Genomic DNA, 69,343 nt, shown 5'->3' with positions numbered 1-69,343 from the left:
CTAACCAAATGATTCCTGGAAGAAACAGGAATCATGATTTCAGCATCCTCCAGGGTGGCAGAAGGGCGTTTCTGGCAAAGGGAGCAACCGTGCCTGGGAGAACAAGTCGCTGTGGCTTAGGAGAGAGGGTCAGGGATAACCTGGGTGGTGTCTGCAGCTGGAGAGATGAGGAGAAGGACAAGGAGCCTCAGGGCTGTGTACGTGGTAGGAAAAGGGAGGCTGGCAAAGGAATGGAATGGAACGTCTTTCCCTCTTCAAGTGTCTAGTTGGGTCTAGATCAGGTCTAGATCAGGTGATCGTCTTATTAGAGGGGCTCTTTGGGCTCTGGACGCCACACTCTGCCCCTCTCTCTTCATGCCTGTAATACTAGGCTAATACTCGACATGGATCAGCTTTGAGAAGGCTGGGAAATTCCTGTCTCCCATCATTGGTCAGTGACATTCCTTTCTATCCCTCCAGGAGCCAGGCTCCTTCCCCACCTCTAAGTCTTTGCCCCAGCTGCCACCTGCATCTGGAATGTTCTTCCCTGGTGCTTGGCCTGGTTGGCTCCTCAAGGGTCCAGTTAAAAGTCTTTACTTCTAAAAGGACTCTGACCCCCTGTGCTCATCCTAGGCCTCCTGGCCTCCAGATTCCTTCTCTGTCCCTCCCTGTCTCTGTTTTGTCCCCAGGGGGCTGGCTTCCAGCAGAGACCAGCCACTGGGGGGCCTGGCAGGAGACTGGGAGGCCCTGAAGGAGTCAGGGTATGTTTCCCTCTCCCCTCTGTCCCAGGAATCTTCCTAGGTAGGGGCTCTGTGTCTGGGCTTCCAACTTCCACACAGAGACCCTGGTTTGGGGGAACACCCTTCTTCCTTTGGAGACAACTTCCTGCTAGGATCTGCTTGCATCACTCTCCCCTGTTGTTTTTTTTCCCCTGGTGAGACCCTAATCGATATCCCTCCCAAGCTAACCGTACCCCCAAATTCTTGCTGAATTCAAAGGACACAGAGATTTTCTCTTTGAGCTGCCGGGGATCTCAGGGTGGGCCTGCAGCAGCTAGGACAGTGGCCGACACAGGAAATGCTCACTTGATTTTAAAGGAAGAAATGAATGATCTGGGGTGGGGGTGGGGGGGTTGACCTGCCGCTGGGCCGCATGTATGGGGTGGGCAGCGGGAGCCAGTGAGTGATGGGGCACAGGCTTTGAGCCACAGGCCCCGTTCCTGTCCAGACATTTCACGCACACTGCACGCTCTTCTTCTTTAAAACGGGGCCAACTCTGCTTTCCTGAGAGCCGTCTACAAGCCTAAGTGGCACAGATGTACCCAGTGCAGTGCTAGGTGCAGGGGAGGGAGTCAGTCAAGGGCAGCCCCTTGGGCTCATGCCCCAGCTTTCTGACCGCAGAGGGCAGGGGTGGACAGCAAGGTAGCCCCTGACACCGTCCCCCATGCCAGGTCGAGTTGGAGCAGGAGCTGGGCCTGGGCATGGCCCCCTCCCAGTTCATCTACACCAACCCTGTCTCCCACAACCCGTACGCTGCCCGCCACAGGGTGCAGCTCCTGACCTTCAACAGTGAGAAGGAGCTGATCAAGGTGGCCCGGCACCACCCCAAGGCCAGGGGAGACCAGCAGGGCAGTGCAGGCAGGTGGGGGGGGGGCGCAAAGGACAGCAAGCCTAGGGCCCTGGCCTGTGGAGCTGGGCCCCTGCAACCAGAAGAAGGCGATCCTATGGGTGACCCAGGAGAGGCTCAAGCAGCAAAATATAACCATTTGGGTGAGTCGGCCCACTGCCTCCCTGATGCACCTGTGTGCCGAAGAAACATTGCTTGTATCTGCATAGGCACTGGGCAGAACCTGGCATTAGGAGGTCTAGGGTCAGGCGACCTCACGGAAAAAGCACTCGCACTGGAGTCTGAGAGACCAGCACGACCAGTGCTTGTGTTTCAGATTCCTGGGCACATGCTGTGTGCTCTTGGGAAAGTTGTTTAACATCTCTGATCCTATAGCATGGCGCCCTACAGGAGTTTTTACAATTTTACAATGATAATTATATATATTATATATATAATTATATAATGATCGTTATATTTATAAATGCATCACTTTCTGCTTTTTGTTGCCTGGGCAGAAGTCTCTAAGGGGTGAGTGTTTTCGTTCCTTGGGACTCAGTTCCGAAGAACTAAGCAGGGGCCAGTGGGGAGGTGGAGAGAGATTGGGGGTGGGGAGGCAGGTGAAGCCTCCAGACCTCGGGGCTCATGTGTCTAAGAACCCCTGGCATCTTTCCCACCCTCTCCCAGGCTGGTCCTCCAGCTGTGGACCCAGGACAGTGAGAGCATGTTCCCCCTGAGCGCCTAGTTCGGGGACACCCTGGAGGTATGGGAACATCTGCTCAAGTCAGCCAGGGCCCTAGGGTTGGCTGTGGTTGGAGCCAGGTGAGAGGGCTGGTTTTCCTTGCGTGGGAAGCAAGGGTCCTGGGGTTCACGGCCAATCTCTAGTCTTTGCCCTCTGGTCAGCCGTGGCCCCTCTGGGACTCAAGATGCTTCATTTGTCCCCGGCAAAGAAGCTGGGTGTTATCGGGGACTAGGGCAGGGCGAGCAAGGCACCCGCCTTGGGTGAAAAATGTAAGGGGATGCAAAAAAAACTTAGGACTCTAGATAGATAACATCGTGATTTTGATTTTAAAAATCAAAATTAGTGCAAAAAATCCACGACGAGGAAAATATCAAAATTTTAAATAAAGACAGGATTGGAATTCCTGACTTTTCCTTTTGCCTTGGGGTGTACTCACTGTTACCAATTTTGCCTTTATTTAAAATTCAAAATTTTACTCGTTGGGGATGTTTTTGCATCAATTTTCCTTCTTAAAAATATCGTATTAAATGCTATTTATCTTGATCGCTCAGTATTTTGGCACCCCCTTAAATTCTGCACCTGAGCTGAGGGCCTCCCCTGCCTTGAGTTACCTGGTCCGGATTAGTTCCTCAGCCCTCCTATCTGCGGGAGTGGGGTGGGGGGGGGCCTGGGATTTGGGGTTCTGATCACAAGAGCCCTCTAAGGAGGGAAAGGGGAAGCCTGCAAGGGGGGTGGGGGACTGGGAGGCAGCAGCAGAGAGAAGTGACTGCCGCAAGACCATGAGCCCCCCAACTGGAAGCCACACAGGCGATGTATGCATCTCCGGGGACACCCACGCGTATGTCCAGGGGTGTGTCTCTGTGTGGGCGCTGCAGTCACGTGTCCCTCTGTGTGTATCTATGCTGGTTTCCACATTTTACCCATGCTGGCGTTTTATAATGCCCCCCTTCTTACTGACCCTTATGTACCCGTGTGTGTTTCTCCACAGGTCACGTGACCTGCGTCCAGCACCCCCACCCCCCCCCCCAACGTGGGCTAGAAGGGCCAGATGGCGGGTACCTTCACCCAGGCCCTGGCTCACTGCCGGCGCCGATTCGAGATGGCAGGGGCCTTCAGGCACGATATGAGCCTCCTGGACGTCAGAGGGGCTTCCCCGAGAGGAGGGCTGCAAGCCTAAATTTGAGGAGGTCAGAGTGGAGGAGGAGAGGGAGCCTGGGCTGGGGTCGGGGGAGTGTGCGCCTTTGCTTGCAGGTAGGGGGAGCTGTTGTAACGTGCATGAATCACATGCATCCTTGTAGCTGGGATTTGTCTTTGTTGAGAGGTCTTTGTCTGACTCTATGCACATGGCCCCCATGCACATGTGAGCACTGTGAGCCTCTGGCCCCCTGTCTTTAGACATGTTACTTGCTGTCCTTGGTTAAGCTCCAGTCAGGTAGAAGTTCGCTATGCCCCGAATCCAGGGAACATCCCATCTTTGCTGACCATGTGTTGATTTCAGTGATTCCAAATTCAGACACCTCAGAGTGTCACAACCTGTGCACTTGCTGTGTGTCCTTGGGCAAGTGACTGCCCCTCTCTGGGCCACAATTTCTGTTTCCTCCCTAGTAGAATGGGGATGATAATACCTCCCCACAGTGCTATCATGAGAAGGAAGGGCGATGGTGCAGGTAAAGCCCCCTCATAGGGGCTGGTCATATCAGGGTCTGGGTCTGTCCCTGCAGATGGTAAGTGTGATCAGTGCTGTCATGGCCCAGGACTTCCCCGTGGGGAGCAGCGTCGAGATCACTGCAGAGCTGGGACACTTCTATGCGGAGTCTGTCTGCATGGCTGCTGTGAATATCATTGCCAAGAAGGCTGTGCTGGAGTCTGGTGGGTGGGCCAGCCCTGGGGTGGGGAGCGCACTGTGCAGACATCTGGGGGAAGAGGATGGACAGAGAGTCTGGGCTCCACCCCCGGTACCTAATTAGCAATTAGCGAGAGACAAACTGTGATTCGGGTATAAGAATGAACCTGTTAGCATCACTGTTGTGTCATTCTCAAGTAGACTGGGAGGGAGAGAACCAGGACAAAGTCTTCACCATTCCTGAGCAGCCCATGTATTTAAATCGCATTTGTGGAGGAAAAGTCACAGAATATAGCTCGTGAGGCCACAGACACTACTGTGCTGCCAACAAGCATCTGAAATTCTTCCAGCAAGTGCTTTCTGACAGGTGCAGATTCTTAAAACGAAAAATTCACTGAGTCCATGCAAATTCTTACAACAAATATAGGAAGGCAATATTGTTGTTGTGGCCTGAAGGTTAAGGGTGACATCTAGAGGGTAATAGGAAACTTTTTGACAATTGAGTTTCCCCATGATGGGAGAGTTAATTAATTGTTATTTTGCAGCAGGAGTGGGGTGGGGTGGCTGTTCTCACGTGAACTACGCAGAAACTCAATTTCATGATGAAATGGAGAATGCGGATAGATCTCCCCACTCTATTCTGTGGCTTCGAGATAACTGACACATAAATATTTATAAATCCCGTTAATCTCCTCCCTTATCCTTGTGACAGGCGCTGGCCCACAGCTTTTAATCCCAAGGGTGCTTGTGTCGACTGGTTTCATTTCCCCACAAAGTGTGTAGTTAAAGAACATTGTGACACGCGGCACGGGATTTTAGCCATCGGTTAACAGAAGTCCAAGTTATAAGTATTTGGGGCTTATTATTTTTATTTCCACAATAATAAGAGCTGATAATAATTATCTATTCTGTGTGAAATACCTATCTTGTCTCATTTCTGCTTGACAATCCTGGGGGATAGTTTTGAGTCATTCCCATGTTACAGGTGGAAATACTGAGGCTCAGGGAGAGGAAGGGATTTGTCCACATGGCACGGCTAGTTGGGGTGCAGCGGGGCCCCCCCATCTGCGTGGCTGAAACGTTGGTGCCCTCGCTGAGCTCTCAGCCTCCAGGATGTCGTGGCGAAGTGGCTTAGGACACCTGGGTCTGGGGTTGCGGGAGTCAGGATCAGTAATGGCAGCTGGGAGAGAGGGGAGGAGATGCGGTGACTGACACCAGGGAAAAGATGGTGGGGAGAAGACCCAGAGGAGGAAAAAAACAATATTCAGAAAGATGTAAGCATCTAACTGGTACCTGGGATGCCTGTGTGTAATCCTGAGTTTAGATTCAAGAAAGCAATATTCTGGGGGCGCCTGGGTGGCTCAGTTGGCTAAGCAGCTGCCTTTGGCTAAGGTCATGATCCCAGGGTCATGATCCCAGGGTTCTGGGATCGAGACCCACATTGGTCATCCCTACTCAGCAAAGAGCCTGCTTCTCCCTCTCCCTCTGTCTGCCGCTCTGCTTACTTGTTCTCTCTCTGTGTTAAATAAATAAATAAAATCTTAAAAAAGAAGAAGAAGAAGAAGAAGAAGAAGAAGAAGAAGAAGAAGAAAGCAATATTCTGTGGACTAAGTGACTGTGAAGAAACTGGCCTGGTTGTAGGACATGGGCACCATCCTGAAGGGAGAAGTTTTTACTTACAGTTCCCTAGAAACAGGGGACCTGGGGTGCCATGCAGGGATTGTGGGGGAAGCACTGGTCGGGGGAAGGCAGGGGCAGAAGAAAGGAGGGAGCAAAAAGCCAGAGTGGGATGCTCCAGTGTGGTTTTCAAGGGCAGGAGGGGGCGAGGCAGGTAAGCCAGCTGGGCAGAGGGGAGAGCGGGAACCCAGAGGACAGACCCCAACCTGGCATGGGGTCAGGAAGATTCCTGGAGCAGAGAGCAGGAGTTCTCCTGCACCGGGCCGTGGATCGGAGCCGCTCCCAAGGGTTCTGCCCTGGGGTGTGGATCATCAGTGCTGACACTGGCCACGCGCCCCTCAGGGCTCTCCACTCCCAGGAGGCCACCAGAAGCTGGTGTACTACCTCAATGATGGTCACTATGGCATCTTCCGCATCTTCCTCAGGGAGTCTGTCCCCAGGATGCCCATTGTGGTGAAGGTAAGGGGGCCCCGTGTGGCTCAGGTACTCCTGGTCTCTGAGGCCACTGTGTGCAGCCCCCAGTCCTGAGAGGCAGGGGTCGCCATGGCCAGGTGGGGAGGGGAAGGAGCTCAGAAGGGTGCCATCCCACGTGCGTGTCCAGGGACACTCACACAGGTGTCTGTGTGCACCTGCTCCTGCACGTCGGTGGGGGGCTGCCGATGTACACCGGTGTGGGTGGGGTGTGTGTGCAGACTCGTGGGTTTGCAGGTGCGCGTGTGCATCTGTTTGGCTCTGTGTGTGTTTCCATGTGCATCTCTGCATGCATGCATTGTGTTTCCAGAATCCTTGACTGCTGGCGGTGCAGGAGTCTTAGGGAGGAGAGATTCTCAAACTTGGCTGCACATTAGATCACCCGGGGAGCTTTAAGAGACACTAATGCCCAGGCAGTCCCCCAGACAGCTGAAATCAGAATCCCACGGGGAGTTGAAAGCCTGGCATCTGTCCTTTGTGGAAACTGCCCAGGTGATTCCAATGGGCCACCTAGTGTGAGGCCAGTATGTTGAGTTATGGTTGAATAAAATCTTCCTGTTGTGTAGGGGAAAGCTGAGATCCCATCTGTGCCTGCTCCTGTGAATGGACAGGGCGGGGCTGTGTCACTAGACTATTAACCCCATGAGGGCAGGGTTGAGAATGGTGCCTGGCACACAGGGACCCCTCCCTCATTGGTCACGGTGGGGTGGCTGATAAGTGTCCCTGCAGGAGGGCCCCCACTGAGGTCTTGCAGGCACGCCCTGCCAGCCCAGAAGTGGGCTGGGGTGACCCCCTGGGGCTCTCCCTTCTCTGAATCCCTGCTCTTTGCTCCTGCAGGAGTTCTGCTCAGAGCCGCCCTTCTTCCCCTGTACCCTCTACGGGCCCACGTGTGATGCCTTTGATGAGCTCTTCCCAGGGGAGCCGTGGATGCCCGAGCTGGATTTGGGTGACAGACTCGTCTTCCCCTGCACGGGCGCTTACGCCTCCACCATGAGCTCCACCTTCAACGGCCTCCTGCCCGCCGCTGTCTGCTGTGCCCTGGAACCTGAGCTCAGGTGTCCGGATGGGGAGAGCAGGGGCAGGGCACTGTGGGGATCACATCAGGATCTGCATTTGGCAAGGAGAATATGGCTAAGCTCTGTGGTCCCAGACCCAAGAAATACCCTCCTCCCCCAACGGGCCCCAGCAAAGCCCAAAGTGCCCACTGTAGCTGCTCCCCCGGGGTTAGCCCAAGGTAGCCCCCCTGGGTGGCTCTGCAGCTCTGAGATGTGCACGCCCTTGGGGGCAGAATCAGGCTGCCCCTTGGCCCCAGCTGACCCTCGGTCTCTTGGCCAGGCCCCTACTCGGCTCTGTCCGTGACTGCTGCCCAGTTTCCTTCTCAGATGTCCATCCCCTTCCCTACCAGTTTCAGCGTTCCTAAAGGCTCGGCCCCAGGGTTGCCTCTCTGTCCAAGCTAGGGCTCAGCCTCCGAGGTGGGGAGGGGGTGGGGAGCTCTAGAACCTTCCTTTACTAGCACATCCCTTCCACAGGAGCCTGCTGGGGACAGCACCTTAGGTTGGCAGGTGGACGCAGAAGTGCTCCAGACGCCTTGGTAAGCCACGTGGGGAAACTAGGGGTGGAGGGTGGGGGACACAAGGGTTTGGGTGCTTCTGAGTGTGATGAGGCAACTTTCAAGGTTCAGAACCAGTTTTCTCCCCAAACGAGCCGATTAAAGTCAAGGTTACCTCCTCAGGCAGCCGCCCCCATGCTCCCTGCTCCTTACCCCCCAGGCCCTGGTCGGGGAGGGCTGACAACCTTGTGCCCTGACAGCAAGTACCCCCACTCCAAAGGCCATGTCCTGGACGTGAGGCGACCTGCGCCGACCAGGACCTTCTTTTCGTTCAGTTAGTGACCTCTGTGCCGCTGCAGGAAGGTCTGCGTGAGCTACGGCACCCACGCTCGTGGTGAGAGCACTGGGTCAGACAGGCCTGGAGTGAGTCGAGGCTCCAGCACATTCCCGCAGGGGTGTCAGTGCCTCAGTTTCCCCTCGGATCGTAGTATCCCCCTCACAGGGTTGTTGAGAGGAGTAAGTCCAACAATGCAAACCCTCACGCAAGGTCAGTTCGTGTCCGGGGCCCTGCCTCTGGCTGCCGCTGGTCCCAGGCTGGCCCACTCGGAACCCGGCCCCCCCCACCGCCCCAGAGTCTGGGGGTCCTTAGGAAGCAGGCATAGCCCCTGGCCACACAGCTAATGGGCCAGCACTGTGGGGCGCAGACCTGGCCGAGGCTAGAAGCCCCCAGGCTGGGAGGATGGAAGGACGAAGTGTGAAAACAACCAGCTCCAAGGCAGGGCGGATGGCACTGCGTGTCCTCTAGGCATGCTCGAGCTTTAAAAACAGTATTTGGGGAGTTCTGAGCTCAAAAGGAAAAGGAGTCCTGCAGGGAAGGAGGTTGGCAGAGGCGAGGGTGGGGACATGTGGGGGTAACTACCCACATTCCTCTGGCAAGTGAGGGCCCAGAGACCAAAGCCCCCCGCCTCCTGTGTCCTTGTTAAGCTTCTCCCAAGGAGACGTTCCCTGGTCCCCGGCCTCTGCGAGGGTCCTCCCCGTCCGCCAGAGTCAGCCCCACCCCTCTTGCCGCTGCTTCCTCAGCTGGGCCAGTACCTGATGAATCTCGCAGCACCCCTGGACTCCGGAGAATTGTCCCCCAGATATATGTGAGAAGCCATGGGCTCTGGGACCACCGCAGGAAGCCAGGGGCTCAGACAGCCTTCGGCCTGTTCCCAACTCATCTCCTCCCAGTGCCTGAAAACGGGGGGTAGAAACATCCACCCCAACCACCCCATCCCCCAAAGCATCTGGAAGCACAAACTTAAGTGGGCTTTTGGGAAAACGAAAAGTTGTATTCAGATGCAAGAGATGTGGTTATGTCTTGTGTCTTGTGTTTTGTGTTTTGCCCTCTGATGCTGTAAGTGTGGTTTCCCATCCATTTGTCTCTCCCTACCCGCTGACCCGTCCCTCCCGCCATCCCTCCCGCCATCCCTCCCTCCATCCCTCCATCCCCGCATCCATCCACCCATCTACCCATTCACTCAGCAGAAATCTGAGGGCCTAGTATGTGCCCGGCACTGTTCTAGACACAGGTAACACATGCTAGAAACCCAGGCTCATGGAGCTTACCTTCCAGTGGGGATAAGAGGCAGCATAAACAAGCACATGCATATGTAACAAAGTACGTTCTGTGAGGAAAGATAGAGCAGAGCCAGAGGGTAGTGGATAAAGAAAGAAAGGCAATTTTAGGCGGAAGGACCAGCTGCGGCCAGTATGCAGGGGAGCAGGGGAGCAGGGGAGCCGAGACCTGAAGGCAGAGACTGAGAGGCCGTGTGGTGGCTGGGTCAGAGTCCCAGGCATAGCGAACCACAAGTTCAATGCCACGGATGGAGACTGTTTAAAAAAAAAAAAAAAAGGTCAGGGGGCCGCATGTGGGCAAGCAGAGGGAGTGAGGGGAGGTGCCCAGAGAGGAGGCAGGGGGAAGACTGGCGCGGGGGGGGGGGGGGCGGTGCTTTGTCAGGCTTCGTGGTAAGGTAGGGCTTTGACTTTGTTGTGAGCTGGAGGGGAGGCCCTGGAGGGTTTGCACAGGTCCGTGCAGCGGGAATGCGGGGACAATCCTGGAGGCTCCTGCCACTTCGGGGAAATGATGGGCGGTCAGGGTGTGGGTGGTGAGAAGTGGCCGGTTCAGGGCAGGGTGGACAGGTTGTGTCAAGAGGATCACCAGGTACCTGGGGCAGAGAGAGAAGTCAAGGACGACCCCAGCGCTTTCGGCCCCAGCGGCTGGTACACAACCAGGGACGCTGCAGAGGAGAAGCAGACCCGGAGGCGTGAAAATGGAGAGCTCGGCTTTGACCCGTCAGGCTGGAATGGTCCGTTCCTCCTCTAAATGGAGTCAACACACAAGCCCTGGGTTCAGGGCCAGGTCTCAGTGCGGGGGATACGAACATGGCAGCATCGGCACTCCCAAGACTTTACACCCCGGGACCTCCCAGGCCAACCAGGGAGCGAGCGTGGCCAGAGAAGACACGAGGCACAGGGAACAAGGGAAGAAGCATTTCCAAGAGGCAATGCCCGACTGTCAAATACTGCCCAGAGGGGGTCAGGTGAGGGCTGAGGGTGGGATTGGGACAGGGAGGTCACTGGTGGTCACCAGAGGCTTGGTGCGCGGAAAGGGGGAGGTTGGTAGAAGTGGGGTCCAGAGAGGGAGGGTGCGGGCCCGGACTCCAGGGAGCTGCGTCTGACTTGGCAGCGGCGGGAAATGGGAAAGTGGCTGGAAGAAGAGCCGGCGCCGGGTCAGGAGGTTTATTTTAAGACGAGAACTATTACAGCTTGTTCGTGGTCTCCCGGGGACGCCCGCTAGCTAGCAGGGAAGATAAGTAAGATGCGGAAGAGAGATGACCGTTTCAAGAGCTGAACCTCGAACCTCGAACCTCGAATCTCGGGTGGGTGGGAGCTCAGACAGTGCACCCCGGGGGACCGGGGGAGGCCGGGCAGGTCCTTGGGAGAAAGTGGAGCTCTCTTCTGATGGGTTCTCTTTTCTCAGTGAAAAAAGAAATAAGGTCAGGCCTGCGAGGGTGGGGGCCTCGGTGTGTTGAGGAGAGGGGCAGAGATGGGAAAGTCAGAAGAGCAGGAGAGTGAGTCGGCCAGTGAAATGGGGTCTGATCACCAGCACGGGGGCCCACCCAAGGTTTGTGGGAGTCACTCTAGAGCGAGGCTGATGTGTGGCGTGTCTGGTCTTCAGCCTCGTTCAGCTGCGTGGACTCAGATGAGCTGGAGAATGAGGAGCTCGTGGGGGTCTCTGCAGGCCCAGGCTCCAGCGGGCTGCCCCAAAGCCCCTGCGGTCCTCAAAGCCCTTTCGTGACCCCCCATACTGTCCTTCCACAGCCATATGTGCTGTGAGACTCAAAATGACTCCGTGAGCTCACGATGATGCCCACTTTAGAGAAGTGGACAAACCAGGGGCACCAGGAAGGAGCGGCAGAGCTGGTATTGGGATCCACACGCTGGGTCAGTGTTCTCCCTTCGGGGCGGCAATGGGTGTGCATGCTATGTTTAAGAAAGTTTAAGAAAAAAAAAAAAAAAGAACGTTTAAGTAAGTCTTGCATCCCAGAGGGTGAATATAAGCAAGGTTGACAGGTGGGGGGGGGTTAAACCTCAGGTGTTCCACGCCCTGTCGCCCAGGTGTTGTCATGTTCAACTGTAGTGACTTGCTGCCCCCCACTGGTCACTGGAGGTATTGCACAAGACTAAGCCGTGCCTGGTATGCTTCGCCCACTAGGGATTCACTGTCTGGGTTCAGCAACACCTTGTTGAAAGGATCAGGTAGGAGTTCTCACCCTGAGCCTCCCCACTGCTCCTCCTGAGAAAACGGAAGTCAAGAGAGGTGACTTTAAAATTCCATCTTCACTTGCGTACTCTATCCGCTCAGGTGCTCCTTCATTAAGTATTCATGGAAGACAGTGTTTAGGCACTGGGAGTCAGCAGGAGATAAGGCAGGAGAGAGCATTGCTCTCCTAGAGCTGCCATCTGCAGCCGGGGTGGAGGGAGGCAGATACTAAATAGTAAACAAATCAAAGGAGAAACGGTGATGGGTGCTGTGAAGAAATTAATAGAAAGAGTGGCTGGAGAGGACGGATGGGAGATGACATTTGAGGAGAGAGACCTGATGGTTGGGAGTGTCCGTAGAGATCCTGCAGGAAGAGAGGAACAGCACACAAGGGCCCCGAGGCTCTGCGAGATTTGGGCAGCTTTCAGAGCCCCGTGTCGCCCAGCCCCTGAAAAGTGCAGCAGTCAGAGCCAAATGTTGGCGGGAGGATCATGCCATTGACCTGCTCTCTGTGAGTCCATAGCCCCTCGCAGCCCTCCCTTACACAGCTGACCACTCCATCCCTGGAGCTCCTCCTCTCTTGGCTTATGTGACACCAACCCCCAGGGGCAGGAAAAGCTAGGATTATTCTCCTGTGACGATCAAAGCTTACCCTTCAACATCAAGAGGTTTCTGATTCGAAGGAACTCACTGACCTGTCCAAAGCTACAGCAGGAAATACCGGCGTGTGGAAACAAAGGTCAAAACAGACATTTCTGGGAACTAGGACAGGAGCATGCAGGAGAGAGATGGTGGAAGTGTATTCAGGCTTATTTGTAGCTGCTGCTGAGTGATAAGTGTATTTGTGATCCTGTCTGCAGCTAATAGTGAGCCACTCTTGCAAATGTGTTAAGTGGCTAAGTTTTTGTTTTGTTTTTTAAGTGACTAAGTTTTTTAACATGTTTAAAATGGATATTTACAGATGCCTGGGTGGCTCAGTCAGTTAAGCATCTGCCTTCGGCTCAGGTCACGATCTCAGGGTCCTGGGATCGAGTTCCACATCGGGCTCTCTGTTCAGCGGGGAGTCTGCTTCTCCCTCTCACTCTCCCTCTCTGCTCGCTCCCTCTCTCTCAAATAAATAAATAAATAAATTTAATTTAAAAAATAAAATGAATATTTACAAGTTTGTATACATAGTATGAGCATGCCTTCTTCCGATCCTATGAGTGGTGTTTCAAGGAATAATAAATTTTTGGAAGCAAAATAAGTCCCTAAAGTTGTAATTTTGACATGCTACTGGAACACTAACCCAGTCGTGTTAGCTGACATTCTCCAGGAGTTTGAATATTTCTTATAGGTTATAGTTCTTTGCCAAGCAAAATATTCCATCATTAAAAAGATGGTAATTAAAAAGAAAGGTAAGTTGTATGAAACAATGCGTACCCTAATACCCAACTTGAAGTTGTGTGTTAGGACACAGACTGAATTCAACCAGCATCAGTGCAAAATGAAATAAACCTCTCTACTTCTGAAATATTTGTCATAAAAACAAAGCCCAAGGGCAACTAATATTTTACATGTTTTAAATTTTCATTTATACTTTTAAAGAGTAAATATTCATGATAGTATAATTCCATTTTTTAAATAATTTTTATTTGGTATTTTCTCTGTGCTAACATTCCCCTTTTTAAGGTGTTTTATTGTCAAATGTCTGTATAGGGTGGAGATTGTTTTTGTGTGTTATTGAAATATAATGTCTTGTCTTATTGTGTTGGTTCATTATAATAATAAACGCATAGTTTAAACTGTTTAGACACATCGTTTTCAAACAACAAAACTCTGAAATGTGTGGTATAACCCTCTTACAGAAAAATGTTCACTTATTATTATTATGGTCAATCATTATTTTTCAAAACACATAAAGTGTTGGGGAAAATACAGCATAGTGGATGATTTAAGGAATTTCTGAAATTTTCCTGGGATTCTGATATCTCATACCCAAATCCGAAAGATTCATGTCTGTTGGGAATTTGGGAAGGCTTTTTGAAGTTCTAACATCTCTTGTCTCTGCACGCCATCCCATCCCAAGGCCACTACTCCAATGGTCAGACCTGTGTCATCTCTCTGCCCTTATGGGTCAGCCCCAGGATCCTCTTACTCACCCTCCCCGGTCTCCAGAAGGATCTTTCTAAAGTGAAAAAGGCCTGTCATTACTTTGTAAAATCCGTCCCTGACTCCCCAGCACCTTCACCAGTGTTTCCTAAAATGCATCCAGGAATGACCATAGAAAGACATCTGGGGGGTGCCTGGGTGGCTCAGTGGGTTAAAGCCTCTGCCTTCAGCTCAGGTCATGATCCCAGGCTCCTGGGATCGAGCCCCACATCGGGTTCTCTGCTCAGTGTGGAGCCTGCTTCCCTTCCTCTCTCTCTGCCTGCCTCTCTGCCTACTTGTGAAATCTGTCAAATAAATAAATAAAACATTAAAAAAAAAAAGACATCTGGGAGTTTCTTAAATGTGGCGGTTTGGGGAGCCTCAAGTTTCAGACACACTGAATTAGAATTTCTGGGAGTTGAAGCCTCGGGATCTCTGCACATTTAACACATCAATTTCAACTCTATTGCAGCCCTCTACTCCTTGTGCCGTTACTGTACATTTCACTTCTACGTATGTTATTAACCTGATAGGACACTTCCATTATTGTTTTATAGCCAATTATTTTAGATTTACCCACATTTTTCCAGTGCCCTTTATTACTCCTGAAGATCTGTGCTTTCATCTGAGATCATCGTACCCCAGTCTGAAGAATTTCCTTCAATATTTCTTGTAGTACAAACCTGCCAATAATGCATTTTTCCAGCCTTTTCTGTGTACAAAAATGTCCTCATTTCATCTTAATTCTTCAAGGATTTTCCCTTACTCCTGGTATAGAATTCTAGATTAGCAGGGTTTTTTTTTTTTTTTTTCCCTCCTGAACTTTAAAAATGTCATGACATTATCTTCTGAATTCATAGTTTCTGTTGAAATGCACACCTCAATCTTATTTTTGTGCCTTCTTTTACTTAGTTTTTAAGATTTTCTCTTTGCCTCCGTTTTCAGCTGTTAACAACGATTCGTCTAAGTGTGGTTTTCTTTGTCTTTATCCGCTCAGGTTTCACTAGGTTTCTTGAATTTGTGGGTTGATATCTTTCAACATTTTTGGAAAATTATATGTTACATCTCTTCAAATATTGCTTCTGTTCCAGTTCTCTTTTCTCCCCTTCTAAGATTCCAGTCACACAAATGGTAGACCTTCTATGTCCTGCATATCTCTCAGACTTTGTTCCTGCTTTTTTTTCCCCTCGTGTTTCAGCATGGGTATTTTCTGTTGAACTGTCTTCAAGTTTGTGAATCTCGTGTTTTGTCTTGCTGTACTCTGTCTTCTGTTAAGCATGTCCAGTAAGTTCTTAATTTCAGGGGTTCTATTTCTCAGTTTTAGAATATTTAATTATTTTAAAAAATAGCTTCCACTTCTTTATTGGCAATCTCTATTTTTTATCCACTTTGTCAGTCTTTCATGTTCTTTAACATATGGTCAATATTTTAAAGTTCTGGTCTACTAACTCCAATATGGGGATCATTGTGGTTCAGACACTGTTGTCTATTTTTTCTCTTCATTACCAGTCATGCTTTCCTGCCTGTTTGTATGTCTAGTAATCTCCAGTAAATGACATTGTTCAAACTGTAAATTATCCTGATATGATGAATGTGTAGTGACATCTTATTGTGGTCTTAATTTGCATTACTAGTGAGGTTGAGCACTTTTGCATGTGTTTACTGGTCATTTGGTTTCCCTCTTTTGTAAAGTGCCTTTTTCACCATCATTTGATGAGGCTGTATTTTTCATATTGATTTGTAGGTTTATATAAATCTACATATATTCCCGATGACTTGATTCATTTATCATTATACACCTGTCCTCTCTACTCCTGACAGTTCTTCTCTTTAACCTACTTTGTCTGATATTAATATATATGTGTATTTCATTAATAGACCCAACCCACAAGATACTCCTGCTTCCCTTAACTAATTTGGAAATTACACTGTTTTTATTGTTTTACTGGTTATCTTAGAGTTTATAAGCTATACAGTTCACCCATTCAAGTCTAAAGTTAATCAACACATTTACTCCAAGACAATACAAAAACCTTTTAAAAATCTAATGACATTTACCCACCTCCTGACTTATTTATCATTTTTGCCATGTATTTTAATTCTTTTTTTAAAAGATTTTTATTTATTTGAGAGAGAGCGAGAACACATGCATGAGCAGGGGGAGGACCAAGGGGGAGAGAGAGAGAGGCAGACTCCCGCTGCAGGGAACCGGATGCTGGGCTCCATTCCAGGACTCTGGGATCATGACCTGAGTGAAAGGTGGACGCTTAACCGACTGAGCCACCCAGGCGCCCCTCATGTATTTTAATTCTATAATGTTTTCTGTTTTAAACACCACAAGACATTATCATTGTTTTATATAAACATGATTCATTTAGATCTGCTACAGATTTATCATTTCATTACTCTTCATTCTTTCTTGCATTTTTTAAAATTTTATTTATTTATCTTGCATTTTTTTATCTCCTATCTGGGCTTTTTCTTTCTACCCAAAGCCTGCTGGTGGCATAATTTTTCAGTTTCTCTTTGTCTGACAATGTCTTGATTTCATCTTCATTCATAAAATGATTTTCCCTAGGTATGGAATCCTAGACTGGTTGCTGTTTTCTTTTAATATATTGAAGATGATCCTCCTGCTGTTTTCTCTCTTCCACTGTTGATCTCAAGAAGTCAGCCCTCAGTCTACCTTGATCCTTTGAAGACAGTCTCTTTTTTTTTTTTCCTGGCAGCTTATTAGATTTTATCTTTATCTTTGGCATCCTGCTACTTTACCATAATATGTGAGGTGTAAAAATGTTTTTGAATTAATCGATTTTTTAAAGAGCAGTTTTAGGTTCATAGCAAAATTAAATGAAAGATACAGAGATTTCCCACGCGTCCCTTCCTTCTGCCACCACACAGCCTCCTCTGTCATTAACATCCCCCTTGGGTGTAGTGCATTTGTAACAATGAATCAACACTGACACATCATTATCAACCGAAGTCCATAGTTTACATTAGGGTTTCCTCTGTATTATCCATGTTGTGAGTTTTGACAACTGTATAATGACGTGTATACAACATTAGAGTATCATGCAAAATAATTTCACTGCCCTAAAAATTCCCTGTGTTCTGCCTACACATCCACCCTCCTCCCAGCCCCTGGCAACCACTGATCGTTTCATTATCTTTACGGTTTTGTCTTTGCAGAATGTCAAAGAGTTGGAATCATACAGTAAATAGTGTTTCTAGGTGTAATTTGTTAAGAATTTATCCTGCTTGGGATTTGCTGGGCTTTTTGAATCTTAGACCAAGTCTGATGATCTCTACCCCCTCGCAGCACCCTTACTGAGATTTGGTTTCCCCCTCTATCATGAAGAAGTCAGGTCACATGGCCTCTGAGGGCCTGTTGGACTCAGACATTCTCAGACCAGGATGTCATAGGTTTTCAGACCTCTGAGATGCCACTCAACTTCCTCCCCACCTTGAGTTCCCGGATTCCCTCTCTGCCTCCACTGGACACCTGAGGCTAGTCATGGAGAATTCCCAGATCGGCCACCAGGGGACAGTGGTGTGCAGCGATTGCCCTGTTCCGAGCGGAGTGACGGCGGAGTCAAGGGCTTCTTCTCGGAGGTCTTGGCTTCTCACTGTTGTAGAAAAGGGAAAATGATTAAGTGTGGGATTCAAAGACCCGTGTCCCTTCTGCTTCATTTCATTTATCAAACTCTGGCTGATGCACGGAGAAAAGTCATACCCTGTCCTTACCCTTGAGGACCTCATGGTTCACTAAATCCTTCTCCCCAGCCTGTACTTGTGGCAGATTTTCCCATCTCCCTGTCTTTGCTCCTGCTGGGCGCCTCCCCCATCACCACCATTACATTTCCCCTCCTTCTGAAGGCTCCGCTCAGAGGCCAATTCTTCCGTGGAGCGTCCCAAATACCCCCCATCAGAATCCCACCCCCTCCTCCCCTGTGCCCTTAGCCTCCTGTATCTGGATTCTTTCGTGGCCAGGTGCTTGTCTCACTCTCCAGACTGGAAGGTCTCCAGGCAGGGCTGGGTCCCCCTTAACTCTGGATCCTCTGTGTCAACCCTAGGAGGAGGAAGGGAAGTGGGAGGCTCTGCTGGCTGGGATTTCTGGCAGAGCCGACTGAGCCCAGCTCTTGGAGAGCTCCGACATGGCCATTCCTTTCTCCGCTCCAATCCCCACGCCCTTTGGGGTCCAGCTTTGTACTTGCTGCTGAGGAAATGACGAGAAAAGCTGCCAGTTCCAAGAAGCGGTGGATCAAAAAATGAAACCATAAAAGCATCAGAAGAAAACATAGGAGGGTTTTTGATTGACTTTACAGTTAGAAAGACCTTTCTAGGACTCAAAACCAGAAGCTCTACTGAAAAAGAACTATCAATGGCTTTCAAGCTTTTGAAGAAAGCTTCAATCTTATTCATAAGAAGATAACCACAAATTTAAAATACACGTGGGTTCCGTTTTTCACCTATCAAACTGGCAGAAAGCTGAAAGCTGGATAACATCCTTTAGGTGACACTGGAAAAGAAGGCAAGCTCATCATTGCTGGGGGAGGGGAGACCTCTCAGCACGGCCCCTGTGGGGGACAAAATGGCAATATCTATAAAAATTACAAATACATCTGTGTTAGGCAGAATTCTAAGGTGACTCTCATTGGCTTTCACCTTTGTGTGATCTCTTGCAACATGGGCGGAACCTGTGGTTATGAGAAAATGGGAACTCAAAAATTATGTTTCATTATTTGGCAAAGAGATTTTTGCAATTGTAAGGTCTACTATCTATTGATTTTTAAGGTAGACATTACTTTGAGTAATCTCTGGACCAGATCGGGGAGCCTTTCAAAGGCAGCGAATTTTCCCTGGCTGGTCTCAGAAGAAGTCAGAGACTTGAAGCCTGAGAAGAATTCATCGTGCCATTGGCGGGGGTGGGGCACATGGCGAAGAACGTAGGTGTCACTCGGAGCTGAGGGAGACCCCCAGCTGATAGCCCCCCAGAAACCCAGAGATCTTAGTTCCACAACCACCAGGAACCAAACTCTGCAAATGACAGCAATGAGCTTGGAAACAGGTTTTCCCGCAGAGCCTCCAGAAGACGAGAACTAAGCCTTGCCAACCCCTTGATTTTACCCTGAGCAGAGCACGCCACCACACTGGGCTGGACTTCTGACCAACAGACTGTGAGCTAATAAACAGGGGTTGTTTTAAGCTGCCCAGTTTGCTTTAATTTGTCAGGCAGCCATAGAAAGCTAACACAATGCCCACAAGCCCACAATCCATTTGGGGAGAATTATTCTGCCCCTGTGCCTGCATATGAAACAAAGTATCTATGGGATTATCGCAGCATTGTTGTTACACCAAAAACAAAAACAAACCCCTAGAAACAACTCAAATGTCCATCAAGAGAGAACTGGTGAAATGAATTGTTTCAGTTTCTACAGTAGCACATGTGCAGTGTTATGAAAGAACCAGGAGACTATTTGCTGATGGAATTCTCCAAGCTGCGTGACAAGTTAAAAAAAAAAAAAAAGCCTTTTATGTAAAAAGGGTGTTATGAGTATATACTTAGTTTTAGACTTGCGGTGACTCAGAAAGGTCCATGAGGTGTTAATAAAAAGTGGGAACCTATAGAGAGTGGGAGCAAGGAGTCAGAGTAGGGCAAATGAGCCTCATGGGTCACGGTGAGACTTTTTACTCCATGCTTTTTAAATATATTTTTGAACATTGAACACGCATTAATGAATGAAAAGAAATTCAAAACTAATAGTTTTCAAATGAATCAATGTAGGGGAGGGTGCCTGGGTGGTTCTAGCGTCTGACTCTTGGTTTCTGCTCAGGTCCTGATCTCAGGGTCATGAGATCAAGCCCCATGTTGGGCTCTGCACTCAGTGGGGCGTCTGCTTGAGATTTTTCTCTCCCTCTCCTTCTGCTCCTCCCAGTCCCCAAATAATAAATAAATCTCTTTTAAAAATCTAAAATGAAGGGCGCCTGGATGGCTCAGTGGGTTAAGCAACTGCTTTCAGCTCAGGTCATGATCCACGGTCCTGGGATCGAGCCCCACCCCACATTGGGTTCCCTGCTCAGCAGGGAGCCTGCTTCTCCCTCTTCCTCAGCCCCTCTGCCCTGCTCATGCTTGCGCTCTCTCTCTCTCTTGCTGTCTCTCAAATAAATCAATAAAATCTTTAAAAATCTAAAATAAATCAATGGGGCACTGTCCCCCCAGCTTCTTTCTGGGCCTCAGGCTGCTCCCTCGCCTCGCCCCTACAAGTTGATTCAGGGAAACGTCCTCCATGGAACTCTCGAGTTCTCCCTTGTGCCTCAGGAGAACTAGTGACAAGAAATCAAACAGCTGTGACTGAGCAAGTCATCTCTCTGGAACTCACTTTTCCCAACTGTGAAATGGGGATGAGAGCTCAGAGCGTTGGTGGGAAGTTCAATGAGATCATTCAAGCCCAGCGACCAGCCCTTAGATGGCACCCAGCCCAAGGCAGGTACTCACGGCATCCGCGCTGGCTGGAATGTAGGAAGGACCCTTCCTGCAGACATAGTTAATCAAGCACACGTTGGATGGAGAAGAAATGATGACGCCCTTCACTTCCCACCTGCGTACTGTGTGGTTATGGCCGGATTTCCTCCCCGTTGCTGGGAGAGGCCTCAGGATCCGGAGCAAGAGATCTGGTTTCTGCATCTGCAGATGAGAGGAATGGACTGGCTGGCTCTCTCTTTGTAGGAGCGGAGAGCCCTCGGTGACCACGCGGCGCTCCCTCTCCTTCTCATTTCAGAAATGGGTTAGTGAGGCTCCAGGTGGACTGGCAACTCGTTCAAGGTCACAGGGCATGTCAGAGGCAGAGCCAGGCCCTGTCCTGAAGGCTCCTGACTCCCACCCAGGCCCTTGACCACCACGCCTCTCTCTGCCCGAGCCCATTCCTGTCCCAGCAGCCATGTGGCGACATGAGGAGCACTCTCCCTGGGCCTCTCCTTGTCTTCTCTGTTTCTGGTTGATGCTGATGAAGGGCTGCTGCCCCTCCAGCCTTGAGTTTAGAGAACCCAGCTCCCCTGCTGGCCCTGAGCCCCACCCAAGGGTTCCCCCCCACCACCACACCCAAACCCTCATCCTCCCCTACCAGCAGGAGGCACAAGGTGACAAGCATGGATTATTGGTGCTCCCTGGAGAGAGTTTCCCTAGGGTTTTGCGGGGACCTCGTGGCCGGGCTCGGGACCCCCCATGCATTGGGATACCTGCGTGAGCACTGACATAACCGTTAACTTTTGGTGTGTCAGCTGAAATTCCCAAGCTCCCAAGGGTCTCCCTCACCTCATCCTGCTGCTCACTGAGCTGTCGGCCTTAAGGACTTGCTTGCCCTCCCTGCACCAGAGCCAGAGGGGGTCTTGGGTTCTGGCAAACTTCCAGATCCCCAGGAGCTTCCGCTGCATTTCTTGTCGCTTGGTTCCAGGAGATCCCCCAAGATCCTGGAGCAACATATCCGTCTCTTGTCTAATTAGCGTGAGATAGGTTCGTGATAGTTGAGCCCTGACCTGACCTAAGAAAAGTGCTCCTTTTAGGAGTTGTTGACTGTGTTTCTGACCGGAGACCATGTCGTGGTCCATCTCAGGCGTGGAGTCCCTTCCACGGCCCTCTGCCTGTATGTCACTTGCTCCTGGAGACGCGTGGGGCCGTTGGTTTCTGTCCAAGCTGACGCACACAGATAGCAGAGACCCGCTGGGTGAGCAAGCGCGTGCATGTGGGATCGAGACCTGTTCTAGCCCCGAGGGATCGGTGTGACCTGGTGTCGGTACAGGTCTGCCCAAAAGGTTTAAGCAGGTTTACAATAGCGCCACCTAGCTTGAACCGATTTGACTCACTTTGTGTCGCCTTCAGTGCATCAGTGTCTCCTCAGCTATCTTGAACTCCTTTATGGCTCTTTGGGTTCCAGTTCGTTTAATAAGATCATCCCCTGATCTTGTGCGGGTGACATGCCAGCATTGTGGACTCCAAGTGCTTTCCATATACGAAGTCATAGAATCCTCACACCTGCCCCACAGGTAGAGACCGTGTCCTCATTTTACACCTGGGGAAACTGAGGCGCAGAGAGCTTAAGGCACTGGCCCCAGGTTTCATGGTTCCGGAGAGGCAGAGGCAGGGTTTGAACCTCTTGCTTCTGGCTCCGGAGTCTGGACTCTGAAGCTCGGTGTCGGGCTCTTGGCCACCGATGAGGGTCTGAACCACTTCAAGTCGACTTGATCCGAGCCAGTCTGCGTGGTTTCTGCCAAGATAAGTTGCTTTGTTCTGGTTCAATCTGCATCCCACCTGAATCTGGCACATTCCAGGGGACTCACAGATCTCAGACCCCGCAGATCCTTGAAATGGGAGGCCCCCGTATTTGTTTCCTAGGACTGCTGTACCAACTTCGGAAATGAGAGAAACTGATTTTCTGACCGTTCTGGAGGTTTCCGCAAGTGCTTTCTCCCTCTGGATGCTGTCAGGGAGAAGACTCTTCAGGCCTCCTCCAGCTTCAGGCGGCCCCAGGCATTCCTTGGTCAGATCACTCCGATCGATCGCTGCATCTGCGCTCACGTGGCCTCCCTCCTCTTCTGTGACCCCCCCTGTGTTTCTTGTAGGGACCCTGGCCAGAGGATTCAGGGCCCATTCCGATATCAAGGATGATCTCATTTCAAGATAATCGCTTCTACAAGGACTCTTCTTCCAAATAAAGTAACATTTGTCGGTCCCAGGGATTAGGACACAGACATAATCGTTCTTGGGGCCTCATTCAACCCATCAAGACCAGTAAGGTCATATCACAGTATTTCCCCTTAGGGACCCAGCTCTTAACAGTGACTCTTCCCACTGGATTGGAATTCAACCCTCTGTTGGGCTTTTATCACTTTCTGCTTGGGGATGGAAAGGCCAAGTGTAAAATGTGCTGGCAACCATCGGAGAGCCTCTTGTACTTTTGAAGACCCTTTTATTAACATTCCTGGGTGAGAAGATCAGGACTTCCCGGAAACATCCAGTGAACTGCGGACGTGTTTCTGTAAACAGGCATTCCAAGCTTGGACCAGCCTTCGGAGATGTTCACTGGTGGTCTCACCAAGCTTCCTACGCCACGGGGGAGCCTTCTTTACTGAAAGTGATGCGGAATTGAAGGAGGAGAGATAATTAACCTGGAGGGGCGCAGCTGTTAACCCTGAATGTCCCAGTACTCCTGGCCCAGTGTTTGCAGGAAGCTAGTCCTTTAGATGTGGGTGAAGATGGCAAGTGGTGCCATTACTCAGCGCCCAGACTTTGCAAGGAAGCAGCACCCAGAGACCTTTTATACCCAACTGGCCCCAACACCGGTGATGCAGAAATATCACACAAAAGGGAAAGATGCGTTTCTCTGTTCGGCATTTTCCCACTTGCCCTGACCTCTGAAATCCACAAACACTACCAGGTAGGAAAGTCAACTCAGCCCTTGCACAAATTTGGCCTGGACAGAGGCGTGTGCGCAGGCTTGGGCTGGAGGTCCTGTTCAGCCCCCAGCAGCTGCGTGGGGGAACCAGAAAGTCTTTCTGAGTCTTGGCTTTCCTGGCTGTCAATTGAGATCGTTGGATTACCTGGGAGAAGGACTTGTGCTCGGCACCTGCTACGTATGACAGAGAACAGACTGGCAGGCCAGGGACATCACAAGTTCATGGGCAGTAACTCTGAATGGTCGCTCTGCACAGCTGGAAACCCCACTCTGTTTCTCCAGTGGCCTTGGTTGTGACCGTGATTTCACACCTAACCCGTGGTCCTCACCCGGTCCTCTGTGCCTCTCTCGCTGGGGCGGTGACCTGCTCCCACTCCACTGGGAAAACGGAAACCATCAGAGGAACTTCCCTGGTCTTTGTACAGCGAAATCGACAACCCATCTCCCCTTCTCTTCGGCCTCTAGAGTCATTGTCTGTCCCTGCTCCTTTCCAAGTCAGCTCTGTCGTTTGCACTCTGGGTGCTTTATCAGGGACTTTGCTCTGGGGTAATGCCTTTGCTCTGTATCACCAGGTCCTCCCCTCCTAGCAGTCGGTGCCATCAGCGCAGACTCCGTTTTGTATCCTCCAAAGCTGGACGGAACCCTCCCGTGGCCCTCGCATTCCCTTCCAGCCAACACTCCAGTTCTCCACTTCCCTTTGCATTAAAACTTTCTGAAAAGTTGCCTATGATTGTTCTCTCCAGTTCACTGGCTCCCATGTGCCATTCCAATCCAGCTTCAGCCTCCCTCTTCCACTACGACTGCTCTCAGCAAGGTCGCCCGAAGTCCCTGTTGCCAAACCTAGTGGACGTTTCTCTGCGCTCAGCTCGTTCGACAGTTGGGTGGCATTGCACACAGGTCAACTCTCCCCCCGTCTTGAAACACTCTCTCCTCCTGGCTGCCTGATCTCTCCTACCTGGCTTTCCGCCTCCATCCCTGGCCACACCTGCTCAGTCTACTGTACCATTCCTCCCTCTCTGTCTGGCTTCTAATATGGGAGCGACCCCAGGCTCCGTCCCTTCCCTCTCATCCAGTCAGAGCTGGAAACAGTATAAGTCACGCTGTAGCCTATAGGTCCAAATGTCCCTGAGGCTGCCCAGACTTGGGGGAGGGGAACAGCCTCCAACTCTCAACATAGGAGCAGACATTTGTGGCCATCTTCAACCCCCCTCCCCGACCCGGCTAGAAGCCCAGAAGTCCGGCTCCATGCCTCCTGTCTCCCACCCTTCCCATCTGCTGCTGCTTCACTAAGTCCCGTCAACACCACCCCCTTGCCCCGCCAGAATAGGTCTCAAATAGGTCCCCTTCTCTGGTCCCCACGGCCACCAGCCTCGTTCAAGCCCCAGCGCCTCTCGCCTGGTCCCACTGTTGCCTCCTGTCCAGTCTCTCTCAACCACTTCTGCCTCGCCGTCCACTCTTCTCGCCCGAGGGGCCGGAGGGGGTTTCTGCTCGCATGCATCACGTTACTTCACTCCCACAGCGACATGTCTCCGGTGATCAGAAGACAATGCAGGCTCCTCGCTCCAGCCGGGCTCCCTGGGCTTCCTCCTGTGTCTCCGACAGACCCACCTAGGCCAGGCTTCAGGGCTCTCGCTCGTACTCCTGGGCTTCCTGGGGCACCCATCCCCGCCCCTGGGCTCCTTCCGGCCCTTCAGGTCTCAGGTCACCTGCCGTCTCCTCCACCACGTGACTCCAGGGTCCTATGCCGGTTGCATATGCAGGGAGCGCTTTGCTCCGGAATGACTTAAGGAGACGCTGGTTCACTTGTTTGTGTCCATCTTCCCATCAGACACGAGACCTCACCGCGGAAGGACTGGTGTCTGTTGGGCTCCACGCTGAGCACCTGCTACAGAGTAAATGACCAAGAAACACCACTGAGGACTCCTGGGTGGCTCAGTTGGCTAAGCGTCTGCCTTCGGCTCAGGTCGTGATCCCAGGGTCCTGGGATCCAGCCTTGCATCGGGCCCCCTGCTCAGCAGGAAGCCTGCTTCTCCCTCTCCAGCTCCCCCATGCTTGTGTTCCCTCTCTCGCTGTGTCTCTCTCTGCCAAATAAACAAATAAATAATCTTGAAAGAAAGGAAGAAAGGAAGGAAGAAAGAGAAAGAAAGAAAGACCACTGAGTGAAGGAGAAAATCCGCCGGGAAGGCAGGCCATGGCATGGTACCACACGCCTCCACGTGGCCCGGAATCTTCTCTGCCAGCGTGCCAGCGTGCTCCGGCAGCACAGCCTTCTGCCTGGCACGCAGCCCTGAGGGCGGTGCTTTCTGTCACACAGTCCAAGGGGCCCCGGGAAGGCCAGCGTGTCACGACACGGCCTGCCACGCACGGCACGAGGCCTCGCTTGGATCGCCCGGGCCTCACCGCTCTCAGCTCTGGACACGTCCGGCTGACCGCAGCGGGCCACAAGGGACCCTTGGCTTTCACTGGAGTGTCACTCGGGACCCAAGCCGCTGAGCCCTAGGCCCCGTGCGGTGGGCCTTTGGCCGCAGACCTGGGTTTCACGGAGCACAATCGGCCTTTGTCTTCCCAGAAGGCCCTGCTCAGCCTCCCGAGGAGAATGGCCCATTCTGTGTCCCCCCGAGCAGCTGTGTGGCAGCAGTGGTTGGGGGGGGGGTGCGGGGTAAGCCCTGGACTGGGGAGAGGAGAGGAGGCCTGGCCTCTGCTCTGCTGTGTGACCTTAGGCATGTCACTGTCTTTTTTAGTTTCCATCTCCCTTTGTAGAAAGAGAAAAGCATGGAAGGGCCTGCCAGGAGCATCTGGGTACAGACGGGAAACCAAGGCCCAGAGAGGGAGAGCGTCTGCCCAGGGTCACAAGTGAGGGAGGACAGAGCTGCTACCAAGCCCAGGCCACTTGCCTCCCAGACAGCAAAAGGGCTCAGAGGGTCCTGCTATGACTCCTCACCCGTTGCTCTGCCAGCACCCCCCACCCCCACCCAGGCCCTTGCAGAAGAATAAGACAGAGAATGAGGCTCCAGGAAGGAGGGGGGGGGCCATGGAAAAAGAAAGTGGGGCCATAGCCCCCACCCAGCCCTGCCCTTTTCCTCTCTTCTTTGGCCAAGGAACCCAGTGAGTCATGAGATTCCACTGGGGTGGGCTTAGTGCCAGAATCAGTGATGACAAGGGACACCCGCCCCCCCCCCCCAAGCCATGCCTTTGGCTCTGCAGTCTTCTCTTGCTCTGTGTTCTGCCTCCTGTGCACAGACAGGCAAGAACGGGCAGAGAACCCAAACCCCAACAGACACAAACAGACACCTACACAACTACACAGACAGCGAGACAGACACCTAGCAGAGAGGTGGGCACAGAGAATGACAGTCACACAGCCATACATACAGACACACAGGCCACCAAGGACACAGATACTGGCAAAGAATAACCAGACGCATGACCGACACAGAGGCAACGTCCAGACAGACACACACAAAACAGAGAGACAAGCAGACATAGGCAGACACACTCAAGCAGAAACACCCCACAAACACGACTCAGACACACACACACACACGAAAACACACACACAACAAAGACCCACACGGGTGGCCCACAGGGAGTGATTTGGGACAAAGGATGAGCCAGAGGTCCAGGGCCACACCCCAGCCCCCAGCCCCCAGCTGAAACTGACCCGCGCAAGTGGGTGTTCTGAGTATGGGCTCTTCTGAAAGCACCTTCCATCTCCCGCCCCGAGGATGTGACATCAACCCTAACCGAGGGGCCCACCTTGCTGCTGGATGAATGGAAGTTAGACACAACCAGGGACTTCCCAACTAGGAGTGTGTCAAGACCTGCAGTGGGTGACTAAGGGTGGTTAGAGGGGAAGGAGCCAGTGGTGGCAGGGAGGCAGCCTGCGTTCTGACAGGTGACCGGCAAGTCTGTTCTGAGTGTCAGGTTCCCACTAGGCTTGTTCCTCCCAGGTCCCTGCAGGGAGCCGATGGGCCAGCTCCTGGGGTGTCCCCGCTAGTGTTGGCCCCCTACCACCACGCCGTGCCCTGCAGCAGGGTGACTTTCTGCCCAGTGCCCCCTGGCAGGGGGTAACCCAGTCACAGATGCCCGTTGTCCTGGTCCCCTCTCCACCCCCAGGGGCTGGCAAGCTGAGGACATCCCTAGGCTGAGGGAGGGGTGTGGAGTGGTCAGAGAGAGGGCAAAGGGAATCCCATGCCTGATGCTTCCCCTTCATGGGGTGGATGTGAGGCTCGGCCCCGGGGGATGGGGGAGTCTGTCCAGGTGTCCTCTTTCATACTCCCTGCTGTTAAGAGTCCCAACCTGCTAGAAGAGGGGATTGCGCAACCAAGAGGTAAAAGGTGATGGTGGGGCTGGCGGGACAGAAGCCCCATTGTTTGGGGCCCAGGCCAGCCTGGGCAAAAGAAGGGTTTATGCCCAGGGCAGGAAGGGGGGGCACCGTGGGGGGCACCAGCTGCCAGGGCTCTTGCCCTCGGGCCCTGGAGGCGGACAGGTGCCAAGCAGGACACCCTCGGGGTTGATAGAGGGGACAGTGCTTGGCAAAGTGCCTGGACAGCCCGGGCAGAGCAGACCCAAAGAAGAGTTACGGGGCAGGGAAATGGCCCCCACACCACACCCACCCCACCCACCCCATTCCCTCCGATGATGATGAGCCGCCAAGGCCTCCGCAGGGTCCTCAACCATCCTCCAGATTCCAGTCATTCCTGGGAATGGAGGCGGCTTTGGGCGGCCCCAAGCCTAGGGGGGGTACTGTGACGGGGGATGGGGGCGTGCATGACAGTTTTTATTACCCAGGGGTTGGAGAGGTTCTTAGAGATTTTTGCTGCCCACGCGCTCACCATCGTTTCCCAAGCTTAGCTCCAAAACTCCGAGCTCTGCCACCTCCAATCTCCCCTTCTCCACTGGAACCTCTCAGCCCTGCAGGGAAACCCACTGGGAAGTCCTTACCCGTGTCAGAGCACAATCCTTTCAGCTTCAGTTGGAGTTGCGGCGCCACCTAAGGCAACAGCTGTCAGGAGAGACCGACCAGGGCGAGGACAGTCACGTGCTCACAGTTCCCCTCCCGCGTCCCGGCTCCGTAGTGACGGGGCTGCTCCAGGTGTGAGCCTGCAGGTCCCCTCCCCCTGCGGCCGGGGCCGGCCCGGCGGGGCGGCGCTGCGGGCAGGGGCAGGGCGGTACAAAAGGCGGTCCCGCCCCGCACTCCTCCCTTGACTTTCGAGTGTCCCGTGGTGGCAGGAACCTGGAGGTGGAGGCGCGTGGGGAAGCCTGAGCACAGCCGTCACCAGGTAGGGACGCTCCCTTGCACAGAGGGGAGGTATTCAGAAGGGAGGAACAGAGAGGAGGGGGCAGGCGGAGGGAGCAGGGAGGGCTGGCAGAGAGGGAGAGTGGAGGGGGTCAGAGGGACACAGAGGAACACAAGCCAGGGGGACCCGTGTCAGGAATGGAGATTGAAAGAGGGGCAGAGGGACCCAGATGGGAGAGCAGACCGCAGTCGGAGCTACAGGTGCTGGGGTGTGTTGAGCAGGGCACCAAGATCACCACAGTCCCCACCTCTTGTTCTTGAAGGTCCCCAGGCAGGTCAGGGAGGGGCTCCTTTTCTCGCTCAATCCCCTTCCTGCCTGGGGACGCAGGAATCAGGGTCCTGCAACTTGCTGAACCCCCAACAGAATCCCCTTGGACTCACAGCCCCAGGAAGCTGGGAGATCAGTGCCCCGGGTGACAGGGAAGGTCTGCTGCCCACCACCTCTGACCCCCAACATCTGCGCTCCCTGGGCCCAGGAGGTACCATGTGGCGATGTCCACTGCGGCTGCTGCTGCTGCTGCTGCTGGCTGGCGAGTTGGCCCTGGGTGCCCGGCGGGGTCGTGGGCGCCGCGAGCTAGCGCCAGGCCTGCACCTGCGGGGCATCCGGGATGCGGGCGGTCGGTACTGCCAGGAGCAGGACCTGTGCTGCCGCGGCCGTGCCGACGACTGCGCCCTGCCCTACCTGGGCGCTACCTGTTACTGTGACCTCTTCTGCAACCGCACCGTCTCCGACTGCTGCCCTGACTTCTGGGACTTCTGCCTCGGCGTGCCACCCCCCTTTCCCCCCATCCAAGGTGGGCACCAGACGGCCAGGAGGGTGGGTTGCTTTGTCAGCCCCAGACACCGCAGGGTTCAGGAGCAAGGCGGAGGCACTGACATTTCCAGGGGAGGCTTTGTAGAATCTGGGAGAGACCCCCGCCCCACTGCCTGCCTGCACCTCTGGGAAGTCCCATTCTGGTCGAACTTGAATCCCTCCAGCGAGACTGGAAAAGAGAAGATCCTTGGTCAGTGGGATTCCCAGCTGGCCCAGGAGAAAGGCAGACTCCTGCCCTTTCTCCCAGTCCTGTCTCCTTGCCAGACGGGGAAGGTGCCGGCCCCGCCCGCTGACTCACCCCGCAGGCCGATAAGCCCTCAGGGGGGTTGGTCAGGCTCATCCAAGCCATTCCTCTGCCTTTGCTCAGGATTCTCTTCCCGGAGGTGGCTGGTCACACCTGGGAGGTGGGAGCGAATCTGTTCCTGCTTTCAGCCTGCGTCACCATCCTTTCCCCTGCCCTTGTCCCTGTCCCACAGAGGAATCATTTGAATCCCTTCCCCTAGTTCTGAGGGCCTGTGGGTGAGAGACAGAAGACCGGGGTTGTCATCCCAAAGTGCCGTGTTATCTTAGGGGAGTCCTTTGCCTTCTCTGAGCCCTGGCTTCCCCACGCCCCTCCCACTCCCCCATCTCCGAGTTTCGAGTCATTTAAAGGGCAAAGGATCCGAGGAATGTTGTGGCTGGCGTCCAAGGGAAGCAAGAGGGTCCGAGCTAGGGTCACCGAAGAACTTCCCAGGTAGCTATTGGTATGTGACCCTGCAGGAGAGGTCTTACGAAGTTATAGTTTGACCTTAGCTTCAGTGAGGGCTGGGCCATGCGTGTGTGCGCGCGCGTGCACGTGCGTGTGTGCGTGTGTTCGGGAGGATTCGGGACACCTGGCTTCTGAGGACCTGGCCCTCTCAGCCCGTCGTCTCTGGTCTCCGTTCCACTCCTATTCTCCTCTTCCCTCCTCCCAGGATGTACGCACGGGAGTCGCATCTATCCTGTCCTGGGAACCTACTGGGACAACTGTAACCGTTGGTGAGTGTTTGGGGGTTGGAGGGAACCTTGCCTTGTGGACCCTGTGGCGCCCAGACTTGGTTCCAGTTCTTTCCTCATTGCTTACTTGCTGAGTCTCAGTTTCCTCATCTGTAACACGGGGATTTTTACCCTGACCTTGTCAGCTTAGCACTGACTATTGTTTAGAAAACACTAACAGCATTCCCCAGGAGCGGGCAGCCACGGATGCCTGGCCCTGGATATGGCTCCTGAGCTGGGAGCCGTCCCCTGTCCCTCCTGGCTCAGGCTGGGCTACTGCCCCTCCCAACCTTTCTCCGTGTCATGGGAGAATCTAGAAAAGGGGGCGCCAGGAAGGAAACCTCTGACTGCAGCATCCGCCGCCCTGGACGGGATGAGGGTCAGGGATGACTGAGCTGGAGGCCAGCCAAACTGCAGCAGGGCCTTCCCAGGAATGTGGCCCCTTCCCCTCCCTACCATTCCACCTGGAGGATGAAGGGTCAGGGGTGCCCCCGACTCTAGTCTGGGTCCTGAGATGGGAAGTGGAGAGGGGTTGGATAGGAGGCCTTGACTGCCTGATTGAAATAATGGGGACCCCGTGGCTTTGAGGAGGTGGCCCTGCACCCACTCCACCCCATGCCCTCTTTGCCTGGGACCGGGAGGCCCCAGAGAGGAGGAAATTTTTGGAATGCATTACACATAAGCTGTTTCCATTGCCTCACCCGAGTGAGGGGTGCTGGGTCACGGCGAGAGTGGGCACTTGTGAGGTTCGGCTGAGAGAATGCATGTGCATGTGCGTGTGTATGTGGGTGAGCGTGTGTGAATCATGCACGCGTGTTCAGAAAGACTGAGCACGCCTGCAAGATCCCGCCGCTCCTGATAGGATGCCTCTGGGCATTGATGGGTTAACCTCTTTCCCACTCCTATCCCTGGGGCCTGGCCGCTCTGGGCCCCTCTGGAATGCTGGGACCTCTGCCACCAGCCCAGTCCAGACCTGCTTGGGCAGCCCTAGGGGCAAAGGGGGAGGTGGCAGGAAAGGAGTGACCAGCCCACTGCCCGCACTGGGTGGCCCGGTTCCCTGCGCCTTGACACCTGAGTGAGGGTGTGGGGCAATGCCTATGGGCCTTCCAGGCTGTGTGAGACCTCGAGGAATGCTTCGAGAGTCAGAGAAGGAAGGGGAAGGGGAGGAGAGCCTCCCCTCCCACGCAGCCTCCTCCAGTCCTCCTCCAGCCTTCCTCCAGCCCTCCCCGAATGTGCCCCGCCCACTCTGGGGACTGAAGAGCCCAGCCATACTGGGTTTGTTCCCCTTGAGGCTCCTTAAAAGGCAACAGGGGAAGCAGGCAGTTTAGCAGAGTTATGAGCTTGTAAAAGCATCAAAGTCACAGAATTCCCTGTTCGTCGATTAAAGACCTACTATGTGCCAGGCACTGCGCTGGGGCAGACGGTCCTCATCCTTGCCATGGAGCTTCTGGTCTAATGATGAAGGAGCCCCCACACAGAGAAACAGCTTACAACCCGTGAGAAGTGTGACAGGGAAAGGGAATAATGGGGGACCCTGGTTTAGAATGCAGTGGCGGCAAGGGAAGGCCACTCAGGAAGGGAGATGGTTACGCTGATAGCCGAGAGATGGGCAGACGAGGAGGGAACAGGGGAGAGCAGCTCGTGGGAAGGCTGGGAGGTGGGACAGATCTCACTGCAGCTGGAGCTGTGACGTGGGGACAGAAGCCCCGAGGAGGTGCAGTCCACGTTGTCCGTGGGTCTCGTAAGCTGTGCCGGAGCCACTGAGAGACACACGATCTGATAGATGTCATTGCAAGATCTCTCTGGGGAGGGACGGCAGGATAGGCAGCGGATGGCAGTGAGGCAGGGAGCCTGGGTAGGAAGCCATTGCCACAGTCCAGGTGACAGGTAATAAGGGACTGGAGGAGGGTGGTGGCAGTGGAGTCCAGAACCTTCCATGATGCGCCATCCCAGGATCTACGGATGGCGGCGCAGGAGCTGGGGGTACAGCACACACCTCGAGTTCTGGTTTGAACCCCCGGGTGGCTAAGGTGCCTTGTCCTGAGTTGAAGATGTTAGGGGAGGGGCAGCTTTGAGGGAAGGCAGTCTGGGCCATTGTATGTTTGAGATACACCTAGAGGAGATGTGAGGAGGCCCCGAGGGCAGGAGCCTGAAACTCAAGAGATGGGGAGCCTGGGGGTTCCCAGAACGGGAACACTAATAGCAGATAACGATTCCTGAGCACCCAAGATGGACCAGGCCCTGGGCTAATGGCTTTACCGGCTTCACAAAAAGCCTGCCATTCAATCCCTGGAAGGGGAGATGATTCCTGTCCTCATTTTTTTGGGGTAAGATTTAATTTATTTATTTGACAGACAGAGATCACAAGTAGGCAGAGAGGCAGGCAGAGAGGAGGAAGCAGGCTCCCCGCTGAGCAGAGAGCCCGATGCAGGGTGGGGAGGGTGCTCGATCCCAGGACCCTAGGATTATGACCTGAGCCAAAGGCGGAGGCTTAACCCACTGAGCCACCAAGGCGCCCCATCCTGTCCTCGTTTTACAAACAAGAACTTCAAGGGGAGAGTCTGACTAAGTTCCCTGAGATCACATGACTCGTCAGCGAGGGCTTATCAACAAGGGTCTCCTCAGCGAGGGTCGGAGCCCAGGACTTGAATTTCAGGACCCTTGCTCTTAGTCAGCTCTCATGACGCTGCCTCAGTCCCTCCTGCAGCCAACAAATATTTCATGGGTGCCTGCTGTGGGCTGGGTTTAGTTTTCTAGGCACCAAAGTTACCAAACAAACCCTGCGGCCAGGACCTTAGTGTCTATGAGGAAGCAGGTATAAGGAGCTTGGATAGCCAAATACATAGTCTGTCAGGTAGCGATGACACGCTAAGGAGAAAATGAAACAGGAAAGCAGGAGAGGAAGGCAACCAAAGCAGGTGTCCCTGAGAAGGTGACTTCTGAATGTAGACTTGGACGAAGTGAGGGGGAGCCTCGGGGATGTGGAGAGAAGAGCAGCTCAAAGGCCCTGGGGCCGGAGCACAGCTGTGGCGAACAGTCAGGGGAGCAGCCTGGCTGGGGTCTCAGGAACCAGGACCTGGAGGAGGGGGTCACTGAGGGGACAGGAGGACAGATCGTGCAGGGACTGTCTTGTGAGCATGGCAGGGAATTTTGGCTCTTAGTCTGTGATGGGAAGCCAAAGGAGGGACTTGGGCCGGGGGATGGCATGATAGGACTTGGGTTGAATAGGGTCATCCAGGAGCTGTGTTAAAAATATACTGACGTGGGGGTGTAGGGCAGAAGCCGGGAGAACAATAGGGAAGCGGCAGCAGAATCCAGGGCAAAGGTGACTGGCCCATGATGGCTGCATGAGGGATGAGACGTGGTTTGGATTCCGAATGTGTTTTTAAGGCAAAGCCAACAGGATTTGCCAATGAAGCCAATCAGCATGTGAGGGAAGAAGTCAAGGGTGACTCCCCGGCTCTTGGCCTGAGGTTCAGGAAGGACGGACATCTTCCACGGACTGTAGGGAGAGCAGGCATGGGAGTAGGGGATCAGAAATTTGGTCCAGGATGTGCTGTTAGGCCCCCCCAGTGGTGATACTGTGTAGCAGCAAGATTCTTGGATCTGAAAAAAAAAAAAAAAAAAAAAAGATTCTTGGATCTGGAGAGATCTGGGCAGCAGATATAAACTTGAGAACTGTGAACTTGCAGTTGACATTGAAAGCAACCAGGCTGAACGGGATCAGCTAGGGGTTCTTCCATAATCACTAGCACAGAATCTCAAGCCATAGTGACTTCTGAGACCCCATCCCTTCCGAGGATGCCCAGCCCCCCTCACCTCTTCCTTCCCTCCTGCTCTTCTAGCACCTGCCAGGAGCAAGGGCGGTGGGAGTGTGACCAGGAGCCATGCCTGGTGGACCAAGACATGATCAACGCCATCAACCAGGGCAACTATGGGTGAGGGGCCCTGGAAATGTCCCCACTGGGCACAGACACACATACCTTCCCGCGAGATGCCTGTGCTGTCAGGCACACCCTCACTCAGATCTCATGCACGTGGACACTTGGCCAGTCTGAGTCTCTCCCACCTACGTGCACGGACATCCAGAACCCCTAGTCATGGCAGGTCTGTGACTTCCATCCCTCCTCTTTCAGATGGCGGGCTGGGAACCACAGTGCCTTCTGGGGCATGACCCTGGATGAAGGCATTCGCTACCGCCTGGGTACCATGCGCCCTTCTTCTTCTGTCACCAATATGAATGAGATTCATGTAAGTCCATCCTTGCCCACAATCCTGCCATCTCCCCATCGCTTAGGACCCCAGGAATCCTGGCACGCTGCATCCTACTCCTCCAGGGGCCTGGGACTAACCCCCTCCAATAGGCTGTGTATTCCTGAACAAATCACTCACCCTCTCTGGGTCTTAAGTTCTTGCCCATAACAAGAAGTGTGGTGCAGGAAGAACTAATGCTCAGATTCTGAGTTTGTGGTCCCAGCATGAGCCCCTTGGTGGCCTCCCCAGCCTGGGAAAAATGCTATTCCTTCCAGTACAGCTGGGTCAGACCCCATGGGGCCAGGAGGTCACCTTGGTATTTTGGGAAGAGAAGGACAGATAGTCCTCTGGCTAAAGAGCCAGAATTCTCGGAAACAAATACCGACTCTGTGGAATGAGAGAGGAGGGGGCTTCTCCCTTCCTACCAGTGGGATCCTCTGTGGGGAGAAGGGGAAACCAGACCTGGAACTGTCAAAGGGTAAGGAAGGGGAACTTCCGCAGGTCAGGGCTGGGGCACAGGCTGCAGGGTCTGTGCCTCCATGGTGGGCAGCGTGGTGGGCAGGGAGGAGGCCGTCCTTGGCCAGACCAGCCCTCCCTGCAGAGGGACTTGGGCTCAAGGCTAGGATGGCCAGACCCCGCCCCCGCCCTCATTCCCCTGAGCCTCTGCTATTTTCTGCCTCCTGCTATTTGCCTTGGCCGCCTGCCCGGTCACAGGACCTTATTCCTTCTTCCCTCCCCTGCCCTTGAGGGCCTGAAGCCCAAGGTCCTGGTAGGAAGAAGGAAGTGTCAGATCAGAAGGCACGGAGGAAGAACGAGGCAGGGGTTAACAATGGAGAGCGGGTGACCTGGGCCTGGCTGCTTCCCTGCTGGCCTCATCCGTGTGATGGGACTAGTCACCCCCACCTGACATGGGAAAGGCGCTAAACGGTGCTTGGCTCCTCCCCGCGTGGCGCTTGCTGGAATCCCTCAGCAGCAGGGTACTCAAGAACAAAACACAGAAGGCCCTCGGTGGCCCTTCGAAGCCAACGGGCCCCAAGGGGTGGGCCGGGTTCGGTGCCGGAGGCAGACGGAGTGACTTGCTTTGCAGACAGTGCTGCGCCCCGGGGAGGTGCTCCCCACAGCCTTCGAGGCCTCTGAGAAGTGGCCCAACCTGATCCATGAGCCTCTGGACCAGGGCAACTGTGCGGGCTCCTGGGCCTTCTCCACGGCAGGTATGGCCAAGGGCAGAGGCCGGCGTGGCGGGGAAGGACGGCCAAGGCCAGGGCCCGCTGATGTCCCCTCTGCCTCCCCCCACCAGCCGTGGCATCTGATCGTGTCTCAATCCACTCTCTGGGGCATATGACACCTGTCCTGTCACCCCAGAACCTGCTGTCTTGTGACACCCACAACCAGCGGGGCTGCCGCGGGGGGCGTCTCGACGGCGCCTGGTGGTTCCTGCGACGCCGAGGGTGAGCAGGAGAGAGTGTGGGCAGGGAAGGGGACGTGTGGCTGGGGCTTCAAGAGGGCAACCTGCAGGACGGGCCAGGGCCATGCTCATTAGGCTCACCGCCCTTGCTCCCACCTACTTCTCCTCCAGGGTCGTGTCTGACCACTGCTACCCGTTCATGGGCCGTGAACAGGACGAGGCTGGCCCAGCACCCCGCTGTATGATGCATAGCCGGGCCATGGGTCGGGGCAAGCGCCAGGCCACTGCCCGGTGCCCCAATAGCCACGCCCACGCCAATGACATCTACCAGGTCACTCCGGCCTACCGCCTCGGCTCCAATGTAAGTTTGGGCTTGGTTGAGGGGGCAGAGGCCGGGAGCTGGAAGGTTGGCCAGAGACTAGAGCCTCACCCTGATGGAGACTCTCCTCCCCACTCCCAACCCTCCAGGAGAAGGAGATCATGAAGGAGCTGATGGAGAATGGCCCTGTCCAAGGTAAACGCCCTTCATCCTGCCCCCCGGTTCCAAAAGCTTGTGTCTGCTTGAGACTGGGCACACCCAGCAGCACAAGTGGTCTGCATTGCACTGGACAGGGCAGCAAATCCACTGGGGCCGGGAGTCAGGGAAACCCGGTCCCCTCCCCACAGGCGGCACCCTGTGGGGGGCACTTAGGGTCTTAGTATGGGTCTGGGTGCACATCTCCAGACCTGTGCTGATGGGCTGAGCTGGCCCTACTCTGACCTTGGCCCACAGCTCTCATGGAGGTGCACGAGGACTTCTTTCTGTACCAGAGTGGCATCTACCGCCACACCCCAGTGAGCCTTGGGAGACCTGAGCAGTACCGCCGGCATGGGACCCACTCGGTCAAGATCACAGGGTGAGGGGCTTAGGGGGGCAGAGAGGATGGGGGAGCAGCGCTTGCACTAGGAGCTCTGAGCTGGCCTTGAATCCCTACCATCTCTCTCTGGGAAGCCCCATTTCAAAGAGGAGGAAACCAAGACATAAAAGGAGGGGCTTGCCGTGGTCACACGGAGAGGTGGGGCCTTTAAAGGTTTTCTAGGAACTGTTCCTTCCTTACACACTGGGGTAAAATAACTCCCTTGAAAGACAGACACAGATCCCAGGGGTGGCTCAGCCTCTCCCCATCATAGCACCAACAACATCATAGCACAGCCTCTCCCCATCGTAGCACCCCAGCTCTGCCTGCCCCACGGACTTCCACGCCCAGTCATCAGTTCCCCACTGGATATACCCAGAGATGTTCCAGTCACTGATTTCTGTTGTCCATCCGATGAAATGTCCTTTGCAGTGGGAGTGTGGGGCCTCCAAAGTACCCATCTTCTTGGAGTCCCCTCCTCCTGGTTCCCAGCACCCACCCCTCCCGGCATCCCCAAGCAAGGAGGGAGGGAAGGCAGATGGGCGAGGTCCCAGAGAACTGGTCCCCAGGATGCCGCCCCTGCAGCCGGCCCAAGCTCTCCCCCTTTCTGCTCACCCCCTTCAGTTATCCCTTCAGTGCCCTCCCCACATGGGTGTGAGTACGCAGACTTCCAGAGGTGGAGACTGAGGGAGGTAGAGAGAGGGGTCTGGAAGGGACCCCTGGGGTTCCAGCCCCTGAAAGCAGGTGGAATCAGCTCCTTTCTCCCTCCGTGGGCTCTGCCCCCCGCCCCCGCCAGGTGGGGAGAGGAGACACTGCCAGATGGAAGGACGCTCAAATACTGGGTGAGTCCCTGCGCGGGTGCCCTGCGACCGCGGCCTCCCTCCCCCAACCCCACGGCCCCCCTCACCGCCCCTCCTCATTCCCAGACGGCTGCCAACTCGTGGGGCCCAGCCTGGGGCGAGAGGGGCCACTTTCGTATCGTGCGCGGCGCCAACGAGTGCGACATCGAGAGCTTCGTGCTGGGCGTCTGGGGCCGTGTGGGCATGGAGGACATGGGGCACCGCTGAGGCCCTGGCACCGAGCCCGGCCAGCCGGCAGAAGAGTCCCTGGGGGGCAGCACCGCTTCGCTCCGCCCCGCCCCTCCCGACGAGGCCCCGGGGCGCAGGCGGGCGCCTGGGGTCTAATCCCCTGCGCGGGGTGGTTCCGCTGATGCAGCGCCCGGCCTGGGAGCCGTGGGCAGGCGAGGCTGGTGGAGCCCCCAGACCTCCCAGCGGGGACTGGGCAGGGCCTGGCCGCGGATGAGCGGGCCTGCAGATCCTAGGCCCCGGCACCCCCGCTTAAGACCACTGAAGCCAGGACACCCCCAAGTCTCCAGCCCCACCACCCTATCCCACCCCACTCCTGTACTTCTATTCTCCAAAGATATTTATTTTTCTTTTCACTGTTTTAAAAATAAAAAAGAGTACTGATCACTGTGGTACCTTGTAACTTTGGGGAGTGGAAAGTCAGCCCAGAGATGGTGTGACTTACTGCTAGACAGCAGAAAGGACCGCCTGCGGCCTTGCTGTTTGGCAGGGGGTGGGCAGATTAGAAATCTTAGCCTCCATTCAGCCCTAATTGCCAGGGGCCCTGGGCGCTGACCCACTTGGAGGTGGGGCGTGGATGGCATGTCCTTTGGCCCCCAGAGAGACACAGGCCCGTGGGAACCACCTTTCAGACGCTGAGTCAGCGCTGCCTGGTGGGGGGAAGCCCTACCCACCCATCAGCAGAACTGGCGCCGGTGCCCAGCAGGCAAGGGGGGCACAGCCCCACAGAGGCTGGAGCCTCTGTCTCTGCAGATCAGCCTCTCCAAGCCACCCAGGCGAAGCCGGCCTCCCCACCCCCACCCCCACTGCGTTCCCAGGTGGGACTGGATGGGCCTCTCTGAGCCCTCTCTCTACCCCACTTCCCCAGGCTCCCAGTGCGAGCAAAATAAGCCCAGTCCTCAGCCCACCTTTCAAGGCCATCAGGACCCACAGTCCCAGCCTCCTCACCAGGGCTTCTTTACCCTGTACGCAGGCAACTCCGGAGTCCTCACTGCTCCCCAAATGTCTGGCACATGTGCACACCAACAGGCATTTGCACATGCTGTTCCCCAGTCTAGATGCCCTCCATTCCACCCACCCCTTGTCCCACTGCTTCTTAAAAGCCAGCTCCAGGATTCCTTCATTTGGCCAGTAGCCTAGGGGGCTGCTCATGTGCCAGGTGTTGTGCAAGGGACCCATGCTTTCCCAAACCACCCGCTGCGCCTCCGCACCCCGCCCCCAGCAGGGCCTCCGCACAACCACCCTGGACTCATCTGGCGCTGCCCTTCACCCAGTCTTCACTTATCTGAGTGCCTGCCTTCCTCCTCTGGGCTGTCAGTTCCTTGAGGGCAGGGACTGGGTCTGGTTCATCAGGGGTTCCGGTACCCACACCTGGTAGAAGGTGGCATTAGCGTTTATGGAATGGTTGAGTGACTATGCCCTGTTCTTCCCCCTCCACTCGGCTCCCAAGACCCCCGCCCACTCCAGCCCTCCCAGCGCTGACATGCCTTCCGCTCCAGGAGCCCGGGGAGGCTGTGCCTGGTGGTGGGGGCTCCTCGGGGCCTCTCCGTGGTCCTCGGCCCCCAACCCCAGGGGACCGGAAGGCGGGGGGGGGGGCCCATGGGGGCAGCGGGAGGTCCTCCTCCCAGGCCAGGCAGCCCCTCAGGGCTGGCCCCGTCCCGGGATCACCTGAAAAGAATGCGGGGCTCCCGATAAGCGGCCGCCTTTGTCTCATTTCCTGTTTGCCAGGACGTCCCGAGCCGGCTCCCCTGGCCGGCCCGCCCGTCCCCGAGGAGCCAAGGCCGGAGGGGGCCCCGGGACAAGGGCGCGCGAGGGCGCGCGGGGAGCCCCGAGTAGGGGCGGCGAGGCGGCACCCGCCCACCTCTCCCCCTGCGCGGCTTCGGCCTCGGGGACGCGCCTGGCTGCTTCCACCCCACTGGAAAATCCCCCGTCCAGCCTGGAATTTTCTACAAGGACCTTTGGCGGAAGCAATGCGGGGTGGGGAAGGGAGGGGAACAGGGGCGCGGCCCCGTCCCGAGGCTCCGGGTCTGTCAACCCTGCCGGGAGGCGCGGTCCACGGAGGGGGTGCTGGCCCAGCCCTTCCTCAGTCCCGCCCGTGGCCCGAGGCCCACCCGGCCACCCTGGAGCTGGAGAGGGTGTGGGGGAGGGCTGAGTGAGTGCCTCAGTAACCTCCATCAACCACCCTTGGATCTCTGCGGTTGGGAACAGGCGAGGAAAGCAACTTCTAGGGCTCCCAACCCATACCTGCCCTTGGGTGGTTCAAGAAGGAATCCTGGCTTCCCAGGCCCTTGCTTTGTGTCCTGAGGCTAGTCCCTTCCTCTCTCTGGGCCAAGAGCTCAGGTCTTTAGACAGACCTGGGTTCGAACCCCTGCTCTGCTGGCCATGCATAATCTCACCATCTCAGAGCCTCTGTTTTTCTCTTTAATGGGGATGACAGTACTCATCTCCTGGTGGTGTTGGGAGGATCACAGGAGACAAAGGGTGCCAAGGATCTAGCACAGTGCTTGGAACTTATTAAGGGCTCGATAAATGGCAAGAGCTACAATCATTTTAAGGACGTTGGACTTGATAATGCAAAGGCTTTTCATAATGAGCTCAATAAATATTGAGGGCTTAACCACAGCCTTCTGTTAGCACATTGTTCTGAGTGCTTTACATATATGATCTCATTTAATCCTAGAAACAGACGAACTCCTGTTTCCTTATTTTGCAGATAAGGAACAGAACCATAGGAGAGTCTGAAGGTTGGTCACCGCAGGATTCAAACCCAGGCGGTCTGACTCCTCACCCTAATCCTTGTATTAGTAGTGTGGGGGATTGGTAGTGATAGTCCAATGTCCCTCCCAAGTCCTTTCCCCATTTGGAAAACTCTCATTCATCCTTTAAAACTCCGCTGAAATATTCCTCCTCTGAAAAGGCTCTCCTGGCCCCCATCTTCCCGCCCATCAGGGACTCCAGCATACATCCTTGGCAGAGACAGAGTATGTGCTGACAACCTTTGCTTCCACAAAGGGATGAGGCAGGACATTTTTTTCTTAGCCCCATCCTTTCTTATCTACTAAACGTCCAGCTTGGCCATTCATTCTGGTCTCCTGTGGGGCTCTGTGGGCTCCCAGGGCACCTGACCGGAGTCTCTCCCTGGAGCTGCTGAGTTACATGGCTTCTCCAATCTGGATGCCTCATATCTTCCTGGTATCTTGCCAAAGCCTTGTCCTTGCCTGGTGCCCATTAAGGGAAAGGAATTCATACTTACTGAGCCTGCCGTGGGCCAAGCATTGGGCTGGGCTGGGCATCTCACAAGCTTTAGTTCATCTGATGCTACACACATCCCTGGGAGAAAGTATATCTTTGGAAACCAGTGCCAACCCGAGGTGACTCTCAGAATCTAAGGGAGAGGCGAGTGGCGAACTTCTAGACTGTGAGCAGAGCTCGTGCGTCCAAGCACAGGAGGAACCGGGGACCCGAGTACTGCTGGGACTCCTGACTGTCCCTCTCTCTCCTCTGCCTTTCTCTCTACAGACTAACTGCCATGAGGAAGGACACGGGGTCAGTGACAACTCCTGAGCCTTTCCGCCCGGAGGCATTTTCTCAGTGCTGATTCAAAATAGAACAGAACAGGGAAGGCTTCTGATTGGCCTGGCTGGAGTCAGGTGTCCACCCATGGGCCAGTCACCGGTGGCCGGGGGACAGGATCATGGGAGCGGGGAATGTCCTTGTGAAAACAGTGTTTGGAGAAGGAGGAGATCCCCAAAAAGGAGAGGGCTGCTGTTCCAGGGGAAGGGAGCAAAGCTGAGCAGATAGCAGAACACTGTCTGCCACCACTGGGGAGTGCTGTTACTGCTATTTGACTGACAAGGAAGTCGAGGCTGGGGTGGGGGGGTGACTTGTCAGGTCACGCAGCAGAGAAGTGGTTGAGCTGGATACAGACCACACCGCCTTCCAATGGATTTGTAGATCAAGCTAGAGAGATACACTTTGTAGTTCAAAGAGGGATTCCTACCCCTCCTTCTCCCTCGCTGCTGAGCCCTAGGGGATAACTTCTAGAATTCCACCCGCTTACTGAAAATTCTGTGACACTAATCTAGGAGGCAGTCTCTTCCCAAAGTGAAGTAAGGCTGAGTTTGAGCAGCCCCTCCAGAGCGGGGTTCTGCTCCCTGTTCCAATGGGCGCAGCCTGGCTCACACCGCACGGCAATGAGATGGTTAACAGAATATGTCACTTTGTAGATTAGAGTGCCAAGTGAGCCATGCTGGACATGGGCACTATAGGTAAGGACTGTTATTACCACCATTTACAGGGAGGAAACCAAGGCTGGGGGTGGGTTGAGGGGGAGGCGGAGGGAAAGTGAAGTGTCTCGGCCAAGGACACATTGCTAGGAAGTGGCAGAGAACTTCATTTGTCAGGGTTTTCCCTAACGCCCTGTCCTTGGGCCCCGCTTCATCTCCTACCCAAGCAGGCTCTGTGGCCTCCAGCTCTGCACACATGACGGGAATGTGAAGTTTGGGGCTCGCAGAAGCTACTGGTCAAGGGCACCTGGAGGGAGGAGGAGTGAAGTGGGTCATGAACACTCAGGTCGGCTTGGCCTGGGGCTGCGGGGAGGTATCAGAGTCTGCAGAGTCGAGCCAAATCGCTGCCCATCCTGGAAAGTCAAGTTCAAAAGCTTCCTCTGAGAAGCCTTCTTGGCTCTGTATAGTCTCTGAGTTCCCACCACCACCCCATTTTCTCCAGCACAGTACCCCTTCTTGACTGCAGGCTTCTCAAGTACAAGGCTGTGCCTTGCCCTCTGTGCTCTCTGTATCACCCCAACCACTACTGGGCACGGAAAAGACACAGGAGAGTGAAGGAATGGGTGAATGAATGGATGGACCATTGCAGGCCAGGAGGTCTCGTCGCCCTTGGCAGCAGGGCCCCCTAGTGGCTGAATCCACACATCGCCCTGCCACAGCCCAGAGAGGGAGAGAGAGTAAAGAGAAGGGTGCCAAGCAGACTCCTGGAACAGAGCAGCTGCTGTGTGCTGTGTATTTTACATACATTCCCTCATAACTACCCTGTGAAGCCTGGAGACTGGCCCAAGAGCACAGAGAAGGAAGGGGCAGAACTGGGAATGGATCTGTCTTGCTGGCCTTCTGCACCTCTCCCCCAGATGCTGTGCCGCTGCCTGGCCAGGAGAAGCTTTGGCTCTGAGGGTTCCCTGACCTGTGGCACCATCCTCCCCTCCTGTCTCCACTCAGGCCATCCTGTCTCCCCCCAGCAACACACACCTCCCTTGGAAAGCCTCTAACTCAGAGCCAGACAGACCCAGGCTCAAATTCCAGGTCCCCTGAACCCCCTGAAGTTCACTTTCCACTCTGAACCTCAGTTTCCCAGTCTGTACAATGGGAACCGGAATCTGTGCTATCCCTGTGAGCCCTACACTGAGACTTTCCCTAAGATTAAGGAAATGAGGGAAACGAGCTAGGCCCACTGAGAGTCAGACAGAAGAAATTGATTTGTCATGAATCAGGGCAGAGATGTCTGAAGTCACCTTAAAGGGCCAGGCTGACGCAGTCCTGCTGCAGCCGACAGGCATTAGGTGAAAGTATTGACCCATCTAACGTAGTAAAGCATCCTCAGACCAAAGGGAGTCCTCATGACCCCAAGATACTGCGTGGGTCCAGGGAGAGGCAGCTCTGGCCATTGGACCAGTAGCCACGCCCCACATGTGTTGAAATGGACAAGGTGGGTGTTACTGATGGGCTTTGAGTTGCTCCTTTCCCCATGGCAGGGCAATGCTCTGGAGACCTGGATGCCATGAACCCAGGGTCTCAGCTTCCATCGTCCTCGGGAGTAGGCAGATGGACCAGTGAGCCAGGAGTGGGAGAACAGGGAGAGAAGGGGTCTGTGTCCAGCACGTGTCAGCGAGTGCACGCCTGCCTAAAGGTATTCCCAATCAATGACTTAAAACAGGATGCCAGCCTGCATCACTCAGGGCCCCAACAGGAAACAGATGGCATGCTCTAATTAGGGAAATCGGGCAGAGCTTAATTCCAAAAGGACGAATGACAAAGCAGGGTGTAGGGGAGTCACAGGAGAGAGTGGAAGAGCCTGGGGGGAGCAGCAGGAGAGCTTTCACCCTTTTAGGCCTGCACGGTCAGAGGTGACCAGTACTCAAGTGGAAAGAACTTCTAGAGCAGGGGTGACCTCAGGCAGAAGGAGCTGGGGAATAAATACCCCAACCCCACTCTCTTCCCTCTGTCTCGTCCCCTGCTGGGGTCCCCATGTACCAAAACCCCACAGGACTCCCATCTGTGGACTTTTTTTTTTTTTAAAGATTTTATTTACTTTATTTATTTGACAGAGAGAGATCACAAGTAGGCAGAGAGGCAGGCAGAGATGGGGGCATGGAGCAGGCTTCCCGCCGAGCAGAGAGCCCGATATGGGGCTCGACCCCATGACTCTGGGACCATGACCTGAGCCGAAGGCAGAGGCTTTAATCCACTGAGCCACCCAGGCACCCCTCAGCTGTAGACTTTTAAATGAACAAAAATACACTTCTCTCTTATTTAAAGCACTGTTTTTAGAGTCTTTGTAAGATCAGCCCAACCCTAACCCATACAATCATAAAAGAAAACATCTGCCAAGAAGATATAATAATCGTGAATGTATGTGTATCATGAACTTATATTTATTTTGGTGAAACATATAGAGCAAATCTGGAAGAATGGTCAGGAGAAAGTCATGAATCTATAAACAAAGTGAGAAGTGTTAATTAAACTTAAATAAAACCAATGGCTCAAGGAGCAAAACATTAGTAAGGATATGGAAGTTTAAACAATATAATTAAGGAGCTTCCTCTACTAGGTAAACAAACTTCACAGCCCCCCTCCTACAGAATACCCATTGTTTTCAGGCTCAAATGGAAGATTTAAAGAAATACCACATAGTTGGCATAAAGAGAGTTGACAATGTTTTCAAAGAATCAGTATCACTACCTTGTTCTCTAATCCCAATATCGTAAAATCAAAAACCAACAATAAAAAGTTGGCCAAGGAAATCCAATGTGTTTTGTAAATTAAATGTTCATTTCTACATAATTCATGAGATAAGGAGAACCTCATAATGGAAATTACAAGATATTTAAAATTGAATAACAATAAAGCTAAAGTGGAACTTGGGAAAATTCTAGCCTGAAATGCATTTATTAAAAACAGAAAGGATTGACAACAATGAAATAAGTGTCTGATTCGAGACTTTAGGAAAGGACCATTAGAAAACTCGAAGAGAGCAGAAAAAAGGAAATAATAAAGATAAAGCAGGAAGGACAGCTATGGAAACCAACAAAAAGTCAAACTCTTTTAAAAAGGCTTAGTAAATTCTTCTCAAAGCCTCAATATAACAAACAAATTATTAGCACACACTATACGATATCGGGGACAAAAGGAAGGATGGGACTGGAGATGCAAACAAAGCTTTTTTATTATTTTTTAAAAGCTTTATTTATTTATTTGACAGACAGAGATCACAAGTAGGCAGAGAGGCAGGCAGAGAGATGGGAAGCAGGCTCCCCGCTGAGCAGAGAGCCCGATGCGGGACTCCATCTGGGGATCATGACCTGAGCCAAAGGTGGAGGCTTTAACCCACTGAGCCACCCAGGAGCCCCAACAAGGCTTTTTAAAAAGCACTTAAAAACACCATGGGGAGTGGGCACCTGGGTGGCTCAGTGGGTTAAGCCTCTGCCTTCGACTCAGGTCGTGATCTCAGGGTCCTGGGATCAGCCCTTCATCGGGCTCTCTGCTCGACAGGGGGCCTGCTTCCCCCTCTTTCTCTGCCTGCCTCTCTGCCTACTTGTAATCTCTCTCTCTGTCAAATAAATAAATAAAATCTTAAAAACAAAAAAACAAAAAAATACCATGGGGATCTTCAGTTCTGGCAAGATGTCAAATGAAGATAATAGGAAAAACCCAGGAAATGAACCCAGGAGGAAGAAGTAGCTTGCGAGAAGTGGAGAGCAAAAAGAAAACAAACAAACAAACAAACAAAAAAGATTAAGCATGAGAAATTCAAATGATCATGGACTTTATAAGAACAACTTTACAGACTGATTTGAGGAATAGAATAAACAAGGTAAGACGGAAAACGAGGGAACAACCACATCATAGACAGGAAGCTATGATCAGGGCTCAAAAGTATTCTAAGGTCCTTGATTCTTCTGGAAGAGGAGAGTGATTAACTTTAGACTTTATTAGGCTGAAGTGTGCATGTTAAAAACCTGAGCATGACTAATGAAAGAACAGAAATAGAATGTATTCTAAACCCGCAGAGAGGAAACAAAGGGAATGAAGACAGTCCGATCCGTCCACCTCCAGGCAGGAAATGACAAATAAAAGAAGCAAAGGAAAAGCTTGGTGTGGCTGCCAGTTTCCAAGATGGTCCCAGTGATCCCTACCTCCCGTGACCTATGATCATGTGAAGTCCCCTCCCATAATGTGCGGGTGAGACTCAGTGATTTGTCCCTGTGTCACAGAATACGGTAGAAGTGATGGTATGTCAGTTCCAAGCAGGACTGGCTTTCTGGGAGTACAACCCGTACTCTCACAAAGGACACCGTCCCCAGAAGGGCTCCATGCTTAGTTTCATGTTCTGCTCTCGCTGACTGGAAATTCCTAGTAATTTTTTAATGAGGGACCTTACGAATTACGTAGCCCATTGTGCTTCCAAGATCAGGTTATAAATAGGGCTGCCAGACAAAATTGAGGAAGACCGGTCAAATTTAAATTTTGAACAAGCAATGAGTAATTTTTTTGTATAAATAGATCCTGTGCAAATATTGAAATATTATCTGAAATTCAAATTTAACTGGGCATCCTGTATTTTTATTGGCGAGATCTGGCAACCCTAATAGAAAAGAACCACGGCTTTCATGACCCTAAGAAATGAGGTGAGATAATCAGTGTTTGTTGTTTTGAAATGCTCAGTTTGGGGGATAATAATACACGTGGCCAATGGAAAACACAAAAGAGGATATAGAAATAAAATTTCAAATGCTGGTAGTCACAACAAATGTGAATTATCAGAGGGAAAGAAAACAGAGCTCTACACATGCTGTTCATGAGAGACATGTCTAAAACAGAGCTATGGAAATACTGAAAGCGAAGATATGGAAAAAGACACCATCCATTGTCTGACCAACAGTGCGCCCGAAACCTTTTGCACTTTGCTACTGAAGCCCGATTTTTTTTTTAAGGAACTAAGCAGAAATCTGTTGGTCCCAGAGAAGTGTCTGTCCCCCAGCCCCAGTTTATTTCTTGTGATGTCAAAGTACCAGCCGCAAAGGATGAATCATGATTTGGTTGAAGCCAATCGTAGAGCCTCTTTTCTCTCTGTTGGTGATTAGGGAAAAGATGGTCATGGGCCCCAAATCTGGAAACTGGGATGTAAAGGGAAATCTGGGTAGTGCTTTCTTCCTTTCTCCTTCTGCCTGGTTCATGGACACAATGCCTCCACGTGCAGCAGCCCTTTTGGAATTTTTTTTTTTCCCTTTTGGAATCTTGACATACCCGTGAGCACATAGGTCGGCAGGCGAATGCTGATGGAGAGGAGACACTGAGCAAGCCTGGGTACCCAATGGCATCATAGACCAGCTGAGACAATGCCGTCAGCGACCTGCCTTTGAAATTTTTGTTTTTGTTGTTGTTTTTTAAAGATCTTATTTATTTGACAGAGAGAGATCACAAGTAGGCAGAGCAGCAGGCAGAGAGAGAGGGGGAGGCAGGCTCCCCACTGAGCAGAGAGCCGGATGCGGGGCTCGATCCCAGGACCCCAAGATCATGACCTGAGCTGAAGGCAGAGGCTTTAACCCACTGAGCCACCCAGGCACCCCTGGAATTTTTTTTTTTAATTTTTGTTTTTTAAAGAAAACATACCCCAGTGTGTTTCAGCCACTGTAGCTGTGTTTTGTTACATGCAGCCAAAAGCATTTCTAATGGGCAACGCAGGCAAATACTAAGCTGAAGGGAGCTAGTGTAGTTTTATAAATGTCAGACAAAATGGACTTTAAGTCAAAAGGCATCATTGTGGAAAAGAGGGTCATTACATAATGATTAATAAGAAAAATGTTACCAGGAAGTTATAATTCTGAACTTTTTTGAACCTAACAGCCTAGCCCTCAGATGATATAAAGCAGAGTCTGGGGCGCCTGAGTGGCTCAGTCAGTTAAGCGTCTGCCTTTGACTCTGGTCACGATCTCAGCATCCTGGGATCGAGCCCCAGGTCAGGCTCTCTGCTCAGCAGGGAGTCTTCTTCTTGCTCTCCCTCTGTGCTCTCTCTCAGATAAATAAATAAAATTTAAATAAAATAAAAAAATAAAAATATATAAAGTCAAGTGAACGAACTTCTATAAAAGGACAGATAGTAAATATTTTAGACATTGTAGACCGTCCAGCCTCTGTCTCAACTACGCAGCTTTGCCATTGCAGTAAGAAAAAAGTCACGGAGAACACATAAACAAATGAACATGGTCGTGTTCCAATAAAACTTTATTTACAAAAACAAGGAGTGGCCCAAATTTGGTTCACGGACCACATAGTTTGATGACCCCTGATAGGAAGTGAAACTTGAGACAATTTCAAAGAGACAAAGATGGACCCACAATCCCCCCAAGGACCTTATCTTTCCTTTCTCCATAGTTACTATATCAAGTGGCCGTAAGATTAGTAAATCTGTAGAATATTTGAATAACACATTTAAGAAGCTTGATCAAACAGAAAAATTGGCATTCTCTTCATCCAGTGTGAGAACATTTACAGAAATTGTTCCCATACTAGGTCATGAAGCAAGTCTGCCAAGGAGTGAACGGATGTCATAGAGACCATTTTCTATGACCACAATCCACTGAAGTGAGAAAAGATAACAAAAAGGTAAACTTACATTTGAAAATTAAAATCAAGCCTCCGAATACTTATTGGGACAAAGAAAAAAATACAAAATATGAAAGCGTTACATTTTGAAATTTCAGCACAGCTGAAACAATCCTTGAGGGGATTATGTATTCTCCCGAATGCCCACGTTAAAGCTTGCACCTTAATAAAAAATCACACATTAGTGACTTGAGCATTCAGTTTATGTTGCCAGAGAAAGACAACATAATAATACAGCCCCCCAATAGCAGGAAATAATAAAGATAAGAGAAAAAAAATCAATAAAACAGAAAACAGAGAACCAACACAGATGATCGATAAAGCCAATGACTAATAAAACAGATACATCTGTAGCCGGGCTGATTAAGGAAAAAAGAGAAAAGGCCCAAATAAATAATGAAAAGAGGGAGTTAATGAGAGAAAGATTTTTTTTTCCAGCATAAGAAACAACTTTGTACAAATAAATTGGAAAATGAAGATGGAGTGGGTAAGTAGCTACAAAATGAAACTGATCCAAACTGACTTAAGGAATGGAAGTGAGAAATAAAACATTAAAGAAATAGTTGTTCATATTATCCTTTCAAATCTCTCCAGGATCTGTAGTGATCATATCCTTTTCATTCTTAGTATTTACTTATTTGTGTCTTTATCTCTATATCAGATTCCGAGGTTTCACTATTTTATTAATCTTTTCAAAGAGCTCACTTTCGGTTTCAGTAATCCTTTCAGTTGTATATTTGTTTTCAGCTTTATTCCGTTTTGCTCTCATCTTCATCATTTCTTTGTCCTGTTTTCATCAGGTCTATTCTTTGGTTCTTTTTTTATTTCCTATGTGAGAACAAGGTAGAGACGTTTTCAGCATCCCTTTCGGTCATCACTTCCATCATCCCACTATTCTGACTTCTGTCACAGTAGATTAATTTTGTCTGCTTTTTAAATTTTTTTTAAAAATATTTCATTTATTTATTAGAGAGAGAGAGAGAGCAAGCGAGTGAGAGAGAGAGCGTGAGCTGGGGCGAGAGGCAGAGGGAGAGGGAGAAGCAGGTTCCCCGCTGATCAGGGAGCCTGTTGTGGGACTCGATCCCAGGACCCTGGGATCATGACCTGAGCCGAAGGCAGATGCTTAACCCACTGAGCCACCCAGGTGCCCCAATTTTGTCTGCTTTTAAGTTTCATGCAAAATAGAATTATAGAGTATTCACTCTTTCTGTCTTCTTTCACTCAACCCTCTGTGAGCTTTCTCTGTGTCATCGCCTGTTATAGTAGTGGTGTGTATGGGCTTGTGTGTGATGCGTTTGGTGTCTAGCAACCCATCGTATGAACGTACTACAACTTATTCTTGCATTCGACTGCTGATGAACGTTTGGGTGGTCTCCAGAAATGTGTTTTTAACTTTTGCAACATGTGGGAGTAATTTCTTGTTAACACTTCTTAAAAGCATTTTGATCCAAGAATATGGTGTGTGTGACTGGTGTGTAAGACCTGCTTTACGGCTGGGAATGTGGCTCAATGTTCATTAAATGGTCCACGTGTGCTTGGGAAGAATGAGCGCTGGGGATTGGCTTCTCTTTATGTCAGTAAGTCAAACTTGTTCGCTCTGTTGTTCAAACCTTCCATGCCCTTCCTAATTTTTTATTTTTTATTTTTAAATCTTATTTATTTATTTTAAAGATTTTATTTATTTATTTATTTGAAAGAGAGAGAAATCACAAGTGGGCAGAGAGAGATAGGCAGAGAGAGAAGGGGAAGCAGGCTCCCCGCCGAGCAAGAGAGCCGGACAACGGGGGACTCAATCCCTGGACCCTGAGACCATGACCCGAGCCGAAGGCAGAGGCTTTAACCCACTGAGCCACCCAGGTGCCCCCCCTTTTTTAATTAGAAACTCAAGGGGTGCCTGGGTGGTTCAGTCATTGAGTGTCCGCCTTCGGCTTGGGTCATGATCCCAGGGTCCCCCGGGAATTGAGCCTTGCGTTGGGCTCCCTGCTCAGCAGGAAGCCTGTTTCTCCCTCTCCCACTCCCCCTGCTTGGGTTCCTTCCCTTGCTGTGCCTTGTCAAATAAATAAATAAAATCTTAAAAAAAAAAAAAAGAGACAGCACTCAGTAATAAAAAGAGGTATTTTAAACTATCCCACTTAGAAGAACAGAGTATTGTTGATTTATTATTACTACTAACATATTTAAAGATTTTTTTTTATTTGAGAGAGAGAGAGCACGATCGGGGAGAAGGTCAGAGGGAGAAGCAGACTCCCCATGGAGCTGGGAGCCTGATGTGGGACTCGATCCCAGGACTCCAGGATCATGACCTGAGCCGAAGGCAGTCGCTTAACCAACTGAGCCACCCAGGTGCCCTACTACTAACATATTTAGCTTGTCTCTATCCCATTATATCTCACCTTTGCTCTGCATTTCATTCTCCTTCCTTGCCTTTTTAAAGGTAGACCGTTTGTTTTCTTTTTTAAATTTAATAGAAATATATGTATATATACATATATATACATATTTACTTAGAGCAGTGAGAGAGAGAGCACGAGCAGGGGGAGTGGCAGGAAGGAGAAGCAGACTCCCCACTGAGCAGAGAGCCGGGTGGATGCAGGACTGGATCCCAGGACCCTGGGATCATGACCTGAGCCCAAGGCAGATGCTTAACCAGCTAAGCCACCCAGACAGCCCCTGCAAGCTTTTGTAACTTTGCTCCTTTTGTACATATCCTTGAGCAGTCGGTAGTACTATTTTGCCTGTTTTAAAGCTTCCTATCATGCATCCTATACTGCTTGTCTCTCTGCCTTTTCTGTACAATATCACGTGTGAGTTTCAACCTTGCTAACACAAAGCACCTCTCTTAGACTGGGACCCTGGACCCCGCCCAGGCCCTCCTCCGTGGGTTAAGGAGTCAAGACCCACCCAGAAGCCTTCTCTCCTTCTAAACCTTGAATCCTGGATTTCGTCTGCCCCCAGGGCCCAGGGCCCATTTCAAGGCCAGGGCAGTGATTTCCCTAGAGTTTTCTTCCTGAGGTGACCACGCAGCCATACCCACCTTAATCCTAAGGGCTGGCCAGGGTGGCAGTGGTGGGAGGGTGGGGTTAGTGGACAGAGTTCGGACAAACAGACTAAAGTGTCCACAAGCGTGTGTGCGTGATGTTCCTCACTGTGGGGGATGGAGCCCGAGTGGGAAGAGAATAGAGGAGGGTCCTCGGCCCCCAGATTCCCCTTGCCCTGGGCCTCCTAAATGTTAGGGGCAGCCTGTCAATCCATATACATCTCTCCGATACACTCATCTTAACTGTCTACTTTGTAGCTCTGACAAGATTGACTTGTACATTATTCTGTTGTTTCCAATTTTCCACTCTACATGGTGTTGTAATGAACATTCTTGTACTTGTCAAGAGTTGGGATTTATTTCCGGAATTGAACTGCTAGGTTGGAGGATATGCACATGCTGGACTTTACTAAATTTTGCCAGATTGCTTCTCAATGTGGTTATGATCGAAACTCTCTTTAGCATTAACAAGAGGGCCCTTTGTTCCACGTAGTCCTCCACACTTAATATAGTCGGACTGGAAATGTTGTTTGTGTTACCAACTTGAGGTCTAAAATTTCATCTCGTTGTTGTTTGAATTTGCATTCCCGAAATTACAAGTAGGGTTCAACGTCGTTTCCCATATATTTGTATTGTTTACTTATGTACATCTTATACTTGTTTTTCTGTTGAGTTGTCTGTAATCTTTTTATTGATCTGTAGAACTTCGTGATGCAGCCTGGAGATGAATACTTTGTAGCATTCATTATCCGTGTATCTTCTCCCAGCCTTGTGGCCTGGGTTTTATTTATCCTGTTTTTGCTCTACGATACTTTGGAATTTTAATGTAGGCAAATCTATCAATACTTTCTTTATTGTTTATGCTTTTTAAACTTGGTTAAGAAATCTTCGTATCGTGAGGTCTAGAAAAGATTTGTATTTCAAAGTTTTCTTTTTTGTAGTATCTCTCTGCACTGACTTTGGTGATCAAGAAATGATATAGGAGTGCAAGTCTCTTTTTTCCACACGGAAAACCAATTTTCACGCCACCATTATTGGGAGGAACTGGTTTAACTATTTTTTTTTTTTTAAGTAATCTCTACACCCAGCATGGGACTTGAACGCATGACCCTGAGATCAAGAGTTGCAAGCTCTACCTACTGAGCCAGCCAGGTGTCCCATAAAAGGAACTGGTTTAAGGATGCCTGGGTGACTGAGTTGGTTAAGCATCTTGATTTCAGCTCAGGTCTTGATCTCAGAGTTGTGAGTTTGAGCCCCATGTTGGGCTCCATGCTGGATGTGCTGCCTACTTATTTAAAAAAAAAAAGAATAAAAAAGAAGGAACTGGTTTAAATGTCATTTCTGACTTATGTCGAACCTCCAGTCTGCACATCTCTGTCTTTGAGCCCTCAATTCTGTCCCATTTATTTATTTGTACACCCCTCTGCCAATATCTCCCTGTCTCAATTACTTGAGTTGTGTAAGTCCTGATGTCTGAAGGGCGAGTCTCCTCACTGTTCATTTTCTTCGAGGTTGCTTGGCTACCCTTGGCTGTTCCTTCATATGACTTTAGGATAATGTTTCCAAAAACATTAATTTTAAAAATACTTTATTTAATCCTTTGACATTGAAATAAATTTATAGATTAATTTGGGGAGAGGATTCATGTCTTTACATTCGAGTCCCTCCTTCCACAAGCAAGTTATACCTCTCCATTTCTCTGTGTCTCTTCAATGACCATCAGTCAAGCCTTCTAATTTTCTCTGTAAACATCTTGCATATCTCTTAGATTTATTCTTGGGCACTTAAGCATTTTTTGTGCCTTTACTAGTGGTACCATTTATAAATAGCCCTTTTTGTCTGTTGTTGGTATTTGAGGTGAGATGGCTGAACCACCGACAAGGTAAAGGGTCTGGGATTTTACCCCAGCTAGACTCTTAGCTACCACGGTATCAGGGACGCTGCAGAAGACATGAGAGTTCCAGGTCAGAGACAAAGGACTTCACTGTTCATGTCTCAGCAAAAAGCATGTGCTTCATGTTTGGGCCAGCGGCTCCTCTGGCTCCCCAAGTCCCCCAGGGGTGCTGCCCATGAAATCAGCAGGTTTGCATAGTCCCTGAAGAATCCTGAGCTCTTTGCTGCAGAGGGAGACGTTATCTTCAATACACTGGACAATAAGCAAATCTGCCTTCTGCTCCCGAGGGAGATAATTACTCTATGTTCCAAAGATGGTTGATATAAACATCCTTGAAGAGATTGTCCAAAAAATAAAAATAAAAAAAATAGTACCAAACAAAAGGGCAGTTGGTGTCTCTGCAAAGCATCCAGAAATGCAACTGACCCATGGAAAATTGTCTCTCTTCATGAATACTCTCGATAATTTTAACAGCTTGCCTGTAGACTCTTTTTTTGATTTTCTAGGTAGACAATCACATAATCTACAAATATTTGATGTCCATTTTGTTTCTTCCTTTCCAAAGGTTTGTGCTATTAATTCCCTTTTGTTTCCCTCATTGCACAGGTTAAGGAATCCTGGATAGTTTTGAACAGTAAAAGAGATAGTGAATATCCTTTTTACATTTCTCACTTCAAAGGAAATTCTTGAAGTTTTTATCATTAAGTGGTACACTTACTGCAGGTTCTAGAAAGATACACTTTACCAACGTATTGCATTAAGGAAGTTCCTTCCTACTCCTGGTTTACCAAGCATTTTTATAAACGGCTTAATTTTATCAAATGCACTTTCTCCCTCTGCTTTATGTGATCATAGGATTTTTGAGATCAAGATTTTTGAGATTTCTGAGATCAAGAGTTGAGTCTTAAAATAATAAGGGCACCTGAGTAGCTCAGTCCATTAAGTGTCCAGCTGTTGGTTTCCACTGGGGTCATGATCTCAGGGTTGGGGGATCAGCTCCGCATTGAGCCCCATATTAGCCTCTGTGCTCAGCGGAGTCTGCTTGAGATTCTCTCTCTCTCCCTCCTCCTCTGGCCTCCTGCTTGCTTTCTTTTTCTCTAAAACTAACAAATCTTTAAAAATAATAATAGGGGCGCCTGGTTGGCTCAGTGGGTTAAAGCCTCTGCCTTCCGCTCAGGTCACAATCCCAGGGTCCTGGGATCCAGGCCCACATCAGGCTCTCTGCTCAGTGGGGAGCCTGCTTCCCCCTCTCTCTCTGCCTGTCTCCCTGCCTACTTGTGATCTCTGTCAAATAAATAAATAAAATCTTTAAAAAAATAAAAATAATAATAATTTTCTTTTAAAAAAGATTTTACTTATTTATTTATTTGAGAGAGAGAGAGCGTGTGAGCAGAGGGGAGGAGGAGCAGAGGGGGAGGGAGAGGGAGGAGGGGACAGAATCTCAAGCAGACTCCACACTGAGCACCCCCTGTCTCACCACTCTGAGCAGAAACCAAGAGTCTGACACTTAACTCACGGAGCCACCAGGGCACAGAAACTTAAAATAATAATTTTCTAATGTTGAAATATTCTTGCATTTATGGAATAAACCCAACTTGGCCATTATGCAATTTCAAATATGTTGCTGTGTTTCATTTGGCAACTTTCTATTTAAGATATTTGAAACTGTGTCCATAATTGAGATTGACCTAAGATCTTCTTGTCTCCAACTTCCTTGTCTAAGTTGAATATTAAGGTTCTACTAGCTGCATAAAATGCAATGGGTAGTTGTCCCTCTTTTTCTACTTTTTGAAGCAATTTGGATAAGATATGGACTGTCTGCTCTCTGAATATGTACCTGAGCCCAAGGTACTTGATTGTAATAGCCACGTGCCTCCCCAGGGGGACTAGAGAGGCAGGACGGAGACTGTGAGCCACTCCCTGTGGGAGGAGGGCCCAACCATCTGCTCTCACAGTGACGGAAGTTCAATTAGCAGGTCCGGCCACTCCCACCCTCAGCTAAGACCTTTGCAGTCATCACTTTACATCATCAATAAGAATTATTATTTTACTTTATTCCCAGTATGTCAGAATCAGGCCAAGGAGGAGAGGGACTATTGAAAGGAGACCCCCTTGGAGGTCCAAACTGGCAGAAAGCTCAGGCAATTGATTGGCCGGTAATCAACACAGTAATTAATTAGAGAAGTATTTTGCAAAGTATGGTGTATGCCCCATTGCTGTGAATGCTATCTGGTGGCAAAAAAAACAAAAAAAAAAAACAAAAAAAACTTCTGTTATCTTAAGAATGACGTATATGGATTAGAAAACAAAACTATATAATTACAAACAATAAGAGATACAACTATAATGTCAAATTTGCCTGTTATAGTGTAGGACTAGCATAGTCAATTTAAATAAAAATAATACCATAAGTAAAAATTCTTCCTGCTGTAGGCTTGAGATGGGCAAGTTCATGAAACCCGGGAAGGTGGTGCTGGTCCTGGCTAGACCCTATTCCCGGTCATTGTGAAGAACATCGATGATGGCACTTCAGACCATCCCTACAGCCATGCTCTGGTGGCTGGAATTGACTGCAAAGTGACAGCTGCCATGAGCAAGAAGAAAACCATCAAGAGGTCAAAGTTCAAGTCTTTCGTGGAAGTTTAAAAACCACTGTCACTTCATGCCCACGAGGTACTCTGTGGACGTCCCCTTGGACAAAGCTGTCATCAGTAAGGATGTCTTCAGAGACCCTGCTCTTAAACACAAGGCCTGACAAGACGCCAAGGTCAAGTTCGAGGAGAGGTACAAGACTGGTGAGAACAAATGATTCTCCCAGAAGCTGTGGTTTTAGGTCTGTTTTGTTTCAGTCATTAAAAATACAAAAAAAAAAAAAAAGTAAATATTAACACGGGAAGTAAGAAGATATGGCAAAAATTGAGATGGTGATATGAGAATAACCAAAGTTAGGAAATAATTCAAGGAAAGGCCTGTTTAATGAATAACAAGCCAGCAGCAGCCACTAACAATCCCCTACAAAACAGTCCCCTTCACGTCAGGAACGTACAGAGAAGGGAGAGATTCAAAAGTGAGGGAGGACGCCTGGGTGGCTCAGTCGGTTAAACGTCTGACTCTTGATCTCGGCTCAGGTCATGATCTCAGGATCATGATCTCAGGGTTGTGAGATCAAGGCCCACGTTGTGCTCCGTGCTGGGCGTGGAGCCTGCTTGGGATTCTCTCTCTCCCTTTTCCTCTACCCCTCCTTTTCTAAAAAAAAAAAAAAAAAAAAAGTAAGAGAGAACCACTTTCTAAATAAATTAAGTGATCTTTTTCAAAAGAACCAAAATTCCCGCTTAGAGCATTGGTGTCTAGAGTAAATCTCTCCTTATGTTGGCGCAGGGTGGAAACCGGGTGCCCTCTTGCCTGTCTATCCCCTTTCCACATGTCCTAAAATGGAGCCTGCAGATTGATCTCCCCACTCAGGAAGGGTAAGGACAAATTAAGAACATTTCAGATTCGAAAGGATTTCCTTCCATGCGCCCCCTTTAAAAATGTTATTTGAGGGGCACCTGGGAGGCTCAGTTGTGAAGTGTCTGCCTTTGGCTCAGGTCATGACCCCGGGGGTCCTGGGATCGAGCCCCACTTCGGGCTCCCTGCTCTGCAGGAATTTGTTTTTCCCTCTCCCACTCCCCCTGCTTGTGTTCCCTCTCTCACCATCTCTCTGCCTGTCAAATAAATAGATAAAATCTTTTTAAAAAAATGTTATTTGAAGATATACTCTAGCAAAACAGAGACAAAACCCAAGAAAGAGAGACCAGACTCACCCAACAGTAGAACTGACCCACAAGTGTAATGAATAGAAATACCAGAGTCCATAAAGCCATCAGTCAAAATTAGAACAGGAAGTCAGAGGGTTTGGAGAAAAGTGTCTTCAAGAAGAAAATAGGCTTCATTCAACAAATAATGTAATTAAGAAGCTGGGAGATTTTAATGACCTGATTAAAAAAGGCATATGTTTCTTTTCTCAAGAAGAAAAGAGAAAAACAACTAGAAACTCCAGGAGAACAAAAACTCGTATAAGAAACTCATGGTCCAAATATGAAACAAATGAAAATATAACAAGACTTTGAATACTGAGGGAGCGCAGGAAAATACATTTGAACTTGAAGCCTGGAGCATTTCCCTTCAGGCAGCATTTAAATCATAAGATTATAGTTCCTTCTGTACGGGTCCCTGGATGCTGATTAGCTCTGCGAGAATAATGTTTACATAATCATAGTATTTTTTTAAAAAACACTTTATTGACTTTCAATTTTTGAAATGCAGAGATGGACAACACATAAAACCAGAACGCTTTCACTATGGCTATGGAACTAGATTCAAATGTAGTGGGTTAGCAAGAGGACTTAGGAGGAGGGAGGGCAAGGGTGATCAAGGATGTCTCATCTTGCACCGTGGGAGTTGGGAGATATTTCATAAAATTAATGGCACAAGAAAGAAGAGCTGGAAAAGGGCATCTAACCAAATTCTGGAGGCAAGGTGCCTTCGCTAAACTTCTCATCTTTCATAGCGGGGCATGGTGCCAGACATTGGCAGCTCAGGATCTACCCGCCCTCCTTCCCTTGTTCCTAGAACCCTTGCAATCTCACAGGGCACGTGGTTACCCAGAGAAACAGTCTGCTCCCCAGGCTCCGTTGTAGCCTCATGGGATCAGGTGAGCCAGTTCAGGCCAAATGGATGCAAACAGAGCGGGCGTGCCTCTCCACTAGCTGGACTAGGGGTGTGCTTGGCCATCTCCGACCCAGGCCACGAGTTTACCCTAGATAATAATAGTGAACGTGTACACGTGTGTGCTAACTCTGTGCGGGGCAGTTCTCTATGCGCTTTGCGTATACGAACTCCTTTAACCTAACAAGGATGTGTATTCCTTTCCGATGGCTACTGAAACAAAATACCACAAACCTAGAGTTTCAGAACGACACAAATGTATTCTCTAACGGTTCTGGAGTTCAGAAGTTGAACATCAATGTGTTGGCTAGACTACTTTCTGGAGACTCAGGGGAGAATGTATTTCCTTGTGTTTTTAGTTACCAGCGATCCCTGAGTTCCTTGGCTTTTGGTCCCTTCCTCCGGTCGCTACAGTCTCTCATTTCTATCATCACATCTCTGATTACTGTTTCGATTACCTGCCTCCTCCTCCTCCTTTTTTTTTTAATAAAGCTTTTATTTATTTATTTATTTATTTATTTATTTAAGTTAGAGCATGTGTGGGCGGAGAGAGGGGCAGATGGAGAGGGAGAGACAGAGTATCTCAAGCAGACTCTGCACTGAGCAAGGAGTCTGATGCCAGGCTCGATCTCACAACCTTGAGATCGTGACCCCAAGATCATGACCTGAGCCGAAACCAAGAGTCAAACGCTCAACCACACGACTGAGCCACCCGGGCACCCCTCCTGCCTCCTTCTTCTAAGGACTCTTGTGATTATATCGGGTCCACCGGAGCAGTCCAGGATAATATCCCCATCTTAAGACTCTTCACTGAATCACTTCTACAAAGTTTTTTGCCCATATAAGTTCACATCGCAATTTCTAGGGATTAGGACACACACATCTTTGGGGAAACATTATGCTCTCTCCCTCAGATGGACGCTATATTATCTCCCATTTTACCGGTGGTGAAACTCAAGCACAAAGAAATGAAGCAGCGTGCCCTCGGTCACACAGCAGCTCACAAGTGGCGGACCCATAATTTACACCTGGGCAGTCTGGCCCTAGGACCTGTGCTCACGATCGTGATGCTCTCCTACCTGGGCAGAAGTCTGGCTTCCCGATGATTACAGAGCCACCTGGCCAGGTCTGGATGGCCTACAGAGAGAACGAAACCTCTGTCTTTCTAAGGCATTGTCATTTGGGGATCTTTGTTACAGAGGCTATATTCTAATACCGAAGTCAATATCTACTCTACTTAATTTTAAATAATGATTTTACTCTGAGTGGTTTGAATCTATTACAAGAAAGATGTATTTTTTATTCATTTCAAATGTGGTTAGGCTGGAGGGCGGGGATGCCGATCAGTCCATATCACAACCTTGCTAAACACCCTTCAGGGATCCCACTGCCTTTGGGATGGAATCCAAGTGCCTCAGCCTAGATTCAGGCCAGCCCTTCGCCCACCTTTCTATTTCTTTTTTTTTTTTTTAATATTTTATTTATTTATTTATTTGACAGACAGAGATCACAAGTAGGCAGAGAGGCAGGCAGGTGGGGGTGGGGGTGCGGGGGGGGGGGTGGAAGCAGGCCCCCTGCTGAGCAGAGAGCCGGATGCGGGGCTTGATCCCAGGACCCTGAGATCATGACCTGAGCCGAAGGCAGAGGCTTAACCCACTGAGCCACCCAGGCGCCCCCACCTTTCTATTTCTGAACAGACCTTCGGCCATATCCACCCCTCGCCTTTGCTCATGTTATCCCCTCTCCCTGAAATCCCAACCCTTCTTTCTCTCCCACTCCTGCCCAATATGTCCCACTCGAAGTCCGTCTGTAAACTCCTATTCATCCCTCAAGGCTCAGCCCAAGTTGCCTCTGGAACGTTTTTCTGTTTATCTTGGTCTTTCTCTGTCCTGTTAAAGATTTTCCTCAATGTCTGGTGACTGAGATCATAGTTAAACAAAACAAAACTTTCCAGTCTGCACACACACCTCCTAGAAAGCTCAAGTTTCTCCTTCTTTCCCTCCCCCTTGTGTGTTCCTCTGTCAAAATAACCACACCAGCACATGTTTACCACGATCATTGTTTATAACTGATATTATTCCGAATTTTAGGATTTAAGTTCATTAGCGGCCTCCTGAACCCATATGGGACTCAAAATAAAAACAATACCAAATGACAGGATAAACACAGGACGTCCGACCGACAAAGCCCTGACTTTTCTCATTATGACCACTCTGATTTTTTGAAATATTCAATTAGTTTTAAGTGCGGGTGTGTATGAATGTGTGAATCTCCGTCTTGCTGCTCTGCACCCCTGCCTGCCCTCAGCGATCCTTACACAGCCCTGCAGGGCCAAGGTTCCCGTTGGTCGCATCTTAAAACCAGTGAAATGAGGCCCAGAGAGGTTGTGTTAGTTTCTTGTGGCTGCTGTATAGATTACTGCGAATTTAGAGTCTTAAAACAACACATTTTTTTTCTTGCCACATTTCTGGAGGTTAGAAATCCAAAATGAATCCAGCGGGCCTCCTCTCAAGGAATCGGTATGGAGAATTCCGTCTGGAGGTTGGAGGGGAGACTCTGTTCTTTGCCGGCTTCCGGAGCCCGCCCACCTTCCTAGGTTGTGGCCTCTCGAAGCACTGCTGTCACCTCCCACCTCTGCCACCACACCTGCTCTTTCTGCCCCTCCTCTCTCCTTAGGACAAGGCCCCTTGTGATTATACCGGGCCCACCTGGATAACCCTAGATCGTTTCCCCATCTCAAGAGCCTGAATTTAGCCCCATCTGCAAAGTCCCTTTCACCAGGCAGCACACCACCAGTTCCCAGGATTAGAACGTGGACCTCCTCGGGGTCCGCTACCTAGCCTATCCCAGAAGTGAAGCGACCAGTCCCAGATCACACAGCAGGACGCAGCAGGGCTGGGAGTCTGACCCAGTCTTTCTGGCCCCAAGCCTGTGCTTCTAACCACATTTCAACACAAGGCTCGACAGCCTGGGAGGGGTGACAGTTATTTCTGGGCTCAGGGGCACTATCACTCTCGACCCCGGTCCTATCCCGTCACCCACCCCTGATGCCACGATCTCCCACTCTAATGGATGTGAGGCCCACCCCCAGCATTTGTCCCCCTGGGAGATCTCCCCAAACTAACCAGCAGGGCCCCCCTCTTGATAGCTTACTCACCGTCAGTGTTTGTTGAGTGAATATATGAGCAAGGGAGCAGGGACTGCTGTCTCTAGCCCCTGTCCCAGCTGGAAGATGATCAGTAGCTTGTGAAGCCACCAAGGACGCCTGGTTCTAGGCCCTAGGCCCCCTGCTCTCTCAGTAGACGTCTGTCCCCTTCAAGCCACCCACACCCTGAAGGAGGGTTAGCCCTTCCCGAGGGGAGGAGGCACAAAGACTGAGCGCCTGGCCTGGAAACAGAGGACATGAGGTCCCTGGGTCCCTCCCGTGGGTGTGGCACTTTGGTAGAAGCTCCCAGAGGCCAGTGCTGTTGGGCCCGAGGACCAAACCCCACAGCCTCCTCAGTGGCCTGCCAGACTCCGCCCTCAGAGTCCCCCATTCCCGGCCCACAACCCAGCCCCTGCTGGCTTGCCCCGCACCCCTCTGCATCCCTCTGCTTGTTTGCTGATTTCTGTTCTTCTAAAAGGCACCCCTGCCCTGTTCAGAGTGTTCCCATGCACAGCCCAGGCCTTTGGCAGCATTAGCAAGTTGAAAACCCAATTATATTTTGATTATTCTAGTCCTAGCCTGACAGAGGTCACACTGGAATTGGGAGGGAGGGGGAAGCAGCACCTGGGGCCAGTGCCGGGGATCGCACTTAAAGATGGATGTGACAGGGACCTGGGGCTCAGAGGTCCAGGATTAGATCAACAAGGCCGGGGCTGGCTGGTTCCAGGAAAGAGGTCATGTGGTCACCAGTTGACGGACAGCTCAGGCAAAGCCGAGTCTCCAGGGCTGGCCTCGCTGGGCAGTGGAGGTCCTAGGGCTGAGTGCCCAGCCTGGAGATGGATAACATGAGATCCCTGGATGCCTCCCCTGGGCCTGGTGCTTTGCCAGGAGCTCCCAGAGACCAGTGCTGTTGGGCTCAAGGACCCAAACCACCACAGCCCCTGTGGGTCTTCCAGAATATCACCGACCCCTCTTGGGATCCCAGGGCTTTCTCAGAGCATCTACCCAGACCGAACAATTGTCCTCTCTTACCCTCAGGCCGTGAGTGAGGGAGCCAGACTCAGGACCAGGGGAACCTGGGGGCCCAGAGCCTCCTCTCTGGCAAAAGTCTGAGCAGGAAAAATATCTGTTGCCTCAGGGTAGAAGGAACCACTCCCGATCCTTTGTCTTGGAGGGCAGCCATCTCTGGGGGACCGAAGGGTGAAGGGGCAGTTGGCCGTTAGGATCCCTCTTCAGGGGAGATGGGACTGGCTCTGGGGAAACTGAATTCTCAGACATGACTTCTCCCCCCCCCCACACACATGCACCCTACATATAATGGCTTGGGGGCCTGGGGAGACCCTTGCTCACTCCAGCACTGGGTGTCTGGGAGGCCCAAGCATCCTGAGCTCTGGGCTGGGCTCCGCTGGCACCCACCATCCTCACAGACTCTTGTGCCTGTCGTATTAGCAGCTGCAGCTGTCACCTGAGCGTCCCCGCTCAGTTCGCCCTCCGTCCCAGCCCGTGCTGCAGCCCCCTCCCCAGCCCTGACATAGCAGACATTCCCAGCTCTAGCTGGGGGGTGGGGGGGGGCGAGAGTGAGGGATTAGATGAGTCATCGCTGCGGGGGCGGACAAACCAAGTCCCACATTCGAACAGTGGCAGAGCCACGGACACAAAGGCGTGCCCACACACACATTCCCACGCTCACAGGGGCTCACGCCAGGAGGCCGATGCTAGTCAAAGCCCAAACCACACATTCAGACACACAGGGAGACAGACACCCCCTCCATACACACACACACACACACACACACACGCACACACTCCTCGTGTACACAAACACCAATGTACACAAAGTAAGCCCCATACAGACACAGCCCACTCAGGGTGACGCTCAGTCACCAACCCAAAGCCTGTCCTCTGCTCACATGCACACTCAGACACACACACACACACACACAGTAACATACACAGTCACAGAATAGATCCTCTAAGCACACACTCACATCCCTTCCTCCTAAATACAGAAAAACATACACACGTGCATGTGCAAGCACACATGCACGCTCACACACACCCATGCACACATGCGCGTGCACACCAGGTGCTCCTCTCTGGAGTCCCCTCATTCATTTCCCTCCCACCGCCAGCACTCCAGGCAGGCAGGACAGAGCACTGGAACCACAGGGATGCTGGGACCCATCACTCGTCCTGCCCAGGGACAGAGTTGTGCCTTAGGATCAGCTTCGGTTCTCCCTTTCTGGAGAGGCAGGGGAGGTCACTGACCTGTCCACTGTCATCCCAGCTCCACTACCAAACACTGTGTTTAATGGCCCGTCTCCAGCTCCTCTGAGAAAGGGCTTTGGCTGCCACAGAGAACATGGAGGGTTACATCTCAGGAATCACCCCAAGGAGGGAGGGACTGTGAGTCTCTGGGTGTGAGAGAGGATGGTGGGACCGGATGTGCCAGGAAGGTCCTGTCCTGAGGCAGGGCGCGGCCTGATGCCCAGGGGGTCGCTCATCACCTCCCTGTGGTTCCTGGAAGGCCCAACCTCCCTACCTTTACACCTGCTGTTTCCTCTACCTGGAAGCCTCTCTGTGGCTACCTCAATCCCCCTTGCAAGGCTACCTTCCCACTTTTCATGTCCCTGTGTTCCTACTCTAAGAAGTCTGTCCTGATGCCCTGGTTGAATCAATCTGTCCTTCTGGGCCACTTCCCAGCCCTCCTCGTGCTATAGTCACTTGCTGGTCTGTGAGCCTCCTGTCTCTGGCCAGCCTGGGCGTGTCTGAAGGACGGGGAGTTTCTGCTTGGCAAGGAGGTGGGTAAACCTGGAGAGGATGACAGGTCAGAATCCTGACTCTGCCTCTGCTGTGTGGCCTTGGGCAAGTTCTGAACCATGTGAACCCAGTGTCCTCATCTGCAAAATGGGGCAATAGTGACTACCTCCCTGGACTGGTGGGGAGATTAAGTGAGATCCCGCATGGTGGGGGGATGGGGTACACTTGGGGCAGCCCTATTATTCTAGCTCACTGCCTGGCACACAGCTTAGTAATTGTTGAATTAGTCAGGCCCTCTGGCTCGCCTCTTCCTGCCCCTACTTACCATCCATCTTGGGAGGGGGGAAAGCAGGTATGAAGAAAAAGGATTGGGGCAGAGAGAACGGGGGTGGGGGTGCGCTGGGAGATGGGCACCCCTGTGACCCACCTGTGCCGTCCTCCTCGTCAGCTAGGTGCGGCCGCGAGAAGTGGAGCTGGGATCCCCGTCTGCGCTGGGGCCCCTCCGGAGCTGCCTAGGGCCCACCAGCACACAGTAGGTGCGCTCTGAACGCTCAGCGGCCAGAGGCACAGATGCCGAGTGAAAGCGAACGTATGAATGAACGGATGGACGCATGAATGGAGGTGGGATGGAAGCATGAAGTGGCAGGCGAGGAGGAATGAGCGTCTCCCCCGCCCTCCCGGTCTCGGGCTGGGCGACATGAAGCGGAGACCGGCTGGGGGCTCCCCTCCCCGCCCGCCCCTCCCGCTCGCCCCCCCTCCCCGCGGCGCGCAGCCCAGCGGAGCCCGCGCCCAGCCAGAGCCGGCGTTGGAGAGGCGGCTCGCGCCCAGCGGAGCGAGCCCAGGCAGCGCGGCCTTGGGAGGGGGCTGCCCCGGACCCCTCCCCCGGCCCGGGCCCCTGAAGCCCGGCCTTCGGGGCAGGGAGGCGGAGTCCCCGGTGCAAGGTCCGGGGACCAGCAGCCGAGGACGCCGGGGTCCTGGAGCCAACAGGTGCGGGGTTTGGGGGATTCCCCCAGGCCCGGGGTGGGGGTTCCAAAGGACCCTCGGCGGGAGACAAGAGTCTCGGGGCATAACCTGGGTGCTGGAAGGCAGGGTCCCCTGGAGGCTCTGCCCTCCTCCGGGCAGGTTTCTGCAGAACCTCTAGCGCCCTCGTTCCTCCACCTTTCCCCGCAGCCACCCCCAACCCCCACCCAGTCCCCGAGGTGCAGGGAGGTCCCGCTGAGGGACTGGGTCCGTCGGCACTTGGAGGGGGTATGAAGGAGGCCCCTCGACCTCCCCCAGTGATCTCCAGGGACCGGCAACCCTCCTACACACGTCCGGGGTCGTCCCTGCCTAGCCGCGGGAAGGAGGGGTCTGAGCGAGCGAGGAGGGGCGGGGAGGGAGGCCCGATTTATGAATGGAGAAAGCGGCCTGCGCGCCAGCCCAGCGACCCCTGGCGGCCGTCGGGGAACATCGCGGCCGCGGGGATTCAAGTGGGGACGATCCGGGGGTCTGAGCGGCCGGGTCTCTGGGCCTGGGGCTCTCCTCTCTTGCAGGGAGGTCGTCAGTTCCTTCCTGCACCCCTGCCGCCAGTGTGTGCCCTACCAGGAGGGTCCAGGTCTGGAGGGCGGCGCCTGGGTCTCTAACGCTTCCCTTGACCATTTTTTAAACCAAAATTCCAGGCCTGTGAACTGACTCAGGAGAGAACATTGGCAGTGGGGATGGCTTTCAGTCGCAAATCTATGGTGTTTCGTGGATTCAGACAGACCTGGCATAGTAGCTTTGTGGCCTTAAGCAAAGGGCTCATGGTAACGGGAGCCGGCCCCGAAGCCGGTTTCCCTTGCCAGCGTCTGGGTAAAGCACTTGGCGCGCATTAGCGCTCATTACACCTCGCTGCGGCTCTGTGGGGTAGGTACTGCTATTACTCCTTTGGAAAGATGGGGAAACTGAGGCTGAAAGGAGAGACGTAAGGTATCCAAGAGCACCTAGCATGGAATTGAGATGTAAGCCACATCTGTCTTTCCCCATCGATGTCGGGCTTACCGCAACCGACACACTATGAGAACTGAGGGAGCTTACCTGCAAAGTGCCTGGCACACTCCTAGTGTTCTTTCTTCCTTCCTCCCCTCCTTCTTTCAGGAGGCTTGGGGCTGGGACCCCAGAGACCTGTGTGCAAGAGAAGTGGGCTGAGACCTGGTCCGGGCTCCCCACGCCCTGCTGGGCCCAGGATGCCCCTAGCCATCAGCAGCTCCTGAACTCATGGAGCCCTCGGCCACCCCAGGGGCCCAGACTGGGACCCCCACTGGCGGTGGGGACCCATCACCATCCCTGGTACCTCCTGACTACGAAGACGAGTTCCTGCGCTACCTGTGGCGTGATTATCTCTACCCAAAGCAGTATGAGTGGGTCCTCATCGCTGCCTACGTGGCTGTGTTCCTTGTGGCCCTGGTGGGCAACACGCTGGGTAGGTGTTTATGTCCCTGTGGTGCTGCGGACTTCCCCTGGGGACTGGCAGGGGTCCTGGGCCTGGCTTCTCCCTCTCCCCCTCCCCACCTCCCCTTGGCTTGGCAGTGTGGGGGCTGGGTAGCACTGCTGTGCCCCCTCCCCCCCCCCCGCTGCTTCACGTCCCCCTCCTCTTCCCACCCTCCTCTTCCCACCCTCGCCCCCGCCCTGCAGTCTGCCTGGCTGTCTGGAGAAACCACCACATGAGGACGGTCACCAACTACTTCATCGTCAACCTGTCCCTGGCTGACGTGCTTGTGACAGCCATCTGCCTCCCGGCCAGCCTGCTGGTAGACATCACTGAGTCCTGGCTCTTCGGTCATGCCCTCTGCAAGGTCATCCCCTATCTACAGGTAAGCTCCACCCAGGCACCGTCCGTCACCCCTCTGTCACCCCAAGTACAAAAAACCATGGCCTTGCATAGACCTCAGCGACCCTCAGACTTGCCTTTCAGACAGGACGAGGTGGCTCAGTTCCTCTGCCGTGCCATCCTCTCCTGTCATCAGGGCCCGGCCACGAGGCCTGACACTTGGAGACACAGGCCTGGCCCCACATACTCATACAGAGATCCCCACCTAGTCACACCCGCAGACCCACACGCACATAGCCACTGGACACACGTGCAGTCACCTCCACTCACCAGGAGAGGGGCACAAGCCCACGGTGACAGACACAGATGCATGCTGGGCCTGCTTCCTGGTTCCCAGGGGGCTGGTGTGAGGAGACACCCCCCCCCCCTGCCAGGGCCTTCCATCCCCCAGCGGCAGGGATCAGGTTGTCCAGATGTGGTGGCGGTTGGGGGGAGAGGGCTGGCCAGAGGCCAGAATGCACCCCAGAGGGCAGCGTTCCCTCCCAGAGGCAGCTTCCACTTCCACTTCTGTTCCTAGGCTCACCTCTGCCTCCCTGAGGGAGGCTCTTTCCTCACAGCCCCGGGGAAGGGAAGGCATCCCTGGGCAAAGAGAAATGCCTCTTGGATTTTTAAGATTTTCCACTCAACAGATTAACCCTGTGAACACTGACAATGAAGACAGGGTGGGGAGGAAATGCACCTTAGGCAAATTATTTAACCTTCCTGTGCCTCAGTGTCCTCCTCTGTAACGCGGGGTAAGAGTACGCACCATGGGGTTGTTGTGAGGATAATGCGAACAGTGCCATGCACGTAGTAGGTCCCATTAAGTTACTATTCATGGTAGGGAAGCACCCACTATGGGCCAGGTCCCAACCTGGACATTTTCCCACGTGATTTCATGGATTCTCGAAAGAATCCCGAAGGTGGAGGACATGTTCCCATTCCTCAGACAAGCCTCAGAGAAGGTGAGTGATTTGCCCAAAGCTCCATAAGCCATGAGCAGTGCAGTCAGGATGGACGCCTGGCGTTTGGGGACTCCATGCCCCATCACCCACCCCATGTCTGTGGGTGGCCTCCAAGGGGACTGACACCATGTGCCCATGGGGCAGGCCGTGTCTGTGTCGGTGGCAGTGCTGACTCTCAGCTTCATCGCCCTGGACCGCTGGTACGCCATCTGCCACCCGCTGCTGTTCAAGAGTACTGCGCGGCGTGCCCGTGGCTCCATCCTGGGGATCTGGGCTGTGTCCTTGGCTGTGATGGTGCCCCAGGCTGCCGTCATGGAATGCAGCAGCGTGCTGCCTGAGCTAGCCAACCGCACCCGGCTCTTCTCCGTCTGTGATGAACACTGGGCAGGTAATGGTGGGGGCCTCAAGCAAGAGGCCCTGGAGTGGGTGCCTCCGGGACACGTACCCCTAGGACAAGCATCTGTCAGTACACTGCTGGGGTGGGCACTCCCGGGGTGGCCATCTCCCAAAAGGACACCCTCGGAGCCAGCTTCTATAGGGTTACTCTCCCAGGGCGGGTAACCCCTTGATGGACGCTGTCCAGCAGGCATCTAGCAAGGACACATCCAGAGCGGGTATGTCCTCTAGTCTAGACACGTGTGAGGGCTCCCTCCAGGATGGACACCCACCAGCTGGGCAACTGCAGGGTCTCTCTCTCTCGCGGTGTCTATAAGAGACCCAGCTGCTTGCTTTGGCTGTCCGGCTCCAGATGGGGCAGGGGGGCTTTGCTAAGTGGAACAGGCTGGAGGTCCCCAGAAGGAGAGTGTCTCTTGCCCTTGTGTCTCTTGACTCCTACAGACGACCTCTACCCCAAGATCTACCACAGTTGCTTCTTCATTGTCACTTACCTGGCCCCACTGGGCCTCATGGCCATGGCCTATTTCCAGATCTTCCGCAAGCTCTGGGGCCGCCAGGTGAGGCCCACTTTGGTGTCCCTGTCTGGGCTGGTGGGGAGGAAAGGGGTCCTGGTCTGAGGGAACAGAAAGAATCTGCCATCCCGACTGCCACCGGAGAGAGGCAAGGCCCAGGGACAGGTCAAAGTCAAGGCCAAAGCACT

The 69,343-nt window shown here is 52.1% G+C and overlaps 3 protein-coding genes, 1 long non-coding RNA gene and 1 pseudogene across 6 annotated transcripts in view; 4 read left to right on the top strand and 1 right to left on the bottom strand.

Moving 5' to 3' along the window:
• Window positions 1-1,131: 1,131 nt before the first annotated feature.
• LOC308341730 (ornithine decarboxylase-like) lies at window positions 1,132-9,015 on the top strand (the record flags this gene model as incomplete). Its single annotated transcript, XM_080801721.1, has 8 exons — window positions 1,132-1,140; window positions 1,430-1,588; window positions 1,689-1,748; window positions 4,048-4,195; window positions 6,205-6,305; window positions 7,155-7,372; window positions 8,226-8,289; window positions 8,947-9,015. 8 exons carry the CDS (start codon window positions 1,132-1,134, stop codon window positions 9,013-9,015), a joined length of 828 nt encoding a protein of 275 aa, XP_080657847.1.
• A 7,507-nt stretch (window positions 9,016-16,522) lies between these two features.
• LOC308340888 lies at window positions 16,523-28,402 on the bottom strand. The gene is made up of 3 exons (XR_013966640.1): window positions 28,195-28,402; window positions 20,298-20,486; window positions 16,523-17,427 (listed from the first exon to the last, which is right to left on the bottom strand). It is a non-coding gene; the product is annotated as an uncharacterized lncRNA (long non-coding RNA).
• Window positions 28,403-28,451: 49 nt separating this feature from the next.
• On the top strand, window positions 28,452-38,405 carry TINAGL1 (tubulointerstitial nephritis antigen like 1). 2 transcript variants are annotated; one of them, XM_080800363.1, is made up of 12 exons: window positions 28,452-28,532; window positions 29,026-29,343; window positions 30,317-30,380; window positions 34,223-34,315; window positions 34,514-34,628; window positions 35,719-35,842; window positions 35,929-36,079; window positions 36,208-36,397; window positions 36,505-36,550; window positions 36,809-36,932; window positions 37,729-37,774; window positions 37,859-38,405. In XM_080800363.1, the coding sequence occupies exons 2-12, from the start codon at window positions 29,034-29,036 to the stop codon at window positions 37,997-37,999; spliced, it is 1,404 nt and encodes a 467-aa protein (XP_080656489.1). In that variant the 5' UTR covers window positions 28,452-28,532; window positions 29,026-29,033; the 3' UTR covers window positions 38,000-38,405. The 2 variants fall into 2 exon arrangements, with proteins under 2 accessions (XP_080656489.1, XP_080656490.1); XM_080800364.1 differs by having other exon boundaries at window positions 28,459-28,532; window positions 28,914-29,343.
• Window positions 38,406-56,283: 17,878 nt separating this feature from the next.
• LOC308341100 (large ribosomal subunit protein eL27-like) lies at window positions 56,284-56,676 on the top strand (annotated as a pseudogene). Its single transcript has one exon. The product of its transcript is annotated as a large ribosomal subunit protein eL27-like (transcript).
• Window positions 56,677-66,690: 10,014 nt separating this feature from the next.
• Window positions 66,691-69,343, top strand: part of HCRTR1 (hypocretin receptor 1) — a gene marked incomplete at both ends in the record, with an annotated part of 7,319 nt that continues 4,666 nt past the window's right edge. Inside the window, 4 exons of the mRNA XM_080801808.1 lie at window positions 66,691-66,895; window positions 67,108-67,286; window positions 68,392-68,635; window positions 69,085-69,200. Of these exons, the coding sequence (XP_080657934.1) occupies window positions 66,691-66,895; window positions 67,108-67,286; window positions 68,392-68,635; window positions 69,085-69,200 (744 nt within the window). The remainder of the gene's footprint in view (window positions 66,896-67,107; window positions 67,287-68,391; window positions 68,636-69,084; window positions 69,201-69,343) is intronic.

This window comes from Martes martes (assembly GCF_963455335.1).
Source record: "Martes martes genome assembly, chromosome: 4".
Classification (NCBI taxonomy): Eukaryota; Metazoa; Chordata; class Mammalia; order Carnivora; family Mustelidae; genus Martes; species Martes martes.
The sequence above is the reverse complement of the archived record's forward strand: the minus strand, read 5'-3'. Positions and strand labels throughout refer to the sequence as shown.

Coding starts and splice junctions, on each gene's coding strand:
- TINAGL1 (XM_080800363.1), top strand. CDS start 29,034: ATGTGGCGATGTCCACTGCGGCTGCTGCTGCTGCTGCTGCTGGCTGGC. Junction 34,316..34,513: donor ATCAACCAGGGCAACTATGG/GTGAGGGGCCCT, acceptor CTCCTCTTTCAG/ATGGCGGGCTGGGAACCACA. Junction 35,843..35,928: donor CTGGGCCTTCTCCACGGCAG/GTATGGCCAAGG, acceptor TCCCCCCACCAG/CCGTGGCATCTGATCGTGTC.